Source organism: Tenrec ecaudatus, chromosome 1, assembly GCF_050624435.1.
Source record: "Tenrec ecaudatus isolate mTenEca1 chromosome 1, mTenEca1.hap1, whole genome shotgun sequence".
In the NCBI taxonomy this organism is placed as follows: Eukaryota; Metazoa; Chordata; class Mammalia; order Afrosoricida; family Tenrecidae; genus Tenrec; species Tenrec ecaudatus.
The window spans coordinates 305,078,795-305,150,883 of record NC_134530.1 but is presented as its reverse complement, the minus strand read 5'-3'; the positions used below and the strand labels follow the sequence as shown (position 1 = coordinate 305,150,883).

General features: G+C 43.6%; 1 non-coding gene and 1 pseudogene across 1 annotated transcript; both read left to right on the top strand.

Moving 5' to 3' along the window:
* The first annotated feature begins 31,430 nt into the window (after positions 1–31,430).
* LOC142427271 (putative ATP-dependent RNA helicase DDX6) lies at positions 31,431–68,221 on the top strand (annotated as a pseudogene).
* LOC142437887 (small nucleolar RNA SNORA40) lies at positions 36,045–36,173 on the top strand. Its single transcript, XR_012782390.1, has one exon. It is a non-coding gene; the product is annotated as a small nucleolar RNA SNORA40 (small nucleolar RNA).
* Positions 68,222–72,089: the final 3,868 nt, after the last annotated feature.

The following is a 72,089-nucleotide window of genomic DNA, read 5'->3' as shown; positions in this document are numbered from 1 at the left end:
CACCGGCAGGGATCCTGGTTCAGTCGTTGTTACTGTTTACATCTCTGAACTCTGTTACCACACAGCCTTGGAAGGTTGCGCAAGGGCCTTTTCACAGCACAGCCACAGCTTGCTGCCGCCGCGTCTGAGCAGGGACTAAACCCAAACCCTCGCAGCTCCATGGGCAGGGATCAGGATCAGGGTTCAACAAAAATCTAATAAGATCATCAGAGAAGCCAAAGAAAACCTAAGAGCTATGTCTGATGCTATGAAGCAGAGCAACATTAAAATTATTGGCTTACTGGAGGAAGACACAACAAAGAACTCATCTGCAACAAAAGTGAAAGAATTCGTGGAGGAAAACTTCCCTAACCTAATTAATGAAAACTAGGCAACCATTCAGGAGGCTGAAAGAACACCAGCGAGATTGAACCCCAAGAAAAAGTCACCAAGGCACATAATAGTTAAACTATCCAACTTTAAGGAAAAGGAGAAAATCATGAGAGCAGCTAGGGAAAACAAGCAATCACATATCAAGGTTCCCACATAAGAATATGCTCAGACTTATCAGCAGATACTATGAAGAAAAGGAGAGAGTGGTGTAATATATTCCAAAAATTGAAGGAAAACAATGAAAATCCAAGTCAAATTATCGATCAAGATAGATGGAGAAGTAAGAGTCTTCCAAGACAAGGAAAAACTCAAAGAATACGTTAGAACAAACCCAGCCTTACAAATGAGCCTTGCCGACCTAGTATGGGCAGAAGAACAACACTCACCAAGCATAAATAAGAGACTGCCACATAGAACAACCTCACCCAGAGGGCAACAAAGAGAAAAAAAGACCCCAAGATAGCATTGGCTTAAGGATGGAAAGAAGTCGAGAATGACACACACACACACACACACACACACACGTGAACAACATACTAATAAGAAAGGAAAGTAGGAAAACTCCCAACACAAAAGATATAAAATGACATCACAGAGTCTGCAGATGGAGATAATAACCTGAATATCAGTGGCCTGAACTCAGGCATTAAAAGACTGAGACTAGCAGACTGGCTTAGAAAACACAACCCATCAATCTGCTGCCTACAGGAGACACATCTCAAGGCTACAGACAAAAATGGGCTGAGAATCAAAGGTTGGAGAAGGTCCTACAAAGCAAAGAGCAATACCAAAAAAGCAGGGGTTGCAATCCTAATCTAGTATAAATTGACCTCAAAGTGCAAACCATAAGAAGAAATAAGGAGGGACACTATATAATGCTCAAGGGAATGATAGGCGAAGAACCACTAAACATTATAAACATATATTCCCTGAATGAGCGACCGGCTGAATACGTCCACCAAACACTCCAAAAGATTAAAAAAGAAATCACAGACTCAACAATTATAGTGGGTGACTTCAATACACCACTCACTGAGAAAGATAGATCACAGGGAAAGGAACTCAACAAGGAGACTAGAGAGCTAAACACCACAATTAGACAATTTAACCTCACAGATATTTACAGAGCTTTTGATTCAATTGCAAAAAAAATTCACATTATTTTCAAGTCCCCATGGCACATATTCGAAGATAGACCACATGCTGGGGCATAAGGCAAATCTACATAAATTTAAGCACATTAAAATAATACAGGCCTCTCTCTGGCCACTGTGCCATAAGGCTGGAAATCATCAAAAAGAAGACAAAGAAAACAAAAGCAAGCAATTGGAGGATGAATAACTCTCTACTGCAAAAGGAGTGCGTACTGGTGCAGATCAGAGATGAAATTAAGAAAGTTCTAGAAACAAGCGAAAATGAACAACCCAGTGCCGCAGGTGTGAATGCAACATTCCGGCGTGGAGTAGGGAACCAGTGGAGAGGTCTGGGAGGCTGGCCCCAGTACCAAATATTACGTGGATGCCTGCCCCTCTCCCCAGAAGAATTTCAGCTCCAGGAGAAGGACATGTCTGATCAGAGCACACAGGAGCAGTTAAAGGGGGAGGAGGAGAGAGTGGAGCACAGCCTGACCCACCAGGCCATGAGGATGATGTACCTGATTAGAGCAGCCAATCCACAGAGAGGACCAAATGGCTGGCCCCACTATGGGACATGACGCCCCTCACTGACCCATGGCCCTGCAGGTGACAGCACCGGAGACACAGTGTGAGAATTGTGCCCGACCTGATCCCACCACACCGAGGCAAAGCACTGGGGGAGTGCAGCGGAAGAGCAAGGGAATGGAGCGGCAAGGTCCCCAGGGAATGCCGAAACTGGACTTTGGGTCCAGGGTGTGGTGCCCCAACAGACTGGACTAGAAAACACTCCTAAAGGCCAACAAATTATCCTTGAAACTAACTACAAGCTTTTCTTTCTTGTTGTGTAATGTTTTGTTCTTTGTCAGTGGTTTGTTGTTGTTGTTTTGTTGTATACTGTGGCTTGGTTTTGCTCTGTCTTGCTTTTGTGCATGTTATTATCTCAGCAGGACTGTCTAAATAAGATAGGCTGGATGAACTATCTGGAGGAAAAACAACCGGACCGACAAGGGACAAGGGATAGGGGGAGGTGGCGGGTAAGGAAGTGGTGTTAACAAACCCAGGGATGAGGGAGCAACAAGGGATCCAAATTTGTGGTGAAGTGGCTGTGGCAGGCCTGGTAGTGTATGATCAAGCGTAAGGTAACAAAGAGTTATAGCTAAAACCCTGGTGGGGACAGAGCATGATAGTGGGACAGGAAGAAAGTCAAGGGAAAGAGAGGAAAGAGCTAGGAGGCAAAGGGCATTTATAGAGGTCTAGACAAAGACATGTACATATGCAAATATATATATGAGGATGGGGAAATAGATCTATGTGCCTATATTTATAGGTTTAGTATTAAGGTGATAGAAGGACCTTGGGCCTCTACTCAAGCACTCCCTCAGTGCATGAATACTTTCTTCTATTAAATTGGCATTCTATGATGCTCACCGTCCTGACACAACCGCTGAAGCCAAAGCGGGAGAACAAGCAAATGTAGTGAAGAAAGCTGATGGTGTCTGGAAATCAAAAGATATAGCATCTGGGGTCTTAAAGGCTTGAAGAGAAACAAGCGGCCATCTAGCTCAGAAACAACAAAGTCCACATGGAAGAACATACCAGCCTGTGTGATCACTTGGTTCCGAAGGGACCAGTTATCAGGCATCAAAGAACAAATAATCATATCATTGGGTGCACACCTCCATGATACGATTACTGAGGACAAACGGGTGCATAAGCAAATGTGGCAAAGAAAGCTGATGGTGCACAGCTATCAAAAGAGATAGTGTCTGGGGTCTTAAAGGCTTGAAGGTAAACAAGAGGCCATCTAGCTCAGAAGCAACAAAGCCCACATGGAGGAAGCACACCAGCCTGTGCGATCATGAGGTATCGAAAGGATCAGGTAGAAGACATCATCAGGAAAAAAAATTTACCGTAGTGAATGAAGGGGGAAGTGCAGAGTGGAGACCCAAAGCCCATTTGTTGGCCCTGGAGATCTCCTTGCAAAGGGGTCTAGGGGAGATGAGTCAGTCAGGCTGCGATTTAGCACTGATAAAGAATACAGCTTTCCTCCAGTTCCTAAATGCTTCCTCCTCTCCCCCCAACTATCATGATCCGAATTCTACCTTGTAAGGTTGGATAGAGCAGAGGATGTACACTAGTGCAGATAGTAGTTGGAGGCACAGGGAATCCAGAAAGGATGATACCTTCAGGACCAGGGGGGTGAGGGAAATAATGGGAGGGTACAGGGTGAGTGGGTTGGAAAGGGGGGACCGAGTATAAGGATCTACATGTGACCTCCTCTCTGGGGGACGGACAACAGAAAAGGGGGTGAAGGGAGATGTCGAACAGAGTAAGATATGACAAAATAATAATTTATAAATTATCAAGGGCTCATGAGGGAGGGGGAGCAGGGAGCGAGGTGGGAAGAAGAGGACCTGATGCAAAGGGCTTAAGTGGAGAACAAATGCTTTGAAAATGATGAGGGCAAAGAATGTACAGATGTGCTTTACACAATTGATGTATGTATGGATTGTGATAAGAGTTATATGAGTCCCTAATAAAATGTTTTTTTAAAGCCTTATATGATGCTAAGGCAAGTGACCGGTGGGAGCTATATTAGGCAGCTCTATTAGTCACATAATAAATGAGAGAGAACATCTGTAAAAAAAAAAAACCAAAAACAGAAAAAGGAATGATGAAGCCAGAAGATCAAGTTAATCACGTTTCCCTTTAGCAAAGCTCTACACAAAATTCACAATCATCAAATAGAATAAACCTGGAATGTACCTTGGAATGCTGAAAAATCAAGTGCAGGTGTTTTTTTTTCCTGACGAGCCCAAAGTCAAGAGAGAAAGAAAAACAACACAAGGTCAGTAGAGCCCTGGAGTTTCTAGTGATAGCCACTGAATTAAACATCTTATACCATTGTCTCCTCTGTTCTTGGATTTAGCATTGGAAACTCTTGGATCATACCCTGAAGCCCAAGACTTTGGGATATCAGTCATCTCTGCCTCCCACACCAGGAGTTTCAGCTTTAAGTTCAACATGCTGGCCCCTCAGGCCTGGAGGATTATATCCCCACTCTGAACAGCCAATGCACAGAGTGGATCATATGGCTGATCCCACTATGAGACACGACATCCTCACTGACCCCTGCCCTCTGGTGAACAACATTGGAGACTCAGTGTCGGGATTGGACCTGACTGACACTGGGAAACCGAGGCAAAATACTGAAAGCATGCGGCAGAGAAATGGGGGAGCCAGAGCAGGGAGGCCCAGAGGGAGTGCAAAGGATAGACTGGGGCCAGAGCGTGGTACCCCATCTGATTTGACTGTAGGACACGCGTAGAGGTGCCTCTGGGTACTTAATTCAAGGGGTGAGTTTGCTGATCTGTGAATCTTAAGCTGAGGGCCGTTGTTTTGAGGCTAGGTTAATTATAGCTTCTCCCTTTGTTTCTTTGTCAGTATGAGAATGATTTTATCAATTTTGTTTATCTTTAACAAGAATCTACTTTTGGATTTGCTTATTCTCTTTGTTTTTCTGTTTGCATTTCATTTACTTCTGCTCTGTTTATTATCTATTTTCATTTCATAGTTATAGAATGCCTTTTATCCCCTAATTCTTCAAGCTGTAGCATTAGCCCATTTATTTGAAACCTTTTTAAAAACACATGTTTATGGCTATAAATTTCCTCTGAGAATTGTCTTTGCTGCATCTATTAACTTTTGGTATTGTGTGCCTATGTTTTATCCATCTCTAGTTTTGCTTTCTTTTAATTAATCACTAATGTTGTTTGTACTTTTTAAACACTTGATTCCTTCCTTGACCTATAGTGGTTCACTGATATCATCCAATAAATTTTTATATGCTCTGTCTTCATTTTAAATGATCTCTACTTTTGTTTATGTTTTATAACACTTAATTCCTTCTTAGACCCTCTCATTGTTCAGTGGTATATTTCTTAATTTCTATTAACTTGTGGGTTTTTCAGTTTTGCTTCTCCTGTCTGCTCCTGTGAAGATTTCCAGTCTCTGAAACCCCGAAGGAGCAGGTTGACTCCCTCCCACAGGGTTTCCTTGAGCGAGAAAGGATAGAAGTGTTGGAAGGATTTTGGAAAACCACTCACTAGGAAATCTCAACTCGTTGTACATTGGAAAACTCACTCTGCAGAAATGTCCTGTGACTGCGAGGACACAGTTCTGACACAGGTGTCAGTTCTGTGGACACATCCAGGAGCTCATGCAGAAGAGAACCTGTGAACTTCCTGACTGTGGAAAGCTCTGTTGTTGGGAGCAAATGTCCTTTACGTACCAGAGACATCACGGAGATGGATATATGAATGAATTGAATGTGAGAAGCTGTCTAGCGCAGCTATTATCAACATGAGGGTATTAACCCCTTCTTTCACTGGGGTCACCCGATTCATAACAGTAGCAAAATTAATGTTATGAGGTAGCACCAAATATAATTTTATGGTTGAGAGATCACCACAACATGAGGAATTGTATTAAAGGGTCGTGGCGTTAGGAAGGTTGAGGACCACTGGTCTAGAGTGTCCATTCACAGGAACCACTTGTACATTCATGTAGGATGGTGACATGGGTTACATTGTGTCCACTAAACATAGGTGTCATTCAATGGGCCCTTGAGCCTGATCGGACAGTCATTAACAGTCCCTCTGTGTGACCTGATATAACAAGCCAGTCTGATGTGACAGTATCCATGGTGGAACAGAGCACTCTGAATCCCATTTACTCCATGATCCTGATCTGGCAGTAATTTTTATCCACACTGTGTGACCTGAGTGACAAGCCAGTTAGATGTGAGAGTGTCCATGGTAGGAAGAAGCACTCTGAATACCATCACAATTCAGAGATGAAGGACTGAGAGGCCCTGGGATGTGGTCTGCAGCGCCTTATGTCTGACTCAAGTTAAGAGGGCAAGGAAGGAAGCAGAGCACGGAGAACATAACACCGTCAAGGAAAAAGAGAGCCAGGTGCTAGTAACCGTGGTCCTTTACTTATCGGTTGACCCCATCGCTTACCCGCAGCACTGCTAGGGATTCTTCCAGGGGAGCAAAGAGGCCCCAAGTTAACATAATTCATGGAGACGCGTTTTTGCCTCAAAGATGACAAAGACAAGTCGTGCAGTGTAGGTAGACCATGAGCATGAAGCCATGATAGGTCCATGGTTCTCTCGTTCACTAGGTCACTTAAATAGGTCATGGAGAACACAGGAAAGACAAAACGAAGACGGGCAGCAGATCAATTCCTACCTCATGGTTGCAGGCAGTTGGGATACTTACACAATCCCAGACTAGGGAAGCCTATGAGCTTGGTCCAGGGCCCTCCCACCAAGTGAGTCAGGGTATGCCTCATGACTGTGAGGACATAGAACACCAATTTCCATCAAGGGCACCTCCAGAGTAGTCTGTAATGGCTGGGTTGGCTAGTGGAGAGTTTCTAATCAATTTTTTAACCCTGGTCTGAGGAAAAAGCTTGCTAGTCAATGGTGAGAACTCAATGGAGGTTGAGTGGAGACTCAGGATGGGTGTAGGGCACTTACTGTGAGCTTGCTGAACAAACCCATTGTTTTGCCTCTGAGTTTACTGTGCTCTGCCTGTACTGTGCTCTGACCAAGCGGACTGTGTTGACTGAGCTTCCTGTACTCTGTTCCCTGACTTAACTTCCTGTGCTGACTGAACTTCCTGTCCTGACTGAACTTCCTGTGCTCTGACTGAACTTAATATGCTCTGCTCTGACTCTTCTCTGAATTAACTTCAGAGAATTGTTGCTGGACAGGATGCGTTGGGCTGGACCTGGTCCTTTGAGGGGTTCTCTCCTCTGGCCCTGAGGACACTAAGGCAGTAGTGCAGGGCAACTGGGGTGGGGTCGGGATAGGGACCAGCCTAGGTGGAGGGTTCCAGACATCCGTCCACCCGCCCCGCCCCCGGCGGGATCTGCGCTGAGGCCATGTCCGGTCCAGTCCCGCCTCCCAGTGTATCAAAGCCGCCATCTGGCATCGGGTTGGCGCCTCTTAGGCGAGGTGGGTGCGGGGCTTTGAGAGCCTATCTTTAGGGCCAGGACGCGGGGCACAGCGCCTAACCAACCTGGCTACCCGAAAGGTAAGAGTCCTGGAGAAGTTCAGCTGGGGCTCGGCCGGGAGTCTACCCCTCTCGGTTCCCTGTCCCCCCAAATGCACAGGCCTGGAAAGCTGGGAGTAAGTTGAAGCCTGGGGACCCCAGATAGTCTGAGGTCCAGGGCGCACTTGCTCGCTGAGTCAGACTGCAGCTGCCCTCAGGGAAGGGACCCCATCAGAGGAAGGGACCACATGGGCTCCTATCAGGTTGGGTGATAGAGTAGATTCCTCCCTCCCTGCTGGGGACCATGCCGAGCCATGCAAGGACCTGTGCCCCATGAACGCTGCTTCTCTGTCCCAGTCTTGGGGTTAGTGTCTAGCCCATTTCGCCCATGCCCAAAATCGAAACCTTGAGTTTAAGCCTGCCAGCGCTGCTTGGTTGTCCATGCAGACATGGTGCCCAGTGCCCCAGGAGGTGCTGGCCCCACGGCTGGTCCCTGTGACCTGGGTCAGGGGGAAGGTGGCTGACTGTGACCTCTTGTCCGGGCCAAGGGGATGGTTCCTGTGACCTGGGTCAGGTACAGCACCGGCACAGGCCCTCAGTGCCCCTGATTTACAAGCAGGTAAGTACACACACATATGGTGATTCAGGACGCTGTGAGTCCCTGCTGGGGCTGGTGGTTCCACGGAGCAGAGGAGACCGATGGTAACAACCCTGCCCAGTTAGCCGTGTGGGCTTGGGGTTTCACTGGGGCACTGGAGTCAGCCTGCCAAGGTCACATGTTGGGAACTTTTTTGAAGTCACTCTGCTGCCCTCAGCCTGAATTGCTCCCGTAACAGGGGTGTTAGTGAGCCAAAGGGGCAGACCTGACCGCCTTTCTTGGTGACCATATTTCAGTTCTTATGTCCAGGTGTGTTGTGGCAACATTTACAGTTTGTGTTTTTCATTTTCTAAATAAGAGTTGCTTTCAAAATTAAAGTACTTCAAACCAGAGGGTGCTGGCCCTGCTGCTGTTGTGTGTTCTGGGGTTTCCTCCTGGTAATCAGTGAATGCCACCATCAATCCGTGGCGCAGGCAGGCAGTCCAGACGGAAAAGGTCTCCCACTGCACAAACAGTTGGACAGTCTTGAAGGAGTGCCAGAGTGCCAATCCTGAGATTCCAGGATTTTTCCTGTAACTAATGGTCCGGGGAGATCAGATGACATACAGTTCACGGCTGAAGGCTATTACAGAAAGGTAGCAGATTCTGTGAGTTGTTCAGTCTACCGTTCACATTTACACATACACATGGTCTTATGACACTGACTACATTAGCCTCCTCTTCCCCCAGCCTCTGAGTGTTTCCCTTGGGCCATTGCTGCCCCATTGATTCTTGGGGCTGGCCAGAGTCTCTTTCTGACGTGTTCCCCTCACAGTGCATCCCCTTGTCAATGAATGACACCGGGGAATGGTGGGTAACAGCTCAGCCACCCTATTGTCAGAGAGATCCAGGCAAGACATCCCCAGCACATGTTCGAGGCAGCTTTCAGGTGGGTGGGTTCACACAGCCTCTGTGGTTCACAGACAGCTTTTAGCCCTGTGCCATACGGACTCCTTGATGAAAACCTGTGACAGATTTACGGCGTGTTCTAGATGTACACACAGTCCTGACATCCACGGGGGTGTCCTGGGGGCTTCTCAGAGTCAGATGAGACTTGGAAACTCCAATAAACCTAATGTCACAGCTGACCACTGACCCACTGCCTACATGGGACTTCATGTGATATAGGGCCAAGAGGCACTAGTGCCCACCTGGCAGTGGCTAGGAGACTCCAGACCCAGGGCAGAGCCATCCCCTGCACTGAGGTTGTAGGAGAGTTGGATGCTGCTATGGGGATATGCTTCATGAGGAGAGCCAGGGGCAGTCAGGGGCCAGGCAAGTGTCTGACAGTGGTTCTTGGAGTCAGGTCACTATGAAACCAAATCTGCCAGGGAGTTGAGGCTGACTCATAGTGACCCTGCAGGACAGGGTAGAAATGACCTCTGGAAGTTGCAGAGATTGTGACTCTGCCTAGTTTTCCATGGTGGAGTGACTAGTGGTTTGGAGCTGCTGACTTGGTGGTAGAGATGAGTCATGGTAGCACAATGGTCACATGTTGGGCTGCAATGCACGAGCTCTGCATTTTGAAGCCACCAGCCACCCCAAAGTAGAGAGGTGGAGCACTTTTCCCAGTGTGTAACCACTGCACAGTCAGGACTCCTGGGTTCCCAGAGTGTCAGAGAAATGAGGGACAGTATGGCCCCTATGGTGTGTGGCAGACAGCCACCTTGTCGTGTGTGCAATCTCCCAGTGTGTGACAGCCCTGTGCCTTTTCTTGCTCTTTTTCTTCCTTGGAAGTGCCCGGCCAGGTCTTAGAAGAGTAACAAACTCCCTGGGCCTGGGACCGGCATTGGCCCCACTCCGTCTGCAGGGTCCGTGTGTCACAGGTAAGAAGGGGGTCTTGGATGAACCCCCACATGTGTTGCCACAGAAGTTGGGTCTCTGCCTGCTGTTGAAGTCAAGCCGAAAGGTGTGCTCCAGTGCAGGCTTGGTGGGAAGAGGATGTTTTATTGGGAGCAAACTAGCACAGGACACACAGGGATGCTTCTAACTACCTTCCTGACTGCAGACAGGAGGGGCTTTGATATCACTGAGGAGGGAGTGTGGAGAACGTTGAAGTGCGGTTTGTGCATTGATCAGGCAGCGTCAGGCTGTCTGTACTGTTGGTCATTCCTGGGCAGTGGTCATGTCCAGGCCGTGAGACCACCAAGACAGCACAGTGTAGCGGTTTTTCTCAGTTCTGACTCAAGATCATCAGTTTTAGTCGTTTTTCTTAAGTATTCTTATTTTTGTTTGAAAATCACAAACTAATGATTTATTTAAATTTTTAAAAATCATTTTATTGGGGCCTCATACAACTCATCACAATCCACACATACATCAATTGTGTAAAGCACATTTGTACATGCATTTCCCTCATCATTCTCAAAACATTTGCTTTCCACTAAAGCCCCTGCAGTCCAAGTGCCTGGCCCAGAGGAGAGACTCTGCTCCTGCCTGTGATTTGAGTCCCTGAGATTCAGAGGCACGTAGTAGTACTTGGAGGTGGTGAGGGTGTGCAGGTGGAAGTGGAGGAGGCGATTTTGAAAGGGAGTGCATTGTGTGGCGTTAGGGTTAGGGTTTGGGGTTAAGGATTAAGGGACTTTAAAGTATTAGGGCTAACGGGTTTTAGGGTTAAGGGGTTTTAGTGTTAAGGGGTTTTAGGGTTTTGGGTTAAGGATTAAGAGCTAAGGGAAGGTTAAGGTTAGGGATTAGTGTTAGGGTTAAAGGTGGAGGGTTAGGGGGGTTGGTTTGAATTGTTAGTGTTGTAAGAGTGATTATGGGGTAGGGTTAGGGGTTAGGAACTAAGGGTTTTAGGGTTAAGATTAGGGTTAAGATTCAGTTGTTGGGGTTAGGGTTAGGGGTTAGGGGATAGGGTTTGGGGTTAGGGTTTTAGGGTTAAGTGTTTAGGTTGAGGATTAGTTTTAGGGTTTAGGATTTGGGGTTCAGGCTTTAAGGGTTTGGGGTTTGGGTTTAAGGGTTTAGGGGTTAGAGGTTGGGGTTAGGCTTTAGGGTTAGGGTTTTAGGGTTAGGGTTTATGGGTTTGGGATTTAGAGGTTTGGGTTCAATGTTCAGGGTTAGGGTTGGTTATGGTTTAGGGTTGTTTGGGGGTTAGAGGTTACAGTTAGGGTTTAGGGTTGGGGTTTAGTGTTAGGGCCTAGGGTTTAAGGGTTTAAAGGTTTAAGTTAGGGTTAATACATTAAGGGTTAGGGGGTTGGGATCAGGGTTCAGGGGTTTAAGGATTTAAAGGTTTAAGGGTTAGGGCTTAGGTTTTAGGTTTGGGATTTGGGGGTTAGGTTTAGGGGTACGGGTTTAGGGTTTAGTGGTCAGAGTTTAGGATTTAGAGTTAAGGTTTAGGTTTTGGGGTTAAGGGATTTTAGGGTTTTATAGTTTTAGGGTTTTAGTTTAAGGGTAAAGAGTTAAGGGTTAAGGGGTTACTGTTAGGGTTGCGGGTTTGGGTTAGGGGATAGGGGTTTGGGTTGTTAGGGTTGTTAGAGTGGTTAGAGGGGTTAGGGTTTGGGGTTAGGGGTTAAGGGTTTTAGGGGTAGGGTTTTAAGGTTAGGATTTTAGGGTAAGGGTTTGGGGTTTAGGGCTTAGGGTTGGGGTCAGAGTTAAGGTTAGGGGTTAGGGTTGGTTAGGGGTTAAGGTTGGATAGAGTTTAGGGTTGGTTAGGGGTTAGTGTTTAGGCTTGAGGTTGGGGTTAGGGCCTAGGGGCAAGGGGCTAGGGTTTGAGGGTTTAAGTTATGGTTTAAGTTAGGGTTAAGGGCTACGGGTTAGGGATTTAGGGATTTAAGGGTTTAAAGGTTTAGGGTTTTAGGGATAGGGTTTTAGGATTAGCATTAGAGTTTAGGGTTCTGGGGTACCAGGGGTTCTGGGGTTAGGGGCTGGTGTTTTAAGGTTAGGGTTACAGTTAGGGCTAGGGCTGTGGTTGTTGGGGTTAGGGCTATTGGGGCTAGGGCTAGGGCTGCTAGGCCTAGGGCTGTTAGGCCTAGAGCTAGGGTTACGAATGTTAGGGCTAGGGCTATTAGGGCTAGGGCTGTTAGGACTAGTGCTAGGGCTAGGGCTGTTAGGGATTGGGCTGTTAGGGCTAGGGCTGTTAGTGATAGGGCTAGGGCTATTAGACCAGGGATTGTTAGGGTTAGGAGTGTTAGCGGTAGGGCTTTTAGGGCTAGGGCTGTTAGGGCTAGGGATGTTAGGACTAGTGCTAGGGCTAGGGCTGTTAGGGATTGGGCTGTTAGGGCTAGGGCTGTTAGAGATAGGGCTAGGGCTATTAGACCGGGGATTGTTAGGGTTAGGAGTGTTAGCGGTAGGGCTTTTAGGGCTAGGGCTGTTAGGGCTAGGGATGTTAGGGCTAGGGATGTTAGGTTTAGGGGTAGGACTCTTAGAACTAGGGCTGGGCCTAGGGTGTTAGGGCAAGGTTGTTTGCTCTAGGGCTGTTAGGGCTAGGACTGTAAGGGCTAAGAATAGGGCTAGGGCTCTTAGGGCTAGGACTGTTAGACATAGGGTTAGGGCTGTTAGACCTAGGGTTGCTAGGGATAGGGCTAGGGCTGTTTGGGCTAGGGCTGTCTGGGCTAGGGCTGCTAGGGCTAGGGATGTTAGGGCTAGGGCTGTTAGACCTAGGGCTGTTAGACCTAGGGCTGTTAGACCTAGGGTTGCTAGGGATAGGGCTAGGGCTGTTTGGGCTAGGGCTGTTAGGGCTAGGGATGTTAGGGCTAGGGCTGTTAGGGCTAGGGATGATAGGGCTAGGGCTGTTAGGGCTAGGGCTGTTTGGGCTAGGGCTGTTAGGGCTAGGGATGTTAGGGCTAGGGATGTTAGGGCTAGGGCTAGGACTGTTAGACCTAGGGTTGCTAGGGATAGGACTAGGGCTGTTAGGGCTAGGGCTGTTCGGGCTAGGGCTGTTAGGGCTAGGACTGTAAGGGCTAAGAATAGGGCTGTTAGATATAGGGCTAGGGCTGTTAGACCTAGGGTTGTTAGGGATAGGGCTAGGACTGTTTGGGCTAGGGCTGTTAGGGATAGGGCTGTTAGGGATAGGGCTGTTAGGGCTAGGGATGTTAGGGCTAGGGATGTTAGGGCTAGGGATGTTAGGGCTAGGGATGTTAGGGCTAGCGCTAGGGCTGTTAGGGGTAGGGTTAGGGAAAGGTTAGGGTTAGGGCTGTTAAGGCTAGGGCTAGGGATGTTAGGGTTAGGCTTAAGAGTTTAGCATGGTTTACAGCGGCTACACATGAATCAGGCAAGAATGGGAAGAGGAGCGGAAAATTGTCAAAAGGGATCCCAGGTTAATATTTAGTATTGTCTTTATTTTAAAAAAATCAATACAGTAACCTGCTGAGTACTGAGAATCTTGGAAAAGGGAATAAAAAATTAATATTAGGGAGGCACTTTCAGGGAAGTACAAGCTAAAATTATACATGCAACCTAGATTCTTCATTAAAATGGATATTTCAGATGACGATTATACAAAACATGTAAATAAACACTGCTCCTCTCAGTCTTTGCTTATCTACCATAGTGTAGTTTGGGTATCTGTCCCCAAAGAAAGACCATACGTAGTGTGGCAGAATAAACTTCATCTTTCACAGAGTCATGGGCCTACCATACTCCAGCCAGTGTTCTTCCTGATGAGCACACAGAAGGGAGCAACATACCCCATCACCCTTGCTCTGTGCAGACCAGATCAAAATATACGCATATATCAGGTGGTAATTAGTGATATAAAATAAAGTGAGGGTCTAAAACTTTAAGAGGGGATAATTGGAAATGACAGGTAGACGCAACGTATTAGTATGGTCTTAACAGATTTTCACACTTTTGTGCAAAATTATCAAATGAGAACTTAATGTTCTATATAAACTTCCACCATAACACATTAAAATGCCATTTTTAAAAGATTTTGTATCTTACTCTCAGTTAGGTGGGATGCAGCCGGTGTGTTTTAGGCAAAGGAGATTTATTTAGGATCTCTCTAGATGTCCAGTGAAGAAGAAAATAAAGCAGAGCACGATTGGAAATGGGGAGCCCTTTTAGGAGCTACTACAATAATCAAAGCAAGGGAAGATGCTAGTTTGATTAGTGTGGTAAAAATAGAGCAAGAAATGATTAAATTCGAGGTGTTTTTCATCGTTTCTTAACATTTTATACTTGTGGATTTATAGAATATTTGTCCTTTTGTAGCTGTCAGATTTAACTAATGTGTTCCAGGTTCATCTATGTGATGAGGTGTTTCAAAGGTTCATCATTTTTCTTCAAAGTTGTTTAGTAACCACTGTGTGTATACACCAAATTTTTATTCATTATTTTCCCTGATGAACATTTACATGCCTCCATCTTTTGGCTGCTATGAACATGGGTGCGCCTATTGGCTCTTTGTGTTGTGGGCTTTAGTTTTCTAACACATACACCCACTCTTTTGAATGTACAGTCTCCAGGATTTTCTGTACAATGTGTATGAATGTTGAGAGAAATAAGGAAGTTAGGGATAAGTCCAAGGTCTTTGGCCAAAAGTATTTGACATGTAACTCAAATGAGCAAGACTATGGAAAGAAGAAATTTGCGTGGATGTCAAAAATGAGGTAGATTTTTAAAAAAGAACTACTAGTATGACTGCTTCATTTTCACTGTCAATTAATAGTAGAAAATCTAGTCAGTACGTCACTGCTTGTAAGCACTTAGCATCTCTTTCTTGGTAAGATGGCACTGCTATCAATGTGCATGAGTAAAAGATGGCTTTTCAAGAGGGGTCTCTTGGGAATGAGATCTCAAGCCCATCACCATGATTATTTTCCTAGAGACAGCTCTACCTCACCTGACGGGTATGCATCATCATGCACCTGTGCAACTGAGGTACGAGGATCACGTATTGTGTCAGTCTGGGTACTTTAGAGAAACAAATCCACAGAAACTCATGTATAAGAGAGAGTTTCGGATAAAGGTTAAGTGCACATCAAGAAAACATCCCAACCCAGTGCTGCCCAAGCCAAGTCCAACATTAACCCATATGTGCAACACCAATCCACGAAGTCCTCTTCCATCTCAGAAAACACATGCAATGATGCCGACTGCAGGAAGAAAGCCAAATCAGTGAATGTGTAAGCACCTCAGCACTGGCAGGAGTCTCCACACAGCTGCTCCAGCACCCAGGGCTGCATCAGGGTAGGTCCATGCGGCTTCTCGGGGATGTCTTGCAGGACGTGAGCCTTGACAGCTGAATCAGGAAACTGGCTAAGGCAGCTGCACCCTGGAGCGACCATCAGAGAACAAGTGACCTGAGAATTAGAAAGGCGAGGCTCATCGACCCATTATCTCTCCGCCCTTCAATTAACCCCACATGTGTTTATCAGCCAGGTTGGCACAATACACTTTAACTAACTCACCTATTGTACCATTAACCTGGAAAACGGTCAAAGAATAAGGATTGTGCTTTCCAAGGACACTTCGTAAAATGTATTCAGCAGAGAGGAGAAAGTAGCAAAAGAGAAATAATACAAGTCTAACTTGTCACTGTTATTTCTGCTACTGGAGCTGTACACACCAAATTATCCCTTCTTTGTCCCCATTCCTAGTATCTGTAACTGCTTTTCAACTCCCCAGAGAGCTGAACAAGGAAGCAGCTTTAGCAAATTCAGTTGCCTTCCGTTGCACTTCTTTACACCTGATCTGAGTAGACTTCATGGCAACTGACAACGGACTGCTTCTTTATCATTATCTCCTGCTTCAAAGGAGAGGATCAGCAAAGCTAATGCTGCCAACTGGGTTTATCCAAGGTTTAAGTGTACTTCTGATAGTCATCAGCACTGGGGATCTTTGTTTTCTAAAGCTCTCACAGACCTTGACATGGGAAAATATGGCAAATTGGATTTCATAGGGACATTTGACTCCAATGAAGGCAAGGCATTAGGACAAGTAAGAAGTGTGGTACTTTCTGGATAACTATTAGGGTCTACATTAATTTACCTTATAGAATAAAGATAAAAACAACAGCTTCCTGAAATGCTTACTTTGATCCCAAAATGGCACCTTTTTATTTAAAAAAATCCGTATTGGATACAATTTTGGACTTTGCATTTTAGATCTTATCCAAGAAAGTTATTGAAGATCTATACTTCTTGGATTATAGAAAAACTAAAATAATTAAATAAAATTGCCACTTACCTTCTTTATCTGACCTCTTCACTTCAAATAGCCTCCTTGTCTCAAAGCCTGCTGCCTCGGCTCCTGGGGGAATACGACAGATGCATATCTGATATTAATCAACACCTTACATTTTTCTTTATTTTTAGTGATCCTCCTTTCCCACAGACGGAGCCCAGGTGACATGGTGGCAATGTTTTGGAAAGCTTGTAACCAGGTAAGCAGTTTGACTCCCCCGTGACTCCGAGCGAGGAATACTAGCCTTCCTGCCTTTGTAGCGATGTACAGTGATAGTTCAGTGCTAGCCTGTGCTCTAGGGTCACTGTGAATCAGAACTAACTTGATGTCAATGAAGTTTGGTTTGCTTTTGTTATCTTCCTTTGGTTTGGATTATCTTTTCCTCAAAAGCATAATCTCCACACTTGAAAGAAAAGGGAAAAAAACCTAACCAGGTGTATTCCCTAGTATAATTTTGGATCCCCAAAATGTGTCTGGATTTCAGGGATGCCCCATAATTATCTATAGAATGAATAAATAAATTGTGTGCCTGGGGAGAGCCTAAAGTAACGGAACCAAGCATGACCTATATAATCTCATTTATAGTAAAACCCACTAATCTGTGATATCCTCAGAAAGTACTGTTATTACTGTTAAGAATAAAGACCGGGTTTTGAAAAATCAGTCTTTATAATATGGCTTTTAGTATCAGGTTATTCTTGCTTTCTCTAAAAGCAGGGCCTGAGACCCTAACAGAAACCCTGAGAGAGACCCTAAGAGAGACCCTGAAACCCTGAGAGAGACCCTGAGACCCTGAGAGACACCCTGAAAGGGACCCTGAGATGCTGAGAGAGACCCTGAGATAAACCCTGAGACCCTGAGAAACCCTCTGACTCTTGAGACCCTGAGAGAGACCCAGAGACCCTGAAAGGGACCCTGAGACCTTGAGAGATACCCGGAGACACTGAGAGAGACCCTGAGAGAGACCTGGAGACCCTGAGAGAGACCCTGAAAGGGACCCAGAGATGCTGACAGAGACCCTAGGAAACCCTCTGACTCTTGAGAACCTGAGAGAGACCCTCAGGCCCAGGAAGAGATCCAGAGACACTGAGATCCTGACAACCAGAGACCCCGAGATGCTGAGAGAAACCCTGAGACCCTGAGAGAAACCCTGAAACCCTGAGAGAAACCCTGAGGCCCTGAGAGAAACCCTGAGGCCCTGAGAGAAACCCTGAAACCCTGAGAGAAACCCTGAAACCCTGAGAGAAACCCTGAGACGAAGAGACCATGAGAGAGACCCTGAAACCCTAAAACCCTGAGAGAGACCCTGAGACTCAAAGACCCTAAGAGAGACCCTGAGAGCCTGAGCGAGAACCTGAGACACAGAGGGACCCTGAGAGAGACAGAACCTGAGAGACACCCTGGGATTACCCAGAGACCCTGAGACCTGAGAACCTTAAAAAGACCCTGTGACCCGGAGAGAGACCCGGAGAGAGACCCTGAGACCCTGAGAGAGTTCCTGAGACACTGGGAGAGACCCTGAGACCTTGAGAGAGGCCCTGAATAAAACCCTTAGAGACCCTAAGAGATACCCTGAGACCCTTACAGAGACCCTTAGAAAGACCATGAGACCCTGAGAGAGACCCTGACAGAGATATTGAGAAACTCAGAGAGACACTTATACCGTGACAGGGACCCAGAGACCCTGAGATACCCTGAGACCCTTAAACCATAAGAGCCTGAGACCCTGATAAAGACCCCGAGACGAACTCTGAGAGAGACCCTGAGACTCTGAGAGAGACCCTGATACCCTGAGGCCCTAAGGGAGACTTTGAGAGCCTCAGAGAGATGCTGAGAGAGATCCTGAGACCTTGGAGAGACACTGAGAGACCCTGAGACCCCGACCCTCTTTCCTCACCCTCACCCAAGTCTGAACACTAAACCCTAAACAACACTAAAACCTAAACCACCCTAAACCCTAAAACCTAAACCACATTCAACCCAAAACCTAAACCACCCAAAACCCGAAATCTTCAACACTAAATCTCAAAACCTAAACAACCCTGAACGATAAACCACATTAATCCAACATTATATGTAAACCCTAATCCAACCTTAACCCTAAACCCTAAACAACCCTAAACCCTTAACCCTACACAATCCTAAAGCCTAACAACCCTAAAACCTAAACCCTAAACAACCCTTCACCCTAAACAGTCCTTAAACCTAAACCCTAAACAACCCTAAACCTGAATCCCTAAACAACCCTAAGCAGCCCTTTACCCTAAACCCCTAACCCCCAAAACCCTAAACCCTAACCTTAAAAACCCTAAACACTAACCCTAAAACCATAAAACCCTTAAGGTGACCAGATACCCCGGGGTGCCTGCAGCGGGGAGAGGACGCGGGCAGCACAGAAGACCCAGCCCGCCAACCTCTCTGTGTGTCCCACCACCCTCGGGGTGCTGGAGCCTGGAGAAGGTACCACAGGTCAGGACACAACTGGACTTGCGAGAGCTGGCACACGGGCCTCGAAGCAGACGACTCACGCTGGACCAAAGGGAGCACTCCACAGGCCATTGGTAACCCAAAGGCGACCCAGGGAACGAACGCACACGTCCAGAGCATCAAACTGACCCCTTCAGTGAGGGCCACTGAAGATGAACATGTCAGTACCTATCTAGTGGCTCCAAATGACCAAGACCAAGTTCAGCGAAAGAAATACCATGCCAGGAGATGGGGTGATGGCTTCTCCCCACGGGGAACCCCTCGGAACCGTGTTTCAGCCAAAGGCCTGCCACACAACCCCATAGCACTCGCTCCTGGAGGTCCTGGGACCCTCTGGTCACCTCCTGGAAATACAAGGAGGGGGGAACACCGTGCCCTCACACAACACAGGTGCCCCACACAAGAGGTCCTGCATATCGGCAGGGCAGGCGACCGATGTGGAAGCATGTGTGAGGAACTTGGACATTTTTCTTAGGCTCCGCCTGAAGAGTAAAGGACTCAGGAGTCACCGAGAAGCAAACCGCCACTCGCCAGGTGACCGTGAGCCACCAAGGCCGGTCCCTGGACCCAGAGTGGGGACTTGAGAAACACTTAAGTGCCTGGCAGGCCATGTCAAGGCCCAGGTAGTAAACACCGAATTTCCGTGCGACAGAGCGATCAGGGCTGTGCCACGGGCCCCAAGTGGGTTCTTGGAAGGATTCAAGCAGCGCTTCGGATGGTCCAGGAGGTGTGACACCTACATCGGAGTTCGCGCCCACCAACCCGCCTCGCGTCACCTACTATCTGTTCCGGACGCCTCCTTGGTGACCACTCCTGTCCACAAGGACGCAGCGGGTGAGCGCACTGTGCTGGTCGACCAAGCCTGAGGGACACAGGCACCAGCGACAGAGGCGGCAGTGAAGCCCGCCAACCCGTAAGGCTGCAGGTACCTCGGGCCACCGCTCCGGGCTGGTGCTCTGTCACCACCAGGACGACCCAAGTAATGCCGCCGGCGTCCTGGAACTTTGGGGGCGGCGACACAGGCCACTCCGGTCCCGTCCATTGGCCACAGAGCTCCAGAGAGAAAGTGAAAGTGACCGCTGGGTGGCGGATGACAACCGGCAGGAAGCGTGGCAGGTCAAATGTGCATCGCTAGCCGGCAAGAGCACGTCGTCCGCATGACAGTCGCCTAACTTCGACCAGCCCGCCACTGCAGTGGACGTGGGCGTGGCCGTTTGTCCTAGACTTGATTCAAAACCACAGGGACCGCCGCTGCTCAGCTGCACACCAGCTTCCAGTGTCCTGCTTCTGGCCGCTCTAACCGCCCGTCATCCAAAACCTGCCACCTGCCATCCACCGCACTTCAGGCGGATATGATGATGAAGCACTACTCATTCAATTTGCTCTAGTTGTTTGAATCTTAAAAGGAAAAAAAAAGCCACTGGAAGAAATGTGGAGTGGAAGGGTAAGGAGAAAATAATAATTCTTTTTCTTGTAGCCTACTGTCCGTTCCCAGAAAGAAAACAACCCAGACCGCCGACAAGTTCAAAAGAAAAAGTTTTATTACCTGCGCAGGGACTGTCAGCCCTCTTGAGAGGAGACTGAGCAGTGGCCTGTCTGCTTTTCCACAGGTTATTATACTTTTGCATGTGCAGGTATGCAAGCAAGCAGAGTGCAGAAGCAGGATATTGTGGTTAGCCATTCTTAGTTGAACATTCACTGCTATTTGTTGAACAATAATTGCTCTAGTTTTCTTCCAAGCCTTTTGAACATACATTTCCTTCAGTACTGTCTGTTGTGCTTGTCAGCAGAGCCCGCCTCCCTAATATCAGCTAGTTCATTTATAGTTCATAATGGCTTCTGTCAGCTAAAAATGGCTTCACTCTTGTCAAGGCTGTTTAGGGCTACTACATTCACTCCTGTTCTTAGCCAAGTTCAAATCATTGAATCTGCTGTTGCCAGCCAGGTATATGGTGGACTTAGCACTAAGAGTTTTATGGCTTGTACTTTCTTTGTTTAATAATGCCACTAGCTTACTATATTATTGGTCCAAATGTGAGGCTTAACAGGAGGAAGACTACGGGTTTGGCTAGGGCCAGTACTAGAGTAGTTAGCCAGGGTGACCAATAGCGTTTTAAACCTTTATTTTCTTGTCTCTTTCCTCTAATTTTTCCTAACCAGGGCTAAATTATCTTTAATGATTCCTGAATGGTTTGCATAAAAACAAGTTTCTTCCAATGCCATGCACATCCTTCCTTGTTTGAATAACAGTCCACAGATGTGTTTGCGGTTGATGGGGGAAATGGCGGGTGCTTTCAGCGATATTCAGACACACAAAACCAATTACCGTATATACTTGTGTATAAGCTGGGGTTTGACTTATACACGGGTCAGTCGTACCCCAGCGAGGTGTAACATCTCGCTGCCCCCCTCAGGTAACCAGATGAGCGCCTGTTATCTCGTGGGTAATTGCCGTTTCTCTGCTGTTCATTCACAGCCCCGCTGATACTCGGTCCTTGGGAGAGAGCTCGAGGACCCCATTGGTGGCCTGTGTAATAATTTTTATCTCTCCTGTATAATCATTATCTGTAATTCCCAGGTAAATTTGCAACCCTTCCATTAGGGCGCTGCTGCGGCCTAGAATTAGTCCAAATGTGGAGGGAGGCAAAGGGCCCACAACACCGGTGCTTAAAAGCTGGGGCCCAATATCTGGGCCTAATATTGTGCGGGAGGCGGGACAGAGGTCCAGTCCGGCGCTCCCTGGGGTGGCTCTGTAAAGGTTTGAGATTGATTGCCACCCTGGGGTGAAACAAAATTGATCGCCCTGAAGATTAGTTTCGGGGCCTGGGGCTGGCACCTTGTCCCGTTTCCCTGGTGATTTGCTAAAGGGGTACCTAAATGGTTGGTTTTGGATTTGCACTCATTTGCCCAATGACTACCATGCCTACAGCAGGGGCAGAGGCCCGGAGGCTGCCGGGGAGGGAAGCCAGTAGGTCTAACGGCCTGGTTTCAGCCCCTCTTATGGGGGCATGGTCGAGCGAAATGCCATTTTGGCCACATTGGAAGCATTCTTGTGCCGATCTAGATTGATTAGCCAAAAATTGCCTAACAGTTTGACCGCTGAAAGCCGCGGCCATAGCCAAACCCTGCTGATGAGTGGGCTACACATCAGCACACAGGCGTATGTAACCACGTAAATCTGTCTTATTTTTTTGAGGACGAATAGCCGCTTGACAAGCAGGACTGGCGTTTTCAAAAGCCAATTGTTTTAATAAAATCGGCACTTGTCTCAGCATTGCCAAAAATTCTTTAGCGGCCGTCACAAGTCTATTGACAAAGTCAGGGAAAGACTTATCAGTTTTTTGCCTAATATTTGAAAGAGTGACATTAGCGTCTCCCTTCACGGGGATTTTCCTCCATGCTTTAAGTGCAGTAGTTTGGATTTGAGAGAATAGTCCAGGGGGGGCACATTTTTTGTTCGTATATGGTAGAATATTCTACCTCCCCTAATAACATCTCCTCGGTCCAAGTAATGTCAGTTCCCACATTTCGCCTGGCTGTCTCCTTGCACTGGTTATAAAATTCAGATTTCCACAACAAATAGTCACCTCCAGAGAGGACAGACTTTGCCAACGTGTTCCAATTCCCCGGTGTAAGCCACCTTTCACAAAGCGCCCCTGCCAGGCTCATGGTGAATGGCGTGTTAGGGCCATAAGTGGAAACCGCCCTTTTTAGTTCTTTCAGTATCAAAAACATTCATGTGTTCTGGTGGGTGCTGCATCCTCATCACTATCATTTTCATTTTTGACTTCTACGGGAAAGGCCAATCGCTGACAAGAGCACTGCAGAGGGGACAGATTAGATTTCTTGCCTTGGAGTTTAGTTATGCGCTCATTTCAGGGGTTGATCAGGGCTGTTGGCACCGATCGGGAATTATATGGAGGTGGTCTTGATCGAATGGGAAGCCATTAGGGGTCATGACAGTGGGCAGCCTCTTCCTGTAAATCGTCCCAATCAACCTCCGAAGGGTCGGGGTCAAATGGGCCCGTACCCGGATCCTGTAAAGCTGGGAGAGCCTTTTGGGGGGCATGATTGCGATTGGGGTCAGAATCCTAGACACGGGCTTCCTTAGACAAACGCTCGTCTGGAGAAAGGGGAGGGCGGAGGGGGGCTTTTGTTCCTCTTCCATATCCAGTGGGATAAATTGTAAAGAGGAACGTGAGCCAGAGCGAGAGGAGGCCTTCAAAATCTGTTCTGATTGGGTTATGGCTTCATTAATCTGGGTTTTTTTAAAATCTGTTCCCAATAATTTCCTTAATGAGATTGTACTATGAATAGGCTGTAACGGGGACTTTGTCAGGACCAAAAACTCTATAGCAATCTTCTAAACAGTTCCCCACTCAGGGATCGTTTTGCTGGCCCTTAGGAGCATTTTCCAGTCCAGTCTGTTGGGGCACCATGCCCTGGCCCCAAAGTCCACTTTCAGCATTCCCTGGGGACCTTGCCACTCCATTCCCTTGCTGTTCCACAGCACAACCCCAGTGCTTTGCCTCGGTGTTTGGGGATCAGGTCAGGTGCAATTCCCACACTGTGTCTCCGGTGCTGTCCCCTGTATCGCTCTTAGTCACTGAGGGGCATCATTTCTCATAGTGGGGCCTGCCATGTTGTTCTCTCTGTGGACTGGGAATAGCTAGAACTCTCTAGTCAATGACCACACATACAGTGTGGAGACCTGATGAGGCTGAAAGACATCTGGCGAGCTTGACTAGCTCGTTGTGGTACCCTGGAAATGGAGGGGTGTTAGCTCTCAAGGGGAAACTAACCCTGGCAGTGTGGGGAAAATGTGTTTAACCCACCCCCTTACCTCCTCATGTGCAACATTGCTTTCCTGTATTTCAACTTGAGTTTACTCCGGAGATGGAACATTTATCCCAATAAAATGTGCCTGGTGCAGTCCCTCAGTGATTAAAGACACCCGCTTATGCATGGGCCCCGTGCAGCGTGCACTGAGGTAGGTTTCCTGAGCTCTCTGTAGATCCACACTGCCTCCTATTCCTCCGGGGCTTTAACTGAACAAGACAATGTTTACCTACAGAGTTCAAGGGAAATGGGACTTGGTTCTTGTGTGGCTAATTACCCTTTTAGTCTTTAATGACTTCGGAAATTGATAGCTGAAACTCAGCAGGACTGCCTCCTTTTCCCAGGTCTTATCATTTTCCTATTGCTGGTTCTAGTGGAAAATATTTGACTTTTCCTTCTCAGATATGTTTCTACTTTGCACAGGTTCCAACTTTCATGGTTTTATAAAACTGCTATAACACATTTGGGAAAGGATTTTGTATAATGAACTTTTTTATTCTTAAGATCAAGTGGCTCCATGGGAAGATGAGGCTCTCTCCTCATTTAAGGATTTGTCTGCCCGATAGGTTCTCTGTGAGTGGGAATGGCCTCTACAGTGGGAGGGCAGGTGGACCTCACACTTTTCACTTTAGGTCAGTTGTTTTTTTGTTTTATGGTTTCTTGTAAGTATAATTGTTTGTTTCTTTTTTTTTTAACAGTTTCTTATGAATTAGGTGAAGGTTTACAGAGTAGACCATTAGTCTTACATTCAGTAGTTCATATACATTTTGTTTCAACTCATCCCTTTAAATTCCTTCAATATACCATCATTTACCTCTTCCCTGTGTTTCTGGATTCTAGCCCTTCCTTCCTAACCCTCTCTAACTTGTCCTGGGGTTACATTGTGGAAACGTAACTTTTTACAGGAGTAGAAAGCCTCAACTCTCCTCTTGTAGTGGCTGGTGGCTTTGAACCGCTGACCTTGAAGTTAACCACTGAGCCACTAGGGCTCTTCTGTGGTTGCTTATTCCAACACGAGGTGGATTCAGTTCCAGACCTGGGTGGTAACTAAGTGCCATCGTGTTGGGATTCCATCATTCTCTACTGGGTATTTGTTATGATTTTGAATTCTCCCCCCACTCTGACAGGACATTCCAATATGACCCCTTTCTGAGCAGTCGGTAGTCATAGCTGGATATATTTTTGTTTTTATCTTTGCCTTTTTTTGGTTTTGTGTGAAACTCAAAACTACAAATACGTTTAGCACCTAGAAGAAAAAATCTTTACCTACTATCAATCCTCAATACAATGATCAGCGTTATAGCACATTTTTCCTCTTTCAAAGGATTTTCAGTAAAATAACTTGATCTTCCATTATTCATGGAGCAGGGCACTGTGTGTCCGATAGGACTCAAGGGCAGCACTAGCCACCACCAAATTTATGAAAGTCCACATCTGTCTCCCACGCAGCAGCTGATGGGTTTGAATGCCCATCTTTTACTTAGCTGGGAAGCATTTTAACCAGTGAACCAACAGGGCTTCTATGTTCTATAAATATCAAAGAATAAATACCTCATATATTATATAGACATAAAGTATAAATACTTTCACAACACTGTGCATTAGCAAAAAATTTGTATTCCTAACATATCATTTTCCATGATTATTGTTCATCTGATGAAGGTAGGGAGGGAAAAAAAGTAGGGTGCGTTGAACTGGGTCTCAAAAACAAAGCAAGCTCACTGCCATTGAGTGAATTCTGACTCACAATGGCCTTTTTAGAACTGCCTCTGTGAGTTTCTGAGACTTTAACTCTTTAAGGGAGTAGAAAGCCTCATCCTTCTCCCAAGGAGCGGTTTTGAAGTGCTGACCAGACAGTGCCACATTGTGAATTGGATTTAGCAACCATAAAATTGAGTCCAGAAGAAGATAAGATACAAGGATTCAAAGCTTAATCCTGTCATCTCCATGCGATTTCACCAAAAGACTGATTTGGGAAGGGCTGATTTGAGGAATCCCCAGTTGTTAACAAAAGCTTAAAGTGTTGGGCTGCTAAACAAAGCTTCAGTTCCACCCAGAGAGCTGTCTGGGAAGAAAGCCCGGCATCTTCACAAAAACAAAAGCCAGAGCCAGACACTGGAATTCTACAGCACAGTTGTACAATGACTCACACAGGTCTCCATGAGGCAGAGTTAACTCTGCCGTGAATGGTTTGAAGTCACTGGTGGCTTAGTAGTAGCATTTGTAGAATTCTTGCCTTCTAGGCTGGAGACCAGAGTTCCATTCTCAGTCAATGATCTCATGGACATCCTAGCGTGCAGACTTAGGTGAGGATAGGATGCTCAGCAGGTTTAGGTGGTGTTCTGAGAATGAAGGAAGATGAGGAAGGGCACTGGGACCTACCTCTGAAAGAAAGCCAGTCAAGGAAACCTCTAGAGTACAACTCTCCAGTTCATCCACCATGTTTGTGCATGGGCAGGCACAGACTCGAGGCCCTGGCATCGGATTGTTTTATAAGCACATATCCATCACCTTCAAGAGTGTTAGCTGTGGAAGGACTCCTAAGTTGGAAGGGGCAGCTACTTCCTACTCCACTTGGGTTGTTCATTTTGTCTGGCCTTCAACATTTTAGAAGGCACAGTTATTTATGATTGCAAACTCCTTTCCTTTTGCCTGTGCCTATTTCTTGAGTGGCCTAAAGAGATCTTATTACAAAACAGCCTCTTCACATTCCTACAACCTGGAAAGATAATGAGGCAAATCCTCATCCGTTATCTTTTAATTCCGAAATCACTTAGCCATTCTCTTTCTTGGATGCGCACAGGTGCAGGGTTATTCTCTTACATGAATGGATGTTTTAAAATTTGCATGGGAGATGAGATGTTACCAATTTAGAATTAAAAATTGTAAGGGGAAAGCAATTCAGATCCAAATCCCAGCACAATTCTTCAAAGAAATGGAGAAACTAATGGCCAACTTTACATGGAAAGGAGAGAAACTAGGATAAACAAAACACTATAAAGGAACAAAGACAAGGTTTGTTTCACTCCCAGACTTTAAAAACTATTATAGCGACAACGGCAATAATAACTGCCTGGTACTAATACAACAAGAGACATGAAGAACAATGGATTAGAAGTGAGATCCCTAAAATACAATCAAGTACCTACAGATCCTTGATAAAGGACGGAAACGCATTGAGCGGGGGAAGAGCTAGCCTTTTCAATAAACGGTGCTGGAAAAACTGGAACTCCGGCTGCAAAAGAAAGAGGACATATGTCACACCATGTTCAAACACAAACTCAAGATGGAGCAAAGGCCGAAATATAAATCTTAGAACCATAAAGATCATCAATAGACCTGGGCCTTCTAGAAATGGGATGTTTGTGACAATAAAAGACTTCATCAAACAGTTAAAAGAGAACTCCCAGAGGGAAATATATTTAGCAATGACATATCAAATAAAAGGCTAATTTCAAAAATCTATAGAAAACTACAACGCCTGGAGGATAGGGGAAAGGTGGGAGGAGTGAAGGAAGGGGAAACTGATCACAATGTCCAACACATAACACCCCTGCCCTCCAAGGGCTCCTGGGGCCCTTGACACTATGGGGGAAGGGAGACCGTGATCGGTATAAGATGAAAATAACATAATTTATCAAGAGATTATGGGGCAAGGGGTGGAGAAGAGGAGCTGATACCAAGCGCTCAATAGAAAGTAAATGATTACTAAACAATGGTGGCAGCATATGTACAAATATATTTGATACAATTGATGTATGGATTGTTAAAAGAACTATAAGAGCTCCAATAAAATTATCTTAATTTAAAGAAAAAAAGCAAGACCCAATGATCTGTGGGACCATGGGGAAAAAGCAAAGTACCAGACCTAAGAAGGAAAAAATAATTCATTTAAAAGATCTACCAAGAAAAATACAAGTAACCGAATTTTAAAAAATGGGCTCAAGACATAGACAATTTACTAAAGATGACATTCAGGTGGCTATAACAAGCATATGAATGTTCCAGTTCATTAGCAATAAGAGAAATACAAATCAACAGACACCACCTCTGTGGTTAAAAAAAAACACAAACAAAATAATAAATGTGGAGAGAGGGGAATTTTCATTTATAGTTGGTAGGATTGTGGAATTGTACCACCACTATGGAAATCTGTATAGTGTGTTTTTTTTAATCATTTTATTAGGGACTCATACAACTGTTATCACAATCCACACATACATCGCTTGTGTCAAGCACATTTGTACATTCATTGTCCTCATAATTCTCTCCATGTAAGCTCCTGGCATCAGCTCATTTGTCCCCTCCTCCCTCATTAACCCTTAATAATTTATAATTATTTTATCATATCTTGCCCTGTCCAACATCCCCTGTCACCCACTTTTCTGTTGTCCGTCCCCCGGGGAGGTTATATGTAGATCCTTGTAATCTGTTCCCCCTTTCCACCCCACCCTTCCTCCACCCTCCTGTTATTACCACTCTCACCACTGGTCCTGAAGGGATCATCAGTCCTTGATTCCCTGTTTCCAGCTCCTATCTGTACCAGTGTACATCTTCTGATCTATCCAGATTTGTAAGGTAGAATTGGGATCACGATAGTGGTGGGTGTAGGGGCAGGAAGCATTTAGGAACTAGAAGAAAGCTGTGTGTTTCATCGGTGCTACACAGCACCCTGACTGGCTCATCTCTTCCCTGCAACCCTTCCGTAAGGGGAAGTCCAATTGCCTACAGATGGGTTTTAGGTCCCCAGTCTGCACCTCCTCTCATTCACAGTGATTTGTTTTTTTGTTCTCATGAGGCCTGGTGCTTGATCCCTTCGAGACCTCATGACCACACAGGCTGGTATGCTTCTTCCATGTGGGCTTTGTTGCTTCGCAGCTAGATGGCAGTTTGTTTACCTTCAAGCCTTTAAGACCCCAGATGCTTTATCTTTTCATAGCCGGGCACCTGTATGGCGCTTTCTTTAAAATGTGCAAATACAAATACCTTATGATCCTGCAGCATGCTATAGCAGCGGTTCTCAACCTGTGGGTCGCCACCCCTTTGGGGATTGAATGACCCTTTCACATAGGTCGCCTGATTCACAACAGTGGAAAAATGACAGTGATGAAGTAGCAATGAAAATAATTTTATGGTTGGGGGGGTCACCACAACATGAGGAACTGTATGAAAGGGTCGTGGCATTAGGAAGGTTGAGAACCACTGCTCTACGTGGTATACACCATAAAGAAATAAAGTACAAACATGAACAAATATATGTACTCCTGTGTTTATTGCAGTAACATCCACAATAGGAAAAAGATAGAAACAATAAAATACTCCAACTACAGAGGAATGGATAAACAAACGCTGGTACATTCATTTAATGGAAAACTATGCAACATTTTCAAAAATGATGAATCTGTTAAAACACCTTAAGACGTGGACAGCTAATGTCATAGAACATTATGCTTAGCAAAATTAGTCAATCTCATAAATGTTTTATTATACTATTATATATGAAAATAAAGAAAAATGGTTTTCGCCCTAAAGATAAAGCTAGGGGTGGGCTCAGAGTAGGGAGAGGGAAGAGACAGGGACCTATGGAGGGAGGCAAGAAGAGAAGGTGGGGACACAGGAGGAGCATGGTCACCTGGAGACCGTGACTCATTTGATTCGATGGCGGCACTGTGCGACCACATGGGTCTTTCTTTGTAACTGTTAAAGTCCACAAAAAGGGAAAAATGAATATACAGCAACCTAAATAAAGTTAACATTTAAAGAGATAAGGATCAGAGCCTTAACCTCCCCAGACCCCAGGTTCCTTACAGATCTAAACATGGGTCTCAGTGGCTATCAAAGGAGAAAAAGTAGAACTGAAGCCGACTTGTATTCTCTAGCAATATACAAGTTTGTTTCAAAGATCAACAAAATTGCAAGGGGGAGTCTGTTAGGCAGATAGGCAGGTATGGGATGTCCATTGACGCATGCCCAAGAGAGCCAAGCATGAGAACAAAGGGCAGCGCACTGCACATGCTCATAGGCCTAGGTTTTCCCGTGGTGGGCATGGGTGGGCGTTAAACCTGTATCGGCCCACCTGAGCCAGGTGGTTGCAATTCAGCCAATGGGGTCCATCTGGGGTCGCCCACCACGCCTCCCCCTGGTATCCTTGAAAAGGCAGGAGCCAGGGGGAGAGAGTAGGAACTGGGGAGAGAACTTGAGACAGGTCTTTTTTGGAGAACTTTTTTGGAGAGAGATCTTTGCATGACGCAGAGCAGTCTCTGCCAGGTTGCATGGTCGGGAGGAATCCTATGGGTGCCATGTAAAACCTGAAGCTTCTTTTAACTCTCATTAAACTCACTTGGATCATGAGCCAGGCTTCGGTGTGAATTCTTTCTCCTGCGGAGCCAAGGACCTAGGTGTAACTCTAGCCCGGGGAGAGATCTCACAGAGTTCTTATCATTTTAATAATAACTCTTAAACTACCCTCTCTTTCCATTAACTGTGGAAATAAAGGCCACCAACTAAGCGCAAAGTCTATTTATCCAGACACTGCTATAACAAGGTAAAATCAACCACCATCGCTTGACTCACAGGCAAGGGAAGCCTTATGAGCAAAAACCAGGTGAAGCTTCAGGTCTGCGCTGATTGGAGGGAGCAGGCCTGCGGAAGCTGGAGGCGGGCTAACTAGAAGAGGGGCCTCTTCCGTGATTGGTGTAAGGCCCCTATTTGGCTGCCTCTGATTGGCTCCGAGTTGGAAGAGGGCAAAAACTAGGGAAGTTGGTGGTCCCTGACAGTTCTGGGATCGCTTGCCGCCGAGCCTGTGGTTTGGCTTCCTGAACGCGTTGCTGCGAAGGCTGTGGGTCAGGGTGGTCAGCTATGGGCTGGCCCTTGTCCTATAGATTCAGTCTCCCTGCAGAGCCAGAGAGTCCTCGTTCCCCTGGACCCAGTTAGCTTTCTGGCTCCCACTTTGGGCCTTACCTGGGATCGCATTTCTGCCAAGGATAAACCGGGAGCTTAGGGTCGTCGTGCACGTGGAAGCTCGCACACACCGTGTTTCTGGGGAGCGTCAGGCGGCAGAAAAGCAACCGCCGCCTTCGGGTTCCGCTTTCTTTCCAGGGCGGCGTCCATGGCACTGGCTCCCCAGTTCCCCCTACGCTAAAGGCAGTCTGCCCTCCGCTCTTTCCGCGGCTCAACGCTGGGCTCCCCGCGCGGCCCCGGCCCTGACCCCGGCCGCCCAGCCTGCCCGTCCCGGGGCGCCCTCCTGGGCCTGCTGCCCCGCGCGGCGCCCACCCGCGCTCTGCGGGCCCCTCACTCCCCGGACGCGCCTTCGCCGCCGGCCGGGCTCCCTCCGGCCCCCATCCCGGCGCGCACGGCGCCTGCGGCCACTCGGTCCTGCATGGAAGCGCGCCGGACGGGGCACTCAGGTCAGCCAGCGCTGCCGCCGCCCGGGTGACCGTCCTCGGAGCGGACCCTCGCTCGGGCACAAGCCGGTCCTGCTCGGGGACAAGGACATCTTTCTCCTCGGAAGCGAAGCCGCTGGGCCCGCCGGCCGGGCCCTCGGCGTCGTCCTCAGGGGCGCCCGGGCCGCGGCTGTCCTGCCGTAAAGCAGCGCCGGCGGCCGTGACGCCGCGTCGCGATCGGAGGCGGAGCCGCGGCTGCCGCCCCGCGGAGGGACTGGGAACTGCAGCGAGGGCGCGCGCGGGGCGGGCAGCAGACGGAGCTCAGCCCGGGCGGCGACTTCGGCAGCGCCAGGAGAGCGGGCAGCGGGGGAGGTAGCGCAGGGCGGGCAGGACCGGAGTGAGGGCACCGGGTGGGGGCGGGCGGAGGCTTCCAAGAAAGAAGGCGCCGCCCCCATTTTGGGAGCTTCGAGTCAACAATAAAGGACCGAGGGGGCCTCGCGGAGGGGCCTCGCTGGCAGGACTCGGGCCCGCGCCGCGGCGAGACGGGTGAAGGGGTGGCGCCGGGGGGCCGCGGGGAGGGAGCCCCGGGGCTGTGGGGGTGCACTCGGAGGCGGCGACCTGGCTCGGGCCCGGGCGGAAGGGGGCCGCGGGATGGAGGCAGCGAGCCCCCTCCTCGGAGACGCTCCATCGGAGATGGGGAATGGGGCCCGAGGGCTGGGGTGGAGGTTACGGGGTGCGGGGCGGCACGGGGGTGCGGGCCCCGGGCACCCTGGTCCGGACGAGCCCGGCGGCTGCTGGCTCTGGGCAGCCTTCTTGGCAGATGACTAAGCGTGGAGGCCCTGGTGGGGCAATCCGAGGGGCGTTCTGAGTTGGGGGGTCTCCGTGGCTCGGGCCTTGAGGAGCGGGGGAGGGAGTTCCCGTCGTTTGCTGCCCGCGGAGCCGCTGGCCGGCTCGTGGGGCGCAGATAGGATTGCTGGGCGCCGACCCCCTTGCATTTTTATGGACGGAGGAAGCGGGCTCCGAGGGTGGCAGGCTTGGGGTGCTGAGGAGGAGGACCTGGAAGGACTGCATCCTTCGCTGGCCATCCATCGGCCCTCTCTCTTCCACGATCTCCTTTGACCCCTCGAGCTTCACAACCGCGCCGGGCAGCCCCATGACCGACGGTTCCCCGGCTAAGTGCATGTTGAAGTCGATTTGGTGTGTAAGTCAGGACAGTGGAATACGGTTCGTATCGATTAGCTAGTCAAATGGGTGGTGGCTCCAAGTGCAGAGTTTACCTTTTGGGGTGGGGTGGGGGTCCTGGGGGTGCCTGAAAGAAACACCTCCGGATACACTAAAGCATCTGTAACAAAAAATAACAATCATCATTGTCACTACGTAGCGCCACCGTGTCTGCTATTGTGAGCCACTATGTATGTACATCGGGTTTTTCTTAGTAGCTTCTAGTGGGGTGTTGGTTGGTACCCTCCAGGGGCTGCCTGGATCTTCCAGCTAGCAGATAAAGACCCTGCAGCTGCCCTTGCAAACAGAGCTCTTGGTGATGACAGTTGTATTGGGGGTCAGTAGCCGTCAGTTGCTACCGTCCAACCTGGAAAAGTGCTGTGATTCACTTCAGGGTTTCTCCCAACTACCTTACGTTTCCTTGGTCGCTTTTTAATCTAGAAATAAAATTTGCAAGTCCAAATTGGGAAGGGGCAGAAGAAATAGTTTCCCCCTCCGAGACCGAAAGCTGCGGTGCACACCAGTTTAGTTCGGAGGAGAACCGTTATCACAGTCACGGTTTGGATTTTGGGGGGAAATGGGGTCCAGTCGTGCAGGATGCATAGTAATATATAATATCCTTGGATTTTTAGCACCTGCCTTCATCATCCTCTCAGTGCCTTGCATACGAGACCCTACAGTCTTCCTGTGTGTGAACTTGGTGATCTTGTTGATCATAATAATATAAATCTGTCAATATAAGAAACCTTTTACTACTTTTGCAACTGAAATGAGGTGGCTGTGAACCAGAGTCAGCTTAGGTGTTCAGTCAGATGCAGGGAAACTTAGAAACATATAGCTGTGTATGTGCTAAGGAGAATTTGGGAGCGACTTGATCTGCTGTCTAAGGACATAAAAGGCAATTCATAATTTTGAATTTAAGAAGCCATAGGTGTGGCAAATATCACTGAGTACTAGACTGCTGTATTTTGGTAACAAATGTTTTTTAAAAAAACTTGGCCTTTGTAATTAAGCTTTTCTTTTATGATTTTTAAAAATAGGGCTTGGGGAATAGAATTTAACAGTGGTGCAAGCAGACTTTTTTTGGAAGCCAGTTCTATTTTAAAATATACTGAATTAAATGTACTATTATGGGTTTATTGGGTTTATTGGGTTTATTAAAGTCATTAGTGTGCTTACCTTTTCACATATGTCTTATTATGTAGAAATTTTTTTGGTTTTTAAAATTATTTTGAACCATAATGTTACATTAAATTGAGACTTTTTTGAAGAAAAAAGTTATGAGTTTTTTAGTGTTCAGATATTATTAAAAGTAGCTAAAGATTACCTTGACTATTTTTTTAAGCCAAAAAAATTTGAGATGCTGACTTGCCCATATCCTTTAATTTCTTCACTATTTGAAGGGGTAAAAACTTACAGGAAAAGGAACATATGTTCGTAAAGTTCTTTTTTTTTATGTTCGTAAAGTTCTTCTATAGTTTTAATTCATAAGGGCACAAGGTGTTTGTTTTTTGTTAGCTTTCTTTTTTTTTCACTTTTCCAGAAAGTGTAGAGTTCCGATAGAACAGGTGCTTAATTCTTCAAGGACTCTTAGTTGCCATCAGACATAGCAAAAAGCTCTGTTAATGTGTATGTGTACACTAAGAAAATGGTGGGCCAGACACTTGACTGCACTGTAATGCAGTTACTCAGTATAACGAAACATTGACATTTAGAGGTTGCTGGAACTTTTTTAAAATTCAAGGAAAAACGTGAAATGAAAAGATTATCATTTGACAATTAATACTGGTTTATAGTATCTTTCTAACCCTTCCAGTTGCTTGGAACTATGATTTTATATTTTTGTTAAAATGTTTGAGATTCATCAGTATGTTCGGTTTGGGGGCCCTTCATCTTTCTGTGTCTTTTCTAGTGGATAGTAATTTTGTCTGTGTATAACTGTTCTTAGTTCGTTAATTTAAAGGATACGTTCTTTTAGAGATTGCCTTTAAAGGAGTTATTTGAAAAAGAAAGCAAAAGGTTTTTTTTTTTCTCCTAACTTTCCTGTGTTTGCTAATTCTGTTGTTTGTTTGTTTCAGATGGAATTGAGTGAATTCAGACACAACCCAACCTTGATAGAGGACTTTTTAAAAATCAGAAGTTGAGTCGGTGCATGAGAGCAATTGACTGCTGCTGACCGACCGTTCAGAGGCGTACAGGTGCTTGCCTGCATTGCAATAAAGGACTCATTTATGGAGCAAGACTTACATTTATCTCTTCGTTTTGGAGAGCTTAAGAAACTGTTATGACACTTTCTGTACTGACTTTCAAAAGTTTTGAAGTTTGAAAAAGACGTCTTTAAAGTTAACACAGCATGAACACGGCCAGAACAGAGAACGCTGTTATAATGGGTCTCTCCAGTCAAAATGGACAGCTGAGGGGAACTGTGAAACCCAGGGGAACACAGACAAAGCAACAGATCAACCAGCTGACAAACACCAACACAATAACAGCAAGCACTGAGTATGACCACCGCTATTAAGTAAGTGTTAAGTAATAATACACTTAAGGCGGAAGATTTATTTTTGCTACTTTGTTGCAACTGCTTTGTGTATACCTTATTTAACTTTTGGCAACTAGAGAGCACGGTTTTATGCCTACTAGCTATTTGCAGAAGGAACCCTGGTGTTGCTGTGAGCATAAGCATTGGGCACCTAATGCCGAGGTTGGCTGTTCAAACACACTAGTCCCTCCTGTGGAGACAGATGAGACTGCTCCTGTAAAGACTTGAGAGGCTAGGAAACCCAGAGAACAGTACTACTCTTTCTGCCCTGCAGGGCCTGGGCACTTGGGATTGGCTTGTCGGCAGTGGGTTAGTGGCTATTTTCAATAGCACAGAATAGATTTCTCCCATAATTAATTACAGTATGTTCAATAATAAACACAGTCAGTCAGTGGTATATATCAATTTTGAAACATTTCTGGCTGCCCTAATTATCTCAGTGTAGAAGGTCTTAGCTGAGTTTAGGTGTGAGGGAAAAAATCGGGTTCTTTTTATTCTTGCCAGCGTAGATGTTTCTAGTGTTACGAGGGTGCCTTACTTTAGTTTATAAGCATCAGTTAAAGCCAATTTCAAGTTTTGAATTTAAAGAGTTATGCTTGCCCAGACTTCTGAGCTATAAGGATATTCACTCATAGAAATCCATCCATAACTTTTTTTGTAGTCTATGGAACTTTATTTTAAAAACACTTATCCCCTTTGTACACACAAAATAAAACTCTTAAATAGCACCTGGAATTGCTGAATAGTCTTCAACCCCTTTTGTTGTGTCAATTTTTAAAAAAGAGCCTCGTCTGCCCACAGGCAGTTTCTTCCCTCAAAACTGGAAAATTGTAGGCTATTTGTTATGTGTTAACTACGCATGTCAAATGATTTTAATGTTAACTGTTAAGCTAAAAATAGTTATATTTATTGATACAGTTAATGGGAAATTAGTATCTAAGACTAGCCCCATTTGAAGTTTGGACTTTGTTGTTAAGAATCTAGCCATATAAATTGATTAACCTCTAGAAATGTTACAGTGTTTTGGTTTACTGAACTAACTGACTCTCGGTATAACATAAATCACTTCCATGCTTACGAAGTCCTTCCTAAGCTACCAGGATGCAATACTCAAGGGGGCTTCAAAATGTTCATGGAAAAATCCCAATATCTTTTCATTCCACTTTCCACAAATGTTTTGAAGCCCCTTCAAGAATGGATACTGCTGCTGTATAGTTCTCTAGTGACCTAAAAGGTTGATTAGTTACCTACACTTGTGTTTGTTTAATTCGTGGACAAACACTCAAAAGACAGGTGCAAGAATAAATCCTCTTTTGCAACCCAAAATTTATTGTGCTGTCTGAGTTTTGATAACAGATAAGAAGGGCGTGTAAAAAAAAAAGAATTATCAGTTACATTGAAATGGTCTCTGAGAAAATTGGCATTGGCATTGACACACAGCCTATTGTTTGGCATTAACACATATTGTCTTTATGGTGATTGTTTTAGAAATTAATAATGTTCTTTTAATTTGTCTTTTGATAACATGAATAGGCTGGTAAAATTTAGACTTTTTAAAGATGGAATCCTATAAAGCTTATGAAATGACACTATTTTCTGTTTAAATAATTTTTATTTGGGGAAAGTTTGTTTTGCTTTCCCAAGGCTGTCTGATTTGTTTTCAATTCTGTTGCTTCTGCAACTATCAGTGAAAGTAAGCCTCTTCCATGAAGGTGTCTGGATCCCATTAACTGTCGTAGAATCCTTCTAGTACCTAAGCTCTGTCACTTACTTTCTCCCTTCAAGTGGTTCATATTTGTGTGTTGCTGTGACCTCATAAGTCCCATGTAGTCTGATTTTGCATTAGCATCATTTCCATTTTTATTCACTTTAAACTTTAATTTGATAGTGTGACAAGTCTATTATAACCAACGTTTTTGCTTAGAAACTTTGATGTTATCCTTGAACTTGAACTTATCTGTGTTAAGACTCTCTTCGATTATATGAGCCCTAGCTTTAAATAAATGCTAATTTTTCTAAATCAAGACATCTTTCAGAGGCCCTAGTAATATAAGATAGGTAAAAACAACACAACTGAAAAGAGTATTGTCTGCAAACATTCTTTAACTGTTTTTTATTAGATGTTCTGCATATTAGTTTTATTATTTAAGATTTTGACCAAAAGGAAAATTTGTTTTAATTTAAATTTTCCTTGTTATTCTTTTTCTTGGTTTCAAGCATCCTCAAGAAGATTTGATCTGTTCATTAACAGCAATTACTGACTTATTTATACAATTAAATATTATTTATATATGTTACCCTTTACAGTTCTTGGTTTAGCCTGTTTTAGGTGTGAAAGGTAGGAAAAAAGTAATGCAAACCTGAAAACACTAGGAGAGTGGACTTGAAAGTCATACCTGACATTTTAGAGTTCTTGCTTTTAACGACTCACCCAAAGTGACAAATTCAAATGCCTCCTTGAAGGTTCTCTAGTGGCACAGTGGTTAAAGCATTCAGCAGCAAAGCTGAAACATTGGCTTGCGCTCACCAGCCAGGCCTTAGGAAGAAGACATGACGGTCTGCTTTCTTAAAGATGACAGTGTTGGGAACCACATGAGGCAGCTCTGCTCTCCATGCCCTAGTCCGCATTCTAAGTCAGAAGTGAGCCCTTTGAGTGTGGGTTTGTGGTTTGTTCTTTTGCTATTCAAAGGGACAACTGCTTGGTTTTAAATTCCAGTTGCTAAGTGCTGCCAGATGCCTCTCCAGCTGGAATTTGGAAGCAGGATTGCTAAAAGTATCCAGTATTAAAGGAAAAACTAGATTTTAACCTTTTATAGAAGTCATCTAATGTTTTTTGTTGGCAACTAATGTGACGGGACACACCCCACTTTTGTGTAGGTCAGCTAGAACACCTATGGTTTGCCAGTGGTGATGGCTAAGTGGATGGATACTTGGCTCTGGCTCTTGATTTTTTTGATCCTCTAGCTTGTTATGCCTTGTAAGAAAAAAAATAAAAGCTTTTTCTAAAGTTGTTTGACTCTGTTTTTAGCTATGTTCTTGAGTAAATGGAACTATGTTATAGTTACTGTGGCTGTTTAAAAATATAATTATACTTGAGATTATATTATCTGAGTTATATTCTAATGCTATGAATTCCGAAATTTCAATTTTACTGTATTTTCTGTAGGCCTGGTGATGACTGGAAAAAGAGACTAAAACCCCCTCCAAAGGATCTAAGAATCAAAACATCGGTAAGTTTTAGTAACATTCAAGGGGAGAGCATGTAGGAACTCTGGAGATTAAGTGGTTACTCTTAGTAACAGTAAGTACTCTTTGTTCTTATAAGTAAATATCAAAATTATATAGATCAATATTTTCCAAAGTGGGGGTGTTGGAACAATGAGGCAGGGGGTGGGATCTGGAAAAACAGATTACTACAATTTACCTTGGATTATGATATACTTTATGTCATAATTGTACCTATGGGATGGTTTTAATTGCTCAGGGGGTAGGGCGTACTGAGGGGTGTGTGTGTGTGTGTGCATGTGTACATACATATACACACTTGTTTTTTTCTTTAAAGGGGCAGCAGGCCAAATAAGCTTGGGAACCTATGGTATACACCATGTGTATTCATTGTTTGTTGAAATAGTCACTTATTGACGTAATGACAAAATGCACATCTACACATAGACATCTTACCATCTAATCTATTGAATGTCTTTAGCAGTTGTCAAGGCAGTTTTGCGTAATTCTCTTGTTATGTTTCAGGTTAGATTTTATCCTTATTTTTCAGATTAGAAAGCTGATGTTCAAAAATGCTATTTCACTTAATCCAGTGTTGTAGGAGGCTGATTTTGCCTCTGAAGGGAATTGAGCAATGTCTAGAGACATTTTTGGTTCTCACGACTGGAAATAAAAGCCCTTTCAGACTTTTCTGACTCAAAAGTCAAGAGTTCTGAACTTCAGAAACCTGACTTAGCCACGCATATTTGTGATTAAAATGAGCAGTGCAACCAGGATTTTAACTGTACATCTTGTAACTTCCAATTTATAGCATGATCCTTAGAATTATCATGGTAAGGGTGTGTTAGACAGTGTTCTCTAGAGAGAAAACCAGATTGCTACTAATTTTCTATATATATTTATAAAGATAGATATATAACACAAGAAATGAACTGTTAAACTATATACAGATAGATAGATATATAATATAAGAAATGAACAGTTAAATTATAAAGCAGTACAAATGGCTCAGTGCAACTCACTCCCCTGAGAGAGTTGTGAGACACTAGCAGTCCTTTAAGTCTTGAGGGCCGCCAGTTCCTCTTCTGTAGAGAGAGAGCTGGGCTATATATACCCAGGCAGCAAACAGCAAGGCAGGTCACCAACTGTCACCAACTGTTGGTCCCCAGCTCCAGAGATGAACATTCCAATCGTGTGGCCTTAAAGGGACCTCAACTTACAGAGACACAGTCCACAGGCTAGGCATCCCACAGGTAGTGTACCCTTTAAATTGAGGCACAGAACAAGCAAGGCAGCCGCACGCTCGTCCGATGACGATGTTTAAAGAGCGAGAGACAAGCAAGGCGAGGCTCACCGAGCCATTTATCTCTCTGCCCTTCAATTAATCCCACTTGTGTTTATTGGCCAGGCTGGCACAATAAACGATTGCAAATGGCATTCTATCAGTCTGTAGGATAATGTGCTCAGAGGGTAGCTTTACCCCCAAACGTGTTTAAGTGACTTGCCTATGTTGACAGTAGCCCTTGTGGTACTGTGGGCTGGTGTTGGGTTATGTGAACTGCAGGGTAAACGGTTCAGATCTATGGACTGCTCTCCAGGAGGAAGATGAGGCAGTCTGCTCCTGTAAAGATGTACAATCTTGGACACCTGATGTAAGATCCTGTGAGTCAGAGTCAACTCAACAGCAGTGGGTTTGGTTGTGGTTTGTGGACGTTGAAGGAAAAAGTGGTTTTTCTCTGAGAATAGTTGAACTATAGCTCAAGACAGACATGTAGCATGCTTATGTTTACATTTTCAGGTGGAGTTGGCAAAGAATTAGCTTCAGAAACAAGTTTCTTAAAGCATGTTAAATACCAAAGGACCGCCAAAACCAACCAAACCCACTGCCACTGAGAGTTCCAAAACTCACACCCACCCTATCTAGGGATTCTGTGACTGTCGATCTTTAGGGGCAGATAGCTTTCTTTGTCCCTCCAAGTGGCTGGTGGATTGGAACCATGAATCTTGTGGTTGGTGGTCCGGTGCTTACCCAACAGCCCCACCGGAGCACCTTCCAAAGGAACAAAGCTGTATTTTATTGTTCTTGTTCATTTGTTTGGCTAGGACGTGACCTCCACAAAAGGAAAGGACTTTGAAGATTATTGTTTGAAACGGGAGTTACTGATGGGAATTTTTAAAATGGGCTGGGGAAAACCATCTCCTATTCAGGTATGTTTTCCTCTCTCTTTTATCCCCTATGTAATTTTTATAAAAGTCAAGCATTACAGACTTTTCTTTTGATCGCTGGGATGGTAAAATGGACCAGCACATTTTCTCTGCTTAGTCTGTCTCTACACACATGCACGTTATTTTTCTGAACCTGTTAGGGGTAAATGATAAAATCGTGGTATGTGTTTTTTACCTGTAAATATTTCACTGTATGTTTTCTAAGAATAGGGCCATTCATGTATGATTGAAATCCATTGTCAACATTGGTAAAATATTTCTGTCTTCAATTGTATTGCAGTTTTTATGTGACTCCCAAATGTCCTTTGTAGTTTTGTGTAGGATCCAGTTGAGAGTTAGGTATTGCATTTAATTCTTAAATCTCATAATCTTTTTTACATTTATTTTGTTTTTGCAAATATACACAGCAAAACATACACTAATTCAACAGTTTCTTTGTGTACCATTTAGTGACGTTGATTATATTCAAGTTGCGGTCTTCAATTTGATCATATATAGATAATTCTTTTTATTATTAATCCTTTTTTGGGGGGCTCTTGCAAATCATGTAACAATCCATCATTCAGTTGTATTAAGCATACTTGTACATACGTTGCCATCAACATTTCTGATAAGTCTTGAGAGACGAATATACAAAACATTTTTTAAAAAAAAGAAAAGTGGGTAGAACTTACCCATGGATCTTGTTTGAGGCATTTTTCCATGGGAGGAGTATTTAATGGGGGTGGGGAGGATAGGGAGAACCCTAGTGCTCAAGGCAGGTATTTTTGTACTAGAAAAGCTAAACTGTTACTTGGTTTTTAGAATTTTTTTGGTCTGAATATCTTTAATATATTGTGAACATTTCTCTAGAGTTTCATTAAATCTTTTTTTTTAAGGACCACCTGATTTAGTTTAGGCTTTAGTTTTAGAATAGAGGGAAAATATATGCGGCATATTATTCAATAGTTTTTCTGTTTCCTAAACCATTTTATTAGGAGCTAATCCAAACCTCATACCATTCCATAGTTCAGTCACATCAATCAGTATTATACAATTGCTACCAAAATCTGTTTCAAAACATTTTCTTCTTCCTTGAACTCCTTGAGTTGTTGTTTCTTTCTTTTTTTAAATTTTATTGGGGCTCATACAACTCTTGATGCAATACGTATATACATACATTGTGTCAAGTACATTTGTACATTTGCTGCCATCATCATTTTCAAAACATTTTCTTTCTACTTGAACTCTTGATATCAGCTCCTCATTTTCCCTCTCCCTCCCCGCCTTCCCTCCTTCATGAACCCTTGATAATTTATAACTTATTATTTTTTCATGTCTTAACACTGACTGGTGTCTCCCTTCTCCCATTTTTCTGTTATCTATCCCCCAGGGAGGAGGTTATATATAGATCATTGTGATTGTTTCCTCTTTTCTCCCCCCACCTTCTCCTTACCCTCCTGGTCTAGTTGTTGTTTCTATAGGTTCATCAATCCTGGGTTTCATATTACCAAAAAAGATAGAAAAACATGTAGCAAAAATTCAAGAAGTCTACCTGCAATGACAAAATACACCATTGATAAACCCCAATATGAGAAAAAACACAAAGTATCAGAGGGAAAATCAAATGACAAGGTTTTAACCGTTCAAGTCATATTTTTCATTTTAATCTATTATACTATTCTCTTCTTTGGATTTGGATTATGTCATTTACAATCCTTGAGTCACAGATGTTGATGTACTTCTTCGATGTGAACGTACACACCCCACTTAAATGACTGCTTGTTTAGAAACAAGCCTTTAAGACCCTAGGTGCTATTCCGATAGCTGGGCACCATCTAATTTCTTCACCACACCTTACTATAACACTCGCATCTTCTGTGCTTTCTCCATGAGAGCAAGTATCAAGCTAGGGCCATGTCGTTAGAACTAATTGTTCTTGGATTGGAGTTCAGTTTAAGTGTGAGCCCAAAATCCATTCCTGAGTCTGTTTTTTATCTGCCGCTGATTTGTCTTAGAGATATCCTTGTTAATTTATGGTATAGAATCCTATCCATCATCTCCCTGGAACCTTAAGCATCTTCTGTTAATAGTATCATTGGTTAACTCATGGCACTAATTTTTAAAGCACGATTGAAAGAGGGAGATTGAGCATGTGTAGGCTAACTACACATTGCAATACTTGGAATTATCCACTTGTACAGAATAAATTCTTATGTCTCTGGACGCTATTTGTACAAACAGTGGAAGTTGATATCAGGCAAAACTTACAATAAATCACTGACGATGTCAATTACAGTCTGCCAAAATAATGTATATCTTAATATAGCAAGTAAGGCTCTTTAAAGCTTTTATAACTTTGATATTTCCTCATTTCCAGAAAGAAAAACCCCATACCTATTAAGCACTCCTTCCTTCTCTCACGGCTGGCACCCACCAATCAGCTGCCTAGATTTCCCTTTCTAAATATTTCATGGAAATTAGATTGGACAGTTTATGGCTTTTTCTCTCTGGCATCTTTTACTGGGCACAGTGTTTTCAAGGGTCATTCATGATGTAGTGTATTATCAGTGTTTTCATCCTTTTTTATCACCGGTTAGTATTTCATTGTACACATATGCCATATTTTATATATTCATTGATAGACATTTGAGTTGTTTGGACCTTTTGGCTTTGCGACTAGTGCTGTCATTCATTTATGGTTTTTCCTTGATCTAATCTTTGCTATGAAAATTATAAAATGAGTGTTTGACTCCAGTACTCCTTCCACCATTGTCCCAGATTTGTCCCAGTGAGAACTTGTACCTCCTTCATTTGTCCCACAAACGGTCTTACTTTCTGGCATGACTAATAATGCCAGCCTTCTCTCATGCCTCCCCCGGCCCAGCTTTGCAATCCGCCATTTCTCTAATGAGCTTCCACTTCTGTTACTGGAAGACAGTAGTAGCGATATGACAGGTACGATGCCTGCTTCTGCAAAAACTACACCCACCCCATTAGAGGCCATTTCTTCTCTGCTCTTTAGGGTGGCTGTGAGAATCAGTCTGACAGCAGTGGTTGGGGTTTTGATTTTATTGGAGCCTGAGACCCGGGGACTATATGTGCTCTTTTCTAGTTGGCTTTTTAGTGAAAACAGCATGAAAAAAGACACATGTAATACATATATAGATAAACTTGCCTTATACAGACACAAGTTTCTAGCCCTCTGCCCTTTTGATCGTAAGTGGCTTGTTATGCTAACGCAGGGGTGGCTTCACTTTCATGACTGTCTTCATGTCCATCTGTAAAACTGCAGTCTTAGCTCGGCTGACAACAAGGATGCAGTAACAGCAGAGTATTTTCTCTTGAGCAAACAGGTATTGAGTGGCTGAGAACATGTGAGGCACTGGGGAGACATCCTCAAGGCAGGAGGGCTCCTGTCCTCACAATCTTTTTTTTTTAATCTCTTTTGTTATTTTTCTTTTATTTATTTATACTCCCCCCTCCCCCATCCTCACAATCTTGTCTCAGGTTGTGGAAACTGAGTTCTCATGATCTGTCAGTCCATTTGACTGATTGTTTTCCTGTTTCCATGCATCTTTAATTTTCTTCACTCTTTCCCGTACACCAATAGAGACCAATAATTGCTCCTCAGATAGTTAGTAGTAAGCTTAACTAATTGACTGTTTAAGTGCCATTGAGTGGATTACAACTTATAACAACTCTAAGACAGTGTAACTGTCTCATACATGTCCTAGTCTGTATACTTTATGGGAGGACAGATCAGCCAGGTGTGTCCCCACTTCCTAACCATTGCTCCACCGCAGCTCCTGCAATGCATCCTTACTGGCTCCTGTTTCCCATCCTTTGTTTTGATTGAATATTGACTTTGTAACTTGTGCACCCAATATTGGTACATTATATAGATAATTAGTGCTCCATTCCCTCTGTCAGTCCGACATGTATTTTTTTCTGTAAAGTAGAATGGGCACCTTTTCTAAGGGTTTTCATTGTTTGGACCAGATATTAGCCGTATAAGCAAAGCTTTTAGGTGGGGGTGGGGTTGTGAATTAGCTTAAGGCTTATAGAACAGATAAAAAATAATAAAAAATGTTTTTAAAAGAACAGATCATCAGTTTGCCATTCCACAGTTCACTCACTTTGATTCAGCTCACCCACGGCACCCCTCAATGTGCCATCACTAACCCCACTTCCCCTCTGTGTTTTCTTTTTTACTAACCTTCTGCCCTTTTGATCATTCTAACGCAGGCATGAGTTCGCTTACAGACCTGAAGGGTGACTAAGGGTCATTGTCTTGAGGGGCTCTCACCCGTCTCTATCACTAGGCCTTTCTTCTGAAGCAGCTCTGGGTTCACTTGAACCTCCAGCCTTCAGTTAGCAGTTGAACTTGTTGACTGTTGTACCACCCACTATGGATTGTTATAAGCGCTGTAAGAGTCCCCAATAAAATGATTTATTAAAATTAAAAAGACAAACTACTGTACCACCCAGGGATTCCTGAGTCTTACTAAGAAAGAGAACTGAATACTGGGTAGCCAGAATGCACCAGATATCTATTGAATCTGTCCCTGGGCCTTATAATTGAATGTGAACTTAAGGTTAGGTGGCCTTAAGGTTTGTCGGTATTGCTTTTAAAACAGCCTTTTTGAGATATAAATTATACTCCAGGCAATTTACATGTGTGTAGTGTATAATTTAGTGGTTTTTAATATATTCACGGAATTAGGTCGTCAGCGCCATGATTTTAGAACTTTTTCCTAAAAAGAAATCCTCTTACCACTAGTAACTTATGTCTCCCTCTCCCAGCCATCAAGTTGATTCTGACTCATAGTGACTATAGGACAAGGTAAAATTGCCCCTGTGAGTTTCAGATACTGTAGCGGCCTGTGTGATTAGAGAGCCCAGTCTTTCTCCCTCTGAGTGGTTGGTGGTTTCAAACTTCTGACCTTGTTGTTAGCTGCCGAAATAGTGACCACTGAGCCACCAGAACTCCCTACCCTATTCTACTTTCTAATTCTATAGGTTTGCTTGCTCTGGTAATTTAATGGGATCATAGAATATGTGCCCTTTTATGATTGCTAGGAGGTTTATTCATGTTGAAGCATGTATTAGTATTTCATTCTTTTGTATTGCTAAATAATACCCCATTGTATGGATAAAATCTCATTTGGTTTATCCATCATTTGAGAGTCCTTTGTGTCCTCTCTAAAGGAGCCCTCGTGGCGTAGTGGATTATCATAGTGCAAGATCAGCAGTTAGAAACCGCTAGCTTTCCGAGGGAGAAAGAGGAAGTGATCTCGTGTGGTAATCCTATACAGTCTCACGGATCCTAGGGATCTGTTCTACTTAATACGGTGTCAGAATGGACTCTGGTAGCTGTTGGTTCGGTTCTTTTGGTTTTGTTTTCTCCATTTGTTGGCTATAATTAATACTGCGGCAAATATGTGCGTGCAAGTTGTTTGGGTTTTTAACTACTACATTGGTTTTGCACTCAACAATATGCACATTTTGTTTGAACACATCTCTTCGGTTCCCTTGATGTATCCCACTTCTCAGCATAAGCTTTTCTAAGAAGTCCCCTACTCTATTGCTTTTAGAAATGTATTTGGTAATGGCTCTAAAACAATATTTGAACACTTGTTCTAAATCATTTTAATCTAGAAATCACTTAACTGTTTCACATGCTTTAAATTTTAACATAAAGGGTAGAATCATGGATTCCCAAACTTGTTTGGCCCACCTGCCCCCTTTTTAGAAAAAAATTAATCATCATCCTGGCAATGAAAAACTTTTGTACTATAGCTCATAATCCAGGATGAAGTGTAAGGCGCCTCTTTTGTGACCTCCCAGGAGGCAACATCGCCCATTTTGACAAACACTGGGTAAAGTGGTCTTAGGAGAAAAGTAGGTTCTTTCCTTGAAATTTAATGAGGTGGATTTTTACCATGCAACTACTGCCACTGTGACTTTTATTAATAAGCTGTTATTACTGTCATTTCTAATTTTTATGACCAAGGCATGGGTATGAAAATTACGAGTGTAGGTCCTTGAGAAAAGTCTGAATCTCATTCTAAACACGGTTCTACTGAGTTAATTTATGAAACCTGGATTATGTAGTCTGATGGTTATTCTGTGTGCCGTTAAAGTGTAATTACTTAATTGAATCATTATATTAGGCTTTAGAATTAGAAGTGAGTGGGCACTACTAGCCAGCTAGTCCTAAAGTTAAATTTGGAGTGAGAGTAGATGTTTTTTAGTTGCTATTTGGTCCAGGCTGAACACTTTTCAAAGTATTGACACTTTACTTCTTTTGAGATGAAATAATCTTTTCTAGTACTTCCTAGCATTTTTCACTAGATCCTGGAGCTATCATAAAGAGGAAACCCTATTACTGAGGGACTGGAGAGTCTGTTATGGAGTGGTACTGCCCTGTGTCTTTTACCTCTATGTGCTGTTTTTCTCTTTGTGCCTATTTCTCTCTGTATGTGCACATTTAAAAGGAGGCTTGGTGGCACAGTGTTGTGTTACCAACCAGAAGGTCTGTCTGTAGTTTAAACCCACCTGCTGCTCCGAGGAAGAAAGGTTCACAGTTTGGCAAACCCAGTGTGCAGTTTTAATCTATCCTACAGAGTCACTATGAGTCAAATTTGACGAGATTGGTTTGAGGTTTTTGTTTTTGTTAGGTATGTTTAATTTTCAGTAAGTTTCAGAAATACTTTGCTGGGATTCCTGGGATTTGTCTGGGAAACATATTCTAGGTTCATAAAGAAATCTGCAAAACACATGACAAGGTCAGGTAAAATGAGAATGAGACGCCCTCCTCAGTGGGCTGAGGTGATGGGCTGGAGGGGATGGATCCTCGTAACTAGCACCGGTGACTGAGTGAGCACACCGGGGAGTGCCACGAGGAGGTTTGGAATAGCTTGTGATTGGGGTGTGTATCACCCTTGGTGGGGAGAAGCAAACCCTCACCACCAGGTCCTAAGCTACCTTCACAGTGGTGTGTAAATCCATTGTCGCGTCATCCATTGTCGCTGATCTGGCCCCTGCATTACCAAGCATGTCTTTTTCCAGGAACAGGGCTTTCCCAGGAAAGTGTGTGAGAAAACTAGTCTCACCATCCTCACTTCTAAGGACTATTCTTCCTTATAAGGACTCTGCGTCTGAGACGGATGTGTATGTTCTTCTGGCAGTCCATGGTACTTTCAGAATTTTTCATTAATACCATAAATCACATGCATATAAAATGAAGGGAAAGACCATGAGTTGGGTGATCCACCTTACCCCTCAAAGTGACATTCAAATGATCGTGCAAATAAAGGACTATGGAACCCCAATGAGATTGATCAGCTTTGCTTTTCCTCTGGACTGAAATGAGCCATCCTAGAGGCCAACAGGGAACCCTCACTACTGCCCAGAACAGTAGAACAGGGTAGAACCTTTAGACTCAGATTCCCTAAACACCGGAGACCTTCGAGTTGAACCAGAGAGCCCAAGTCAGAACTGGAAGCAGGCAAGCAGCCTCAGGAGACCAGCATGAGATGGCGCATTGAGTGCCCAGCCCACTGAGTGAGGCAGTTCTGCTCCACAGAATGAGAGCTAAGAGCTTTCCAGCAGACTCCCTGACAGGGTGGGGTGCTCCCAAGCATCTAAGAATTAGGCTTGCCAAACCTTGGAGTGTTCGAGCTGAGTGCAAGCTTTAGGCAGGAGGTTTCCTGGTGAAGTGAGGTGACCCCAGACTCTTAATGGAAGAACCAATGAGCTTTGGATTATTTGCCCAAGGAGGGTAGAGGCAGCCCAAGAGTCCAGGAGAGGCCTGCTTGCAGGTATGACTAAGACAATACCCTCCTGATGGAAGAACTGTGTCCTGAATCATTCCTCATCCTGAGTTGTATAACCTGTTTACTTCCCTAATACACCCATAGCGATGATTATGGTCTATGATTTCTATGTAGTGAATTATTGAACCCACAGAAATAGAGAATGCTGTGGAAGCGACTGATGTCAGAATTTCTTTTTAATCATTTTATCAGTGTCAGAATATTTTTAAAGGGTAGAGAGAGGAGGAAGTGTGCCCGACTTCCACTTCATAAAAAATTGGGTTGTGCTGATCTTGATGGTAATTGTCTCACTCCCTGGAAAAGGTCAGAAGCCTCTGCCATCCCATTTGGACACTAGCATAGAACTGAGCACATTTCAGACGAAGAAGCTGACGCAGGTGGTGGATGTTATGTAACACAATGTCAAACAAGATGTTAAATTATACTTTCTCTATGTAAGACTCAGCTATAATGGCTTATTAGTCTCAAAATATCGTGTATAGTTGGGGGGATTTTTATGTAATTGCTTATGCCATCTTCAGTTTTAAATTGTAAAATGTCTTTTTTTTAGATCGTTTTATTAGGGGCTCATACAACTCTTATCACAATCCATACATACATCGATTGTGTAAAGCACATTTGTACATTCATTGCTCTCATCATTCTCAAAACATTTGCTCTCCACCTAAGCCCTTGGCATCAGTTCCTCATTTTTATCCCTCCCTCCCCCTCCCCCTCCCTCATGAACCCTTGATAATTTATAAATTATTATTTTGTCATATCTTGCTCTGTCCGACATTTCCCTTCACTCACTTCTCTGTTGTCTGTCCCCCAGGGAGGAGGTCACATATAGATCCTTGTAATCGGTTCCCTGCCTCCAACCCACCCTCCCCCTAAACCCTCCCAGTATCGTCACTCACACCACTGGTCCTCAAGGGATCATCTGTCCAGAGTTCTGTGTGTTTCCGGTTCCTATCTGCACCAGTGTACTTCCTCTGTCTAGCCAGATTTGTAAGGTAGACTTGGGATCATGATAGTGGGGGAGCAGGAAGCATTTAGGAACTAGGGGAAACTTGTATGTTTCATTGTTGCTGTATCGCACCCTGACTGGCTCGTCTCCTCCCCATAAAATGTCTTTTTATCCATATATTCAAATCACATTTATGACGGGGATTCCTCTTTCTTTATGCCTTCCCCTATTGTTGATACTTGACTTTCTTACACATATACCTGAGCAAACATACGAGTGTGCACACCCACATTTTTTACCTTGGGGTGCTGCTTCACATGGAGGAGCAGTTCTGGTATCTGTTGAGAATCATAATACTGACTGTTCCTTATTTGGTTCTCATGTAACTGTTGATGTAAAGAGAGATTCAATGTATTTCAGAGAATTTGCATATGTACTGTTTTTATTCACAAGACATTGTGTGCTGTCTCTTTTAGGAGGAGAGTATCCCCATTGCTTTATCTGGTAGGGTTATCTTGGCTAGAGCAAAAAATGGAACAGGCAAGAGTGGTGCCTACCTCATTCCCTTACTTGAACGGCTAGACCTGGAGAAAGACAATATACCAGGTTGGTTGAAGATGTGCTTTTATTTATTAAAAATTATGGTTTAAATGTTGGAGTTAAAGACTAGGAGCCTTTTTTAGTAGATATTTTTGGTGTGTGGTTTAAAGATTATCGCAAAGCAGTGCTCCAGAAACTGGCTCCCATGAAATTTTGATGTTCTGTCCTATATTTTCCCCCTTTGATCCGTATTCTTTTATGGAGTTCAGTAGTGGTTGTAGCTGGGCTATTCAGTCCTAGACTTATGGCACAGGTTAATATGCTGAGCTCAGGGCTGCCAACTTAAAGCCATTACAGATCTGTAACTAAAGAAGAGGACAGAGTTTAATCTGGCATGATTGCTGGAAGAACGCTCTAAATCTAGAAGAGTATAAAATATTTTTAAAGATTCCTTTGTTTTGAAAATATATTTGCTAGGTGTATTACTACTCAACTTATTAATATAGCTCAGTATCCAGATGTTAAAATATGATACATGTTTTTAATTCCACCCCCACCCCTTGCTTTCTTTGTCCCTTGATGTTGTCCAGCAATGGTGATTGTTTCCACTAGAGAACTTGCTCTACAGGTCAGTCAAATTTGCACCCAGGTCAGCAAGCGCATGAGCTGGGCCAAAGTGATGGCAGCAGGGTTGCCCTAAGCTGAGTGTGGGGGTCTGGGAACCATCAGTGGTACGTGCAAGCAATGAGAGGGAGCAGAGGGGATAATGCAAGCAGAGAGAGAGGCGAAGAGAGCAAAGACAGAAAGAGGAAAGAATTTAAAAGAGAATAAAGAGAAAGAAGGAAATAAACCCAACTGTGTTCACTAAGATTGGCTGTGATGATAAAGAGGGAGGAGAGAGAGAAGGAGGAAATAAAGAATAAAGAGATAGCTGATCCCTGATTGCTTGGATGTGGGGCCAGAGGGGTTTAGACCCTGCCCCCAAATGGCAGGTTGGTGTGCCCTTTGAATGCCGGGACCCAGTGGTGCTGGGCAAAATTGCCCTAGTTGACGAGATCGCCTTCGAGGTCTGACGGAGGTTTCCTCAGCAGCGCAGCACAGTGTAGGTGTTTGTCCCAGGTGCCTTGTGTGGGGTACAGCACTCCCATGGAGGGTTGATTTGCCCTAAGCGGAAGGTAGTGGCCTGGTAGCCAGTAGTGGTATATGATAGAAGAGAGTGGGAGAGAAGAGGAGAAAGAAGGGAAAAATGAAGGGAAATAAGAGGGATAAAGAAGAGGAAAAAATAAAACCCCAACACAAACTGGGCTCGTTGAGACAGAGTGCGGTGGAAAAGTTAGAAGGGCTAGTGAATAAAGAGAAGAAATAGAGTAGTAGGTAAGGGAATAACTGAAACGTGATCACCTGTCCGTGAGGCTGGAGGAGTTCCAACTCTTCCTCAAGGTAGCGGGGTGGTGTGCCCGTTTGATGTAGGGTTCCACAGATGCTGTGTGGGGTTACTTCAAAAGCAAGATCTTGCCCGTGGCCAGCGGTCACTTGGGTGCTGGAGTTCACTGGTGTACCTGCTTTATAGCACTGCAGCAGTGACTGGGAGAGGGGCACGAGGGTGTTCCCTCAGCCCAGACTAGGGCCCCAGGACAAGCAGGCCCTCCACAGCTCTGTGTAGAATCACTGAGAGGGAAGCTGGGCTTGTTGTCCTATCTAGTCTGCTGGTGCTTACGAGATCAGAGGACTTTATTTTTTTATCCCCCTGGCCAGCTAGAATAAAATCAAATGAAATTATCTCTCACAGTCACTGGGCTGCAGCTCCTTGCTGTTTAAAGCTGACACTTGCAAAAGCGGGTCTTTGTTATGCTAAAAGCCGCCAGGCCCTGTAGCTGACTTCTGGCATTCCTAAGGTATGTTTCTTCTTAACGCTGATTTATGTTAAGGGCCTCTACCTGTGTGCTCTTTGGAGCTGAGCAACCAGACTTGGGTTTGAGTTTTAAGCCAATAATATATATTTCACCCTTTTAAATTTAATTCTTGTGATGTGCTCCGATTTGGGGGCTGTCAGGCTGACCCCCAGAGGGGGAGATCCAGCTTATTAAGGGGGTTATTTCCTTCTCGGCCAATTGGCATTATATTTGCTCCCTGGACTCCCGACTTTCCACCTATTTTCTCCCACACCGCGATCTTCCTAAGGTAATAATGTATTCTACTCTAAATTATGGGTACCCCCCACCACCACTCCCCTGGCCATGAGCTCAAGGCAGCCAACCATGCGGAGAGCTCCGGAATGGCGTTCCCCTTGTGTCTGGGATTCGGTCCCCTCTCCGCTGTCTGTCTGCAGAGATCACTGCTCCCGGCAAGGGTACAGCCAGCGCCGGCGGGCTCGCCAAAGCTAGAGCACCTTAAAGCGTTCTTGGTTTGCTTTGTGAGTGTAAATCCCACGCAAAAAGGGGTTCAGGAGAAACCCTAGTACCCTAGTTCTAATTTCAGGACTCCACCTCCCCGTTTCTTTTGCCTTACCTCCCAGTTTTCTGGTCTGGCAGCAGGAGCTCCAGATGGATAACTCCTATCTGGTCGCCATTTTCTCCCCTCCGGGATCTGCACTTGTCATTTCAAGAGTGCCCCCAGCAACTACGATTTCTTTGGTCAACAAGCATTTACATTTCCCATAATCAATAGGTTACAGGAAACCTTGTGTCCTGCAGATCCCTGTGAGTGTTATTACATTAAACAATTGAGCATTACGTATCTTCCTGTGCTTCACAACAAGGTTTTCTCACTGACATTGTTAGCTTATCAGCCCTAATCGGCCGATAAACACAAGTGGGGTTAATTGAAGGATGGAGCAGGACTGGGTCAGCCTTGCTTTGCAGATTCTCCTGTCTTTGCTTTGTGAAGGTCAGACCAGAGTAAAGATGCTTAAGCAAGTTAACTACTTTTGCTTCCAAGGCTCACTTCCGGCAAGACATCTCTGAGCAGAAGCCACATGGACCGACCATACATCCTTGGGTGCCCGACAGCCGTATGGAGACCCTCACCAATCCTGAGATGATTACTCTTTCACAGACTTGAACTTCGCCCTGCAGCCGGCCTCATTTTGTTCCTTTTGTGAGCCGGTGGAAGGCTTTGTGGATTGTTGGCGCACATATGGGATATTATTGGACTTGTGTATTTGAGCAGCTATGGGTAAGGTTGATTTCTTGATGTGCATTTAACATTTATATAACACTCTGTTTTATACACGAGTTTCTGTGGATTAGGTTCTCTAAAATTCCCAGACTACCACACTCTTGTAGCTGTGCAAATCTCCATTCAGTCATGTCTATAGACATTTTTACTTCCTTGAGCTCCACATTTTTGTCTACCCACAACTTTGCAATAGGATACTTAAGTATGGTTAAAGCACTGTATCGGGATAGTTCCGGTGTTTCATCACAACTTTTCCATGAGGAAATGCTTTTATATCAGTTCAGTGATGCTTCAAGCAGTTCACATATCTCAGCTCCAAGTTTACGTCAAGGAGATGCATGAATATAAAGGATTAGAGAGTCCTTCTGGCGCTTAGCCTGCCTCTATTCAATGGGGCCTCAAACATTTTCACTTAGCTCAACCTTTACCTCCGGGACTTGCTTGGATGGGAAGAAAAGTGTGAACCCTGCATTTCCTGGGAAGCCCTTTTGCGTTGCCTCACGCAGAGTTACGTTTGTCATTTCATGGGTGCCCCCAGCAACTACGATTTCTTTCGTCAACAAGCATTAACATTTCCCATAATGAGTAGGTTACGGGAAACCTTGTATCCTGCAGGTTCCTGTGCGTCCTAATTACATTAAATAATGGAGAATTATGTAACTTCCTGTTTCACACCAAGGTTTTCTCACTGACATTGCTAGTTTATAATCCCAAGCCAGCCGATAACCACAGGTGGGGTTAATTAAAGGGCAGAGGAATACAGGACTGGGTCAGCCTTGCTTTGCAGATTCTCTGGTCTCTTGCTTTGTGAAGGTCAGACCAGAGTGAAGATGCTTAAGCAAGTTAACTACTTTTGCTTCCAAGGCTCACTTCTGGCAAGACATCTCTGAGCAGAAGCCACATGGAACGGCCGTTATACATCCTTGGGTGCCCGGAAGCCGTATGGAGACTCCCACTAACCTGGAGATGATTACCCTTTCACTGACTTGACCTGCGCCCTGCAGCCGGCCTCATTTCGTTCCTTTTGTGAGCCGGTGGAAGGCTTTGTGGATTGTTGGCGCACATATGGGGTAATATTGGACCTGTGTGTTTGAGCAGCTATGGGTAAGGTTGTTTTCTTGATGTGCACTTTAAACATTTATATAAAAATCTCTTATACATGCGTTTCTGTGGATTCGCTTCTCTAAAATTCCCAGACAAGCACACTTACATAGTGGTGCAAACCTCCATTCAGTCACGTCTGTAGCCATTTTTACTTCCTTGAGCTCCACATTTTTCTCTACCCACAACGTTGCCAGGAGAGGATACTTAATGTCCGTTAAAACACGGTAGCGTGAAAGGTCAGCTGTTTCACCACAACGTTTGGATGAGGAATAGCTTTTCTATCAGTTCAATGATTGTTCAAGCACGTTCACATATCAGCTCCAAGTTTATCTCCAGGAGGTTCATGAAAGTAAAGGACAGAGAATCCTGGTTCTTACCCTGCCTCTACTCAGTGGAGCTGCAAACAGGTTAACTTATCTCAGCTCAACCCTTACCTCCTGGACTTGTTTGGATATGAAGGAAAACGGTGAATCTTGCATTTTCTGGACTGCCCTTCTGAGCTGCCTCACCCAGAGTTACGTTTGTCATTTCAAGAGTGCCCCCAGCAATTACTATTTCTTTGGTCAACAAGCATTAATGTTTCCCATAGTCATTAGGTTATGTGAAACCTTATATCCTGCAGGTTCTTGTGCGTCCTTATTGCATTAAACACGGGAGCCTTATGTATCTTCCTGTGTTTCAAAACAAGGTGTGCTCACTGAGGTTCTTAGCTTATCTTCCCAAATTGGCCAATAAAAGTATGAAGGGGGAGGGATAAATGGCTTGTTCAGCCTCGCTTTTCAAGTTCTCATGTCTCTTTCTTTGTTATGATCAGTCCATGGTGAAGATGCCGTAGCCAGTTAACTGCTTTTACCTCCAACTCATTTCCTGCAAGACATCTCTGAGCAGAAAACACTTGGACTTACTGTAATACAGCCTTGGGTGCCGGACAGCCATGTGGAGACACCCACCAATCCTCATTGATTTCCCTTTTACTGACTAGGCTTTCTCCCGGCAGCCGGCTTCATGTAGTCTCTTTTAAGAGATTGTGGAACACTTTGTGGATTTTTGGCGCGCACATGGGATAATGTTGGACTTGTCAGCTTAGGCAACTATGGATAATGATGTTTTCTTGATGTGCACTCTACATTTATGTGGTAAAATCTTTTATACATGAGTTTCTGTGGAATTGTGTCTCTAAACTTCACAGACTAAGACACTCATGTAGCTGTGTGAACCTCCCTTCAGTCATGCCTTTAGGCATTTTTCTTTCTTGGGCTCCACATTTTTCTTGACCCACAATATTGCCAGGTGAGGATACTTAACTTCCCTTAAAACACTTTATCGGGAAAGTTCAGGTGTTTCACTCCAACTTTTCCATGAAGAATTCCTTTTACATCAGTTCAATGGCGCTCCAACCACTTTCACATATCTCAGCTCCAAATTTACCTCCAGGAGATTCATGCATAAAAAGGATGAGAGAATCCTTGTGGTGCTTAGCCTGCCTCCACTCAATGGCGCCTCGAAACAGTTTCACTTAGCTCAACACATACCTCCTGGATTTGATTGGATGTGAAGGAAAGCAATGAATTCTGAATTTCCTTGGTTGCCCTTCTGCATTGCCTCATCCAGAAATACGTTTGTCATTTCAAGAGTGCCCCCAGCAATTACTATTTCCCATAGACATTAGGTTATGGGAAATCTTAAATCCTGCAGGTTCTTATGCGTCCTTATTACATTAAACAATGGAGCATTTTGTATCTTCCTGTTTCACAACAAGGTTTTCTCACTGACGTCATTAGCTTATCATCCCAAACTGGCCGATAAACACATGTGGGGTTAATAAAAGGGCGGAGGGATAGAAGACTGCATCAACCTTGCTTTGCAGATTCTCCTGGCTCTTGCTTTGTGAAAGTCAAACCATAGTGAGGATGCTTAAGCAAGTTAACTACTTTTTGCTTCCAAGGCTCACTTCTGGCAAGACATCTCTTAGCCGAAGCCATAAGGACAGACCGTTATACATCCTTGGGTGCCTGACAGCCATGTAGAGACCCCTACAATCCTGAGATGATTGTCCTTTCACTGACTTGACTTTCGCCCTGCAGCTGGCCTCATTTCCTTCCTGTTGTGAGACGGTGGAAGGATTTGTGGATTGTTGGCGCACTAAAGGGGGTAAAATTGGCCTGTGTGCTTGGACAGCTATGGGTAAGGATGTTTTCTTGATGTGTACTTAACATTTATATAAAACTCTTATACACGAGTTTCTGTGGATTCGATTCTCTAAAATTCTGAGGCTAACACACTCATGTAGCTGTGCAAACCTCCATTCAGTCACATCTGTAGCCTTTTTACTTCCTTGAGGTCCACATTTTTCTCTGCACTACATTGCCAGGGGAGGTTACTTAACGTCCATTAAAATACTATATCGTGAAAGGTCCAGTATTTCACCACAACTTTTCCATTAGGAATTGCTTTTATATCAATTCAATTGTGCTTCAAGCAGTTTCACATATCTCAGCTCAAAGTTTATCTCCAGGAGATTCATGAATATAAAGGATTAGAGAATAATTCTAGTGCTTAGCCTGACTCTACTCATGGGGGCCTCAAACACTTTCCCTTAGCTCAACCCTTACCTCATGGACTTACTTGGATGTGAAAGAAAACAGTGAACCCTGCATTTCCTGGGAAGCCCTTTTGGGTTGCTTCACCCAGAGTTAGGTTTGTCATTTCAGTAGTGCCCTAGTGACTACTATTTCTTTGGTCAACAAGCATTAATATTTCCCATAATCATTAGGTTTTGGGAAACCTTGTATCCGGCAGATTTCTATACCTCCTAATTCCATTAAACAATGGAGCATTATGTATCTCCCTGTGTTTCACAACAATTATTTTCACTGATGTTGTTAGCTTATCATCTCAACCAGCACAAAAACACAGGTGGGGTTGATTAAAGGGCAGAGAGACACAGGACTGGATCAGACTTGCTTTGCAGACTCTCGGGTCTCTTGCTTTGTGAAGGTCAGACCAGAGAGAAGATGCTTAAGCTAGTTAACGGCTTTTGCTTCCAAGACTTACTTCTGGCAAGACATCTCTGAGCAGAAGCCACGTGGACCAACAGTTGTACATCTTTGGGTGCCTGTCTGAGAAACCCACCAAACCTGAGATCATTATCCGTCCACCGACATGTCTTTGGCTCTAGCCAGCCTCACTGTGTTCTTTTTGTGAGATGTGGAAGGCTTTTTGTATTATTGGCACACAAAAGAGTAAGATTGGACTTGTGTCCATGGGCAGTTATTGGTACGGGAGTTTTCTTGATGTGTACTTAACACTTATATAAAACTCTTTTATACACGAATTTCTGTGGATTCGCTTCTCTAAAATTCTGAGGCTAACACACTCATGTAGCTGTGCAAACCTCCATTCAGTCATGTCTGTAACCATTTTTACTTCCTTGAGCTCCACATTTTCCTCAACCCACAACATTGCCAAGAGAGAATATTTAACGTCTGTTAAAACACTTTTTCTGGAAAGGTCAGCTGTTTCACTACAACTTTTCCATGAGGGTTTTCTTTTACATCAGTTTATTTGTACTTCAAGCACATTCACATATCTCAGCTCCAAATTTATCTCCAGGAGATTCTTGACTATAAAGGATGAGAGAATCCTTCTGGTTCTTAGCTGCCTTTACTCAGTGGAGCCACAAACAGTTTCACTTATCTCAGCTCAACCCTTACCTCCTGGACTTTTTTGGATACGAAGGAAAAGAGTGAATCCTTCCTTTTCTGGGCTGCTCTACCTGGTTGCCTCACCCAGAGTTACGCTTGTCATTTCAAGAGTGCCCACTGCAATTACTATTTCTTTGGTCAACAAGCATTAACATTTCCCATAATCATTAGGTTATGAGAATCCTTATATCCTGCAGGTTCTTGTGCATCCTTAAAACATTAAACAAGGGAGCTTTATGTCTCTTCCTGTGTGTCAAAAGAAGGTTAACTCACTGAAGTTAGCTTATCCCAAACTGCCCGATAAACTCAGGTGCAGTTAATTGAAAGGCGGGGGGATACATGGCTTGGTCAGCCTTTGCAAGGTCTCTGGTCTCTTGCTTTTTGTACCTCCGTACAGTTAAGATGCCTTAGCCAGTTAATTGCTTTTAAGTCCATGGATAACATCCTGCAAGACATCTCTGAGCAGAAGCCACTTGGACATACTGTGACACAGCCTTGGTTGCTGGCAGCCCTGTGGAAAACCTCACCAATTGAGATGATTTCCCTTTCACTGACTAGGCATTCCCCCTGCAGTTGGCCTCCTTTTGTTGCATTTGTGAGATTGTGCAAGACTTTGTGGATTATTGGCATACATACGGGATAGTATTGAACTTGGCAGCTTTCGCAGCTGTGGGGAATGATGTTTTCTTGATGTGTACTTTAAATTTACATAAATCTTTTGTACACGAGATTCTGTGGATTTGTTTCCCTAAAGTACCCAGACTAACAAACTCAAGTAACTGTGTGTACTTCCCTTCAGTCATGTCTTTGGCCATTTTTGCTTCCTTGAGCTCCACATTTTTCTCTACCCACAACATTGCCAGGAGGGGATACTTAACTTTGGTTAAATCACTATATCAGGATAGTTCCGGTGTTTCACCACAACTTTTACATGAGGATTTGCATTTATATCAATTAAATGGTTCTTCAACCAGTTCCACATATCTCAGCTCCAAGTTCATCTGCAGGAGATTCATGAATATAAAGGATTAGAGGATCATTGTGGCGCTTTTCCTGCCTTTATTCATTGGGGCCTCAAGCATTTTCACTTATCTCTGCTCAACCCTTATCTCATGGCCTTGCATGGATGGGAAGGAAAACAGTGAATCCTGCATTTCCTGGGAAGCCTTTCCGGGTTGCCTCACCCAGAGTTACGTTTGTTATTTCAAAAGTGCCTCCAGCACTACTATTTCTTTGGACAATAAGCATTAACCTTTCCCGTAATCATTAGGTTATGGGAAACCTTGGATCCTGTAGATTCTTGTGCACCCTAATTACATTAAACAATGGAGCATTCCGCATGTTCCTGTGTTTCACAACATGGTTTTCTCACTGACATTGTTAGTTTATCATCCTAATCCGGCTGAAAAACACAGGTGGGTTTAATTAAAGGCAAGAAGATGTAGGACTGCCTAAGCCTTGCTTTGCAGAATCTCAGATCTTTTGCTTTGTGAAGGTCAGACCAGAGTGAAGATGCTTGAGCAAGTTACCTACTTTTGTTTCCACGGCTCACTTCAGGCAAGATACCTCTGAGCAGCAGCAACATGGACCGACTGTTATACATCCTTGGGTGCCCAACAGCTGTATGGAGACTCCTGCCGTCCTGAGGTGATTACCCTTTCACTGACGTGACTTTCGCCGTGCAGCCGGCCTCATTTCGTTCCATTTGTGAGACGGTGGAAGGCTTTGTGGATTGGTGGCACACAAAAGGGGGTAAGATTGGACTTGTGTGCTTGGGCAGCTATGACTAATGATGTTTCCTTGATATGCACTTAACATTTATATAAAACTCTTATACACGAGTATCTGTGGATTCGTTTCTCTAAATTTCCCAGAGTAACACCCTCACTTAGCTGGGCAAACCGCCATTCAGTCATGCCTATAGCCATTTTTACTTCCTTGAGCTCCACATTTTTCTCTACCCACAACATTGCCAAGAGAGGATACTTAAATTTGGGTTAAAACACTGTATCCGGAAAGGTCATCTTTTTCACCACAACTTTTCCATGAGGAATTGCTTTTACATCAGTTCAGTCATGCTTCAAGTACGTTCACATAACTCAGCTCCAAATTTATCTCCAGGAGATTCATGAATATAAGGGATGAGAGAATCCTTCTGGTTCTTAGTTTGCCTCTACTCAATGGAATCTCAAACAGCTTCACTTAGCTCAACCCTTACCTCCTGGACTTGTTTGGATACTAAGAAAACAGTGATTCCTGCGTTTCCTGGGCTGTCCTTCTGCGTTGCCTCATCCAGAGTTATGTTTGTCATTTCAAGAGTGTCCCCAGCAATTACTGTTACGTTGCTCAACATGCATGAACAGTTCCCGTAATCATTAGGTTATGGGAAAACTTATATCCTGCAGGTTCTTCTGCGTCCTTATTACATTAAACATGGGAGCTTTATGTATCTTCTGTTTCACAAGAAGGTTAGTTCACTGAAATTGTTAGCTTATCATCCCAAACTGCCTGATAAATTCAGGCGGGTTAATTGAAAGGTGGGAGATATATTGCTTGGTCAGCCTTGCTTTGCAAGTTCTCTGGTCTCTTTCTTTGTGAACCTCAGTCCAGTTTGAAGATGCCTTAGCCACTTAACTGCTTTTACAGCCAAGGATAACTTCCTGCAAGACATCTCTGAGCAGAAACCACTTGGACATACTGTGATACAGCCTTGGTTGCAGAACAGCCCTTTGGAGACCCCCACCACTCTTGATATGATTTCCCTTTCACTGACTAGGCATTCCCCCTGCAGTTGTTTTCATTTCCATTATTTTGTGAGATGGTGGAAGGCTTTGTGGATTATTGGTGCACATTTGGGATAATATTGGACTTGTGGGCTTGGGCAACTCTGGGTAAGGGTATTTTCTTGATGTGCACTTTATATTTACATAAATCCTTTATACACGAGATTCTCTGGATTTGTTTCCCTAAAGTTCCCAGACTAACAAACGCAATTTAACTGTGTGAAACTCCCTCCAGTCATGTCTTTAGCCACTTTTGCTTCCTTGAGCTCCACATCTTCTGTACCCACAACATTGCCAGGAGAGGATATTTAACTTTCTGCGAATACTGTATCGGGAAAGTTCCGTTGTTTCACAACAACTTTTCTAAGAGGAATTGATTTTTTTATCAGGTCAATGGTCCTTCAAGCAGCTCCACATATCTCAGCTCCTAGTTTATCTCCAGTAGATTCATGAATATAAATGATTAGAGAATCATTCTGGCGCTTAGCCCGCCTCGACTCAATAGGGCCTCAAATATTATCACTTATCTCAGGTCAGCACTTAGCTCCTGGGCTTGCATGGATGTGAAGGAAAACAGTGAACCCTGCATTTCCTATGAAGCCCTTGTTGCCTCACCCAGAGCTACCTTTGTTATTTCAAGAGTGCCCCCAGCAACTAGTATTTCTTTTGTCAACAAGCATTAAAATTTCTTATAATTATTAGGTCACAGGGAAACCTGGTATCCAGCAGATTCCTCTGCGTCCTCATTACATTAAACAATAGAGCATTATGTATTTTCCTGTGTTTCCCAACAAGGTTTTCTCACTGATGCTGTTAGCTTATCACTCCAAACCGGCCGATAAACACAGGTGTGGTCAATTAAAGGTCAGAGGGACACAGGACTGCATCAGCCTTGCTTTGCAGATTCTCCGGGCTCTTGCTTTGTGAAAATCAAACCAGAGTGAAGATGCTTAAGCAAGTTAACTATTTTTGCTTCCACGGCTCACTTCCGGCAAGACATCTCTGAGCAGAAGCCACATGGACAGACTGTTATACATCCTTGGGTGCCCAACAGCCATATGGAGACTCCCACTAACCTGGAGATGATTACCCTTTCACTGACTTGACTTTCCCCTTGCAGCCGGCCTCATTTCATTCCTTTTGTGAGATTATGGAAAGCTTTGTGGATTGTTGGCGCACAAAAGGGTAAGATTGGCTTTGTGTGCTTGGGCAGCTATGTGTAAGGATGGTTTCTTCTTGTGCGCTTAACATTTTTTAAAACATTTTATTAGGGGCTCATTCAACTTATCACAATCCACATCAATTGTGTAAAGCATATCTGTACATTCATTGCCCTCATCATTCTCAAAGCATTTGCTCTCCCCTTAAGCCCTTAGCATCAGGTCCTCTTTAACCCCCTCCCTTTTAAAATTATTATTTTGTCATATCTTGTCCTGTCCAACGTCTTCCTTCACCCCCTTTTCTGTTGTCCATCCCCCAGGGTGGGGAGGACATTAATCATTAGGTTGTGGATAACCTTATATCCTGCAGGTTCTGCATCCTCATTACATTAAACAAGGGAGCTTTATGTATCTTCCTGTGTTTCACATAAAGGTTAGCTCACTCTGGTTGTTAGCTTATCATCCCACACTGCCAGATACACACAGGTTGGGATAATTGAAGAGGAGGGCTACATGGCTTGGTCAGTCTTGCTTTGCAAGTTCTCTGGTCTCTTGCTTTGTGAACCTCAGTCCAGTTTGAAGATGCCTTAGCCAGTTAACTGCTTTTACATACAAGGATAACTTCCTGCAAGACATCTCTTAGGAGAAGCCACTTGGACATACTGTAATACAGCCTTGGTTTTATCACAATACATAACAATACAAACCAAACCCATATACACTGAGTCCATTCTGACTTACAGTGACCCCATAGGACAGCATAGAATCACCCCTAAGGGCTTCCAGTTCAGTAAATCTCCATGGGAGCAGAATACCTAATCTTGTCTGCCCAAGAGGCATTGGGGTAGAAGTCATGTCAGTCCTGGAGACGGTGACTAGTAGCGGTTGATTGATAAACGGGGGAGGCAGCATGTCACTGGAAAACATGCAGCATCAAGTGTATAGACCACCAGTGGGAGAATAAGCTGGGAACTAAGTCCCTAGATGGACACTTGACCTAGTTTATACTCAACACTTGGTGACCCAGCCAGGACTTTCAACTCTGTCCTTTCAAGGTACACACCATCCCTCGTAGAAAACACTGGGAGGATTTGCTTTGGAATTCCCCCTAAGTGAATTGCACTTTATCTTAAACACATCAGTATTAAAGGAACTGAAAAGTCCCCATGTGCCCAAGGCTGAAATGACTCTATTTGCCTTTGTGAAAGAGCATTAATTAACATTTTGCCTTACTTCCAATTTCGATGTAAATGAAAATAGTGTCCAATCATGTAAGTTGTTGGTGTATGCACATCAATAATCCATGTCCTATAATCTAAAAAACTATACATGTATAATGTCTTTCTCTCGACAATGTTTTAAATTGTTGACCAGTGGCTCAATCCTTACATGTCCCATGAGGATAATTTGTAATATCCGTCAATAAAGTAATAATGATGTCTTTAAAGAAAACCAGGGGATATATAGGTATATCAATAGATTTTGAGCTTGACCTTAATGATAGCTCCAATCTAAGAGCAAATAGTTCTTATGACATGACCCCGCTCAGCACCAACCCCCACTAAGGGATCACTGAAAATATGGGTGCTGTAGCAAAGTGTAAAGAAAACAGATGGTACCCGGCTATGAGAAAGAATAGTGCCTGGGATCTTAAGGGCTTGTCTTCAAACAAGCAGACATCTAAATGAGGTGTTGGCTAAATCTATACTGAAGGGGCACATCAGCACGGTGTCCAAGAATTATAAACAATAAAATCCAAACCTAGAGTAGGGAATGGTATGAGAGCTTACACTCTGAGCTCGCTGCTTGATGAAGGTTGTGGATGGCATTTGCTAGGCCCCCCCATGCAGATTAAGCATCTGGTGACTCCCCTCTGACTATGGCTTAGAGATGGGAAAGGCCTCGTTACCAGAGTACAGGGCAAGGTGGTGTATTCAACTATAATTGCAGTTAGGTTAAAATGTGACGCCTGGTCATGATCTCCCTCTCGATCCAAGGTAGAGCTGCTCCAGTTTTTAATATCGTCTGCTTTGTTATCAACTAAGGCTTTTCTTCCTTTCACTGTGTCATTGTTCTTGGCCCATTTGTTTGTGTTCTGTCTTGATCAATTACGATTTTCTGTCCATGAACCCCAGATCAGGTAAACCTATGGAGACAACAACTGGATCAATGGATTCAAGAGGACAGGGCAGGGGAGGCTGGCAGGAAATGGAGCGCTAACCACAACGAGCACCAGAGAAGAAATGTCCGGGAACTGATTGTGGGGATGGTTGCACAGCTCTGGATGCGATTCAACTTGTGAAATATACGATTTGTGAATTGTATGCTGGTGAAGTTGTTAAAAAAATAAACTAGTAAGTTTTGTTTTTAAAAGAGAAAAGGATGAATGACGAGTATCTAGATCCCCCCAGGGTATAGCTGCAGACATCTAGTGTTTATGAATAGAGTGATTTTCTACATTTAGTTAATGGGAGGAAAGAAGCCAAGCAGATTTCACTGTGTACCTGGCAATGTCTGGTCATTGTGATGGGAATCGTGCTTTTTTTCAGGTTTTCTACATACTAGATTTAAGAGGAGTCTGCTATAACTTTTTATTTTGTTATATGACATATAACAGAATATATGTCATATATGTTATTATATGACATTTATATTTATAATATAATATTTAATATTACATGTGCCAAATTTTTAATTTAGAAAAATGAAGTTGCCCAAAGAGTGAAAGGAACTCTCCTCTACCTTTTATATAAAAAGGCACCAATAAATGCTTGCTAAATGTTTGAGATAACATTGGAACACAGAGTTTGCAGTTTAAAATAAGGGTGCTGTGTAATTTTAAAGCTCGACTCTGCTTACCATTTTCACTAAATCACCAGATAGGAGAATTACGATGTGAGCTGTCAAGAGATGAAAAGAAAAGAGAAGGCAGCACATGAAATGCCAATAGATCATTGCATCCCTATAACTCTTTACAGAAACACACACCCAAAAACATTTTAATCATTTATTAACTAGCCTGTGAAGTTTGTGGGTGGTGAGAATTGCTGTCCTTATATGTATATATTAAGACTTTGGGCTTTAGCAAGATATTTAAAAGTAAATGTAAGTTTTGTCCAAAAGTTAGTAGAGTAGAATTTTTTATAGTTCTTGGTAGATAATCTGACACCTGCAATTTATTATTTTCATTTCTCTTAGAGGGTAACCAAATCTCTCGAGAGACGATTACTTCAATGCCACTGAATGTCTTAGTAAAAAGGAAAGCTATATGTTTGAGTTTCTGATACTACCATTGTTTTGCAGTTATGTCTGGAATTTCCCTGTGTTCCTTAAAAACAAGATGCATATGTCTATATTTTCTCTCTTTTTAAAAGATATATATAAATATGTGTGTATCATGCAATACTAGAAGTGCTTACTTACACACAACAAGACATTTGGAAGACAGTCACATGGGCAACTGAATAGGAAAAAAATCCATACTTGTTTTCATTGCAAAAGAAAGGTGAACGTTATCACATAATATCATTAATATTATATTCAAGCAAAGCCATACGGAAGATAATTCAAAAACAGTGCATTGACAGGGAGTGGCCAGAAATTCGAGCAGGATTCAGAAAAGACACGGAATGAGGGGTATCATTGCCGATGTCAAATGTGTTTTGGCAAACTATGAAAAGACATGAATGAGTCTTAAACATATATTCTTATGGGAAGGTAGCCCATCTGAAAGGGTAATTAAGACACAATACAATTTCCACTATACAACATTCTAGCAAAGGCCAGACTCCTGCTGTTGTTAGGTGCCGTTGAGTTGGCTTAGCTCACAGTACCCTAGGTACAGCAGAATGAAATATTGCCCAGTCTTGCACCATCATTACCACTGAGCCTATTACAATTGCCTTGGCCACATTGTCAATTCATCTTGTTTGGGCCTTCTTTTGTTTCCACTGACTCTACTTAACCAAGCATGGGACTGCCCCCTTCTGGTAGCATGTCCAAAGTACTGAAGTCAAATTCTCACCATCATCGCTTCTAAGCGGTAATTTTAGCTACACTTCTTCAAAAATAGATTTGTTCATTTTAGAAGAATGAACAATAGAATCCAATAACATACCAAAAACTAATATAATCATGTGGAGCCCATACTAGGCATGCAAAAATGATTCAACATTAGAAAAACAATCAGTGTTATCCACCATACAAATAAAACAAAGGACATGACCCACGGAACCATATTAATTTTTGTAGAAAAGGCATCTGACAATCCAATATATCTGATTAAAAAAACAAAACAGGAATATAAAGGGAATTCTTCAATATAATTAGACAAAACCATTAGGTTGCATTAGTCTCAGCAGAGAGACACTGAATGCATTATTATAAATAGGGACCAGAAAAAAGGTGCCATTTATAATCACTTATAAATAGTATACTGGAAGTTTTAGTCAGGGCAATAAAACAAGAAAAGGAAAGAAAAGTCTTTCGGGTTGTTAAAAAGTAAAATAGAGATGATATGCTCCTATACATAGAAAAATTTCAAAGACTTAACAGGAAAACTACTGAACTAATTGAAAGATTCAGCAAAGCGGCAAGGTATTTGATTAACATCCACAAGTCAACGTGTTGCTCTACACTAACAATGAGAACTATGAAACGAAAATCAGGAAATAATACCATTTACAAGAGCCACCCCAAGAATGAAGTAGTTAGGAATAAATATAACCAGCAATTCAAAAGACATAAAAAGATTGATTATAAAAACAACCCTTATACAAGAAACCTGAATAAATGGAAGAATATATCATGCTTATAGATAGGAAACCTTAACATTGTGAAAATATCAATATTACCCAAATCAATCTTCAGCTATAATCCAATCCATCATCATTCTTTAAGGGGATGGAAAATGAATTACCAAAGTCATATAGAAGGGGACTACCTCTGCTTAGCAAAGCACTACTAAAAACCAATGAAGAAAATGGTAGGAGTCCTCACACTTCTCAATCTCCCAAATTACAGTAGAACCACAGTCATCAAAGACACTTGGTTGATAAAGTGACAGACATACAGACCTATGGAACAGAATTTAGAATCCAGGAGTAAATCTACCCACATATGCACTTGGACAAAAGGACAAAACCCATTAAATGGGGGAGGACATAGTCTCTTTAACAAATAGTGGTGGAAAAACCAGCTACACACTTGCAGAAAAATGAAACAGCATTAATTTCTCACCATTAAAAACAATGAACTCAAGATAGATCAAGGGCATAAATAAATGGAAAACGTAAACTATAGAAATCATGCAAAAAATACTGACAGATTTGGGGCCCTAATAAATGGCATAGGTATACTATCAAACAAAAATAATAACATACAAACAGCTTAAGACAAACTAGATAACTTGGATCTCCTAAAATTAAACACGTGCATCAAAGCATTTCATCAAGAGTAGAAGTGTGGTGGGAGATGGGAGTGTGGTGGGAGATGACAATGGTATATCAGACAAGGAACTAATCCCTAAAATGTAGAGAAAACTTCAATTCCTCAAAAACAAGAAGACAAATAGTCCTACTAAAAAGTTAGCAGAGGAGCTCATACCTGCGCTCATGAAATGAACACTGAAGATATGAGTGATATATCAGTGTGGAGAAGAAACCAGATGGTGCCTGGCTATCAGAAAGAACTGTGTCTGGGGTCTTAAAGGTCTGTTTTAAAACAAACAGCCATCTAAGTGAGGTGCCTCCTTAATCAGCACACCAATCTGTGTGATCCAAGGATTATAAGTAATAAAATCTAAGATCAGAGGAGGAAACTATTAGAACTTAAATTCTGAGTATCCAGTTTACAGAAGGCTATCAATGAGAGTGAAAGCCCACAATTTTTTTTGCAGAGTCCCCACTAAGATCAAGCCTCCATCAAATTCCCTCAAACTATTGCCTAGGGCTATGAGAATTCTTGCCTTCAGACAGTGCATTGAAAAGTGAATTATTACAGAGAGAGTTTAAGATTTAACATATTTGTTTTCCCTTTTGACTAATTTTTAATTTGCTCTAGCTTCTTTTGTCTTCTTTTTTTTTAGATTTTTGTTTCATTTTGTTGTTGGGATTTCCTTGTATGCTTTTCTTTATATCAAATCCAAGATAGGTAATCCATAAATATAGTAATTTGATTAATAACTCCTTGGGTTGTGGCAGGGGAGGTTGGGAAATAATGAGGAGCTAATATGTTCTAGAGTTGTGATTATCAACAAGTCTTTTAAATATATTTAAACAATTGGATTGGGTGGTAAATGAGTTCGATGCCAATAAAATATTTTTTAAAATAAATAATTTTTCTTAAAAAATCAACAGAAGATATGAGCAGCCTCTTCACCAAGGAAGACATTTAGGTGGCTGTGATAGTTACATAATCTGGTGTCAATTTGGGATTTGAGAGGATTAAGAGTGAAGAGGTGGAGTCTAGTCTGTCAATTGGGTTATAGCCAATGAGGCCTCAGTGTGGCATGGCCTTCTGAGGATTCTGGGAATTCCTGTATTTCCTCCTTGGAGGCGGGAGACTCACTTTCCCTCTCTGCTCACTCCCTGAGAGACTCTCTACTGATAAGACACATGGGGCTATGCTGGTAGCCATGAGAACCCTGGACCTGGAGGAGCCCTGCCAGCACTGAGATGGTTACAACACCACTGGATCTACAAAACTTCCCAACCACTTGCCTATTATATTCTTTCATTCGGCGTCATTGCATGTGTTTTATGAGTCTGAAGAGGACTTTATAGATTGGTATCAGACATATGGGCTAATATCAGACTTATGGTCTTGTTCTGGACAATTGCTCTTTTATATAAAGCACTTTCCCATACACATATAAGTGTGTCTATGAATTTGTTTCTCTAGTCTACCCGGACTAACACTGTGGCCAACAAACATATGTAGAAATCTTCATGCTCTTCAGCTATATCCCACTACCATCTAGTTAGTTCCAACTAATAGTGGCCCTTTAGGATAGGGTAGAACTGCTCCCTGGGGTTTCTGAGGCTGCAAAAAATTTTAGGGGGAGAAACTACCTCATCTTTGTCCCATGGAGAAGCTGGTAGACTTGAGCAGCTGATTTTGAGGTTAGCAGATCAATAGGTAATACACTAGGCCAAAGGGTTTCAAATAGAGAGATGCAAATTAAAACAATAATGCGATATCCTTTTTTAAAAATCAATTTTTTTATTTTTTAACATTGTATTAGGGACTCATACAACTCTTATCACAATCCATACATCAGTTGTATAAAGCACATCTGTACATTCTTTGCCCTAATCATTTTCAAAGCATTTGCTGTCCACTTAAGCCCTTTGCATCAAGTCCTCTTTTTTCTCCTCTCTCCCCACTCCCCTCTCCCTCATGAGCCCTTGATAATTTATAAATTATTATTTTGTCATATCTTTCTCTGTCCGGCATCTCCCTTCACACCCTTTTCTGTTTTCTGTCCCCCAGGGAGGAGGTCACATGTAGATCCTTGTAATCGGTTCCCCCTTTCCAACCCACTCACCCTCTGCCCTCCCAGTATCGCCCCTCACACCCCTGGTCCTAAAGGTATCATCCGCCCTGAATTCTCTGTGCCTCCAGCTCCTACGATATCCTTTTACCATGGCATTCATAACACATTCAAAAATCCAAGATCAACAAATGCTGGTGAGAGTGTAAAGAAACTGCACAACTGGAGGAATTTTTTAATGGTGTAACCACTGTGGAAAAAAAGCATGGCATCTTCTTAAAATACTTGGAAAAACAAATACCACACGATCCAGATAGATATCTATCTCAGAGAAAGAAGAGCCATGACATGAGTAGCTATATGCGCACCCATGTTCATTTTAGCACTGTTCACAAAAGCAAAATGCCCATGAATGGGAGGATGGTATACTACATACAATGGAATGCTATACAACATTAAAGAATAACGATAAAGCCATGAAATACATCATAACATGGATGAACCTGAAGGATATTATGTTTAGGGAAATAAGAACAAATATTGCATGAGACATGTGTTATAAAAAATTAAGAAACAGTTTTCACACTAACAAAAACATACTTTGATGGCTATTTGGGATGGGAGGAGAAAGTGTAAATTACTAACTAAAGGGTACAAAATAATAAGGAAAATATTATATATATATATTATAGGTCAAGTGTTGAGGTAGCAGACGAACATTGGGCCTCTAAAGTCCTCCCTCAATGCAAAAACACTTGGTTCTAATAACCTGGCATTCTGTGATGCTCACCCTCCCAACACGATTGCTGAAGACATAAGCTAATGTGGTAAAGAAAGGTGATGGTGCCAGGGAATCCAGGGTGGACGATACCTTAAGGACCAAGGGTGTGAGGGGCGATGCTGGGAGAGTGGAGGGTGAGTGGGTTGGAAAGGGGGAACTGATTACCAGGATCCACATGTGACCTCCTCCCTGGGAGATGGACGGCAGAGGAGGGGGGAAGGGAGACTCCGGATAGGGCAAGATATGACAAAATAACGATGTATAAATTACAAAGGGCACATGAGGGAGTGGGGAGCGGGTAGGGAGGGGAAAAAAAAAGAGGACCTGATGCAAAGGGCTTAAGTGGAGAGCAAATGCTTTGAGAATGATTGGGGCAGGGAATGTATGGATGTGCTTTATACAATTGATGTATATATATGTATGGATTGTGATAGAGTTGTATGAGTCCCTAATAAAATGTAAAAAAAAGAAAAGAAAAAAAAGAAAATGATTAGGGCAAAGAATGTACAGATGTGTTTTATACAACTGATGTATGTATATGTATGGATTGTGATAAGAGTTGTATGAGCCCCTAATAAAATGTTTTTTTTAAAAAAGAAAGGTGATGGTGCCTAGGTATTATAAGATATAGTATCTGGGGTCTTAAAGGCTTGAAGTTAAACAATTGGACATCTAGAAGGGAAGCAACAAAGCCAAACTGGAAGAAGCACACCAACTTGTGTGATCACGAAGTGGTGACAGGATCAGGTAACAGGGATCAGAAGGCCCAAAACAAACAATTTCAATTTGAAATGTTTTCAATTTGAATGAGGTTGGGGGTCGAGTTTTGGGATGGAACCCAAAGCCCATCTGTAAACAATTAGACATCCCTCACAGAAGGGTCACAGGAAGAAACGAGCCAGCCAGGGTGAGTATAGCACCAAGAAAACACAACATTCCTCTAGTTCTTTACTGCTTCCTGCCCCCATTATCATGACCCCAGTTCTACCTAACAAATCTGACTAGACCAGTACATGTACACTGGTACAGCTCTCAGCACAGGGAATCCAGGACAGATAAATCCCCTCAGGACCAATAATGGAAGTAAGGATACCATGAGGGTAGGGGGAAGGTGTGGGGAGAAGGGGGAGAAAGGGGAACCGATTGCAATGATGGATGTATAACCTGCACGCCCTGCCCTGCAGGGGGCGGTAGGGGACAAACAACAGAAACATGGGTGAAAGAGACTGGACAGTAAGATATGAAAACAAAAATAATTTATAAATTATCAAGTGTTCACAAGGATGTAAGGGTGTGGGAGGGAAGAGAAAAAAGAGGAGCTGGTACCAGGGGCTCAAGTAGAAAGAAAATGTTTTTAAAATGATGATGGTAACATATGTATAAATGTGCTTGATACTGTAAGAGCTGTAAGAACTCCCAACAAAATGCTCTTAAAATATAATAAAAAGTAAAGGAAGAAAGAAGCCTTTGAATTAAACAGCAATGACCTAAAATATTTCTTCGGATCCTGGATCTTATAAGTCAACAATGCAGATGCCTAGATGCAGATGAGGTGACAATATTTCCAATGTCTATTTTTTTGTAACCCAGTGTACTCCCGAGCAAGTACTCTGAGGCAGTGGCAGCCACTGCATCATTCAGTTTGAAAACACAGCAGGAACAGAAGCCAAAGATCTGCAAGAGCTCCGTGGGGAAGACACACACAGGTAGTGAGACTCCCCTTGTCCCACAACGGCTGAGAATGTGGTGAACCTAGTGAAGGAATAGCAACCATCTGGAGGGAGGCTCACCGATGCATCTCAAGACTAGAGGGGGAAATGTGCGGGCTTTCAGTGCTCTGAAGCTGATGTAGAAATTTTGGCTGTGAAATTTGATGAGATGATCCTTAAGAATTGGCAACAGAGTGCTTGGGGGAGAGGAGAGAGAAGATCAAAGGCACGAATCTGACTTGAACAGTTAGCACTTTGTTCCGCTACGATGCAGGCTGGACCTAATGTGGTTTCCAAAATTTTCTGTATTTGTGTTTTGTTTGTTCGTATTAGGGTATATCCCAGAGGTGTTGTCATTGGAGGTCACCATCTTGAAGTTGTGTTATATGCTTTTCTGTTTTTCGGTATATGAAATCCAGGATTGATGAACCTAATGCCGCGACCCTTCAATAATACAGTTCCTCATGTGGTGGTGACCCCCAACCACAAAATTATTTTCGTTGCTACTTCATCACTGTAATTTTGCTACTGTTATGAGTCATAATGTAAATCTCTGATATGCAGGGTGTATTTCCATTGGTACAAGTTGAACATAATTCAACATCATTAAAGCGTAG